Source organism: Garra rufa, chromosome 4, assembly GCF_049309525.1.
Source record: "Garra rufa chromosome 4, GarRuf1.0, whole genome shotgun sequence".
In the NCBI taxonomy this organism is placed as follows: Eukaryota; Metazoa; Chordata; class Actinopteri; order Cypriniformes; family Cyprinidae; genus Garra; species Garra rufa.
In genome coordinates, this window is record NC_133364.1 from 12805886 (window position 1) to 12877974 (window position 72089).

The 72089-nt window shown below is 41.9% G+C and overlaps 2 protein-coding genes, 1 long non-coding RNA gene and 1 pseudogene across 3 annotated transcripts in view; 1 reads left to right on the top strand and 3 right to left on the bottom strand.

Annotated features, from left to right (window-relative positions):
• Nucleotides 1-5957, bottom strand: part of LOC141332781 (scavenger receptor cysteine-rich type 1 protein M130-like) — a 106132-nt gene extending 100175 nt beyond the window's left edge. Inside the window, exons 1-2 of the mRNA XM_073837742.1 lie at nucleotides 5873-5957; nucleotides 4861-5157 (exon numbers count right to left, since the gene is read on the bottom strand). Coding sequence (XP_073693843.1) covers nucleotides 4861-5157; nucleotides 5873-5957 — 382 coding nt within the window. The remainder of the gene's footprint in view (nucleotides 1-4860; nucleotides 5158-5872) is intronic.
• Nucleotides 5958-46430: 40473 nt separating this feature from the next.
• Nucleotides 46431-55606, top strand: LOC141332782 (EF-hand calcium-binding domain-containing protein 4B-like; annotated as a pseudogene).
• Nucleotides 55607-62781: 7175 nt separating this feature from the next.
• On the bottom strand, nucleotides 62782-63319 carry LOC141333608 (uncharacterized). The gene is made up of 3 exons (XR_012355403.1): nucleotides 63249-63319; nucleotides 62995-63051; nucleotides 62782-62870 (listed from the first exon to the last, which is right to left on the bottom strand). It is a non-coding gene; the product is annotated as an uncharacterized lncRNA (long non-coding RNA).
• Nucleotides 63320-63837: 518 nt separating this feature from the next.
• LOC141332783 (scavenger receptor cysteine-rich type 1 protein M130-like) overlaps nucleotides 63838-72089 on the bottom strand; it is a 13203-nt gene continuing 4951 nt past the window's right edge. The window contains exons 9-19 of the mRNA XM_073837743.1: nucleotides 68697-68895; nucleotides 68033-68353; nucleotides 66926-67243; nucleotides 66404-66712; nucleotides 65963-66286; nucleotides 65572-65889; nucleotides 65134-65439; nucleotides 64824-64901; nucleotides 64361-64675; nucleotides 64055-64261; nucleotides 63838-63956 (exon numbers count right to left, since the gene is read on the bottom strand). Coding sequence (XP_073693844.1) covers nucleotides 63838-63956; nucleotides 64055-64261; nucleotides 64361-64675; nucleotides 64824-64901; nucleotides 65134-65439; nucleotides 65572-65889; nucleotides 65963-66286; nucleotides 66404-66712; nucleotides 66926-67243; nucleotides 68033-68353; nucleotides 68697-68895 — 2814 coding nt within the window. The remainder of the gene's footprint in view (nucleotides 63957-64054; nucleotides 64262-64360; nucleotides 64676-64823; nucleotides 64902-65133; nucleotides 65440-65571; nucleotides 65890-65962; nucleotides 66287-66403; nucleotides 66713-66925; nucleotides 67244-68032; nucleotides 68354-68696; nucleotides 68896-72089) is intronic.

Here is a 72089-nt window from a genome sequence, read left to right on the forward strand (position 1 = left end):
TTAAATGCATGAGAGTCAATGTGAAACAGATGTGTGCAGCAATCAGTGCAGTGGGAAACGAGGAGCAGCTGTGTGCAGTGATTGGTGCAGTGGCTTATGGGGATTGCAGTCCAGAATGTGTGTGCAAGAGTTCATGAAGACAGGATAGACCATATACGTAACAGAGCCCCTCCCCAAGGAGCGGCTTCCAGACGCTCTAACCACCTAATGAAACCCGGAGGGTGGTGGAGCGGAGGCGGAACAGGGGGAGGGATGGAGGGCCAGGTCCATGTGGGGGTAATGGAGCTATGGACTGAGGCGGAGCCGACGGAGGGAGAAGCCATGGTGGAGGAAGGGTTGGCTCCTCCATGGGGCCGACCGACGGAGGCGGAGCCAGTGGAGCCCGAGGCGGAACCGGAGAGTCGATGGTCCTGGGCGACACAGAGGATCCGGAGGGCCAAGGCGAAACCCAAGGCTCTGGCGACCCCGGCGGAGATGGAGGTCCGGAGGTACGCAGCGGAGCCGGAGTGACAGAGGATCGAGGCTGTGCCCACGGGAGGGAGGAGGTCCACAGAGCCGGCAGGACGGAGTGACGAGGCGCAGCCGGAGGAGTAGAGTCCAGAGGCGAAGGTGGGGCGACGACTGACCGGGGCGGAGCCGGAGAGACGATGGAGCCCGGAGGAGCTGGTGGGCCGACGGCCGACAACAGAGACGAGGGAGCACAGAGCCGGGGTGGAGCCGCAGGGTCGGAGGGCCGAGGTGGAGTCCAGGACTCTGAGACTGGAGGTGATGGTGAGGGATCCCTCAGTCTGGACACTGATGGAGACTGGCAGTCCCACGGCAAGTCCTCTGCACCGAAGGTGGGATGTGGGTGAGCAGAGGGACTGTCAGGAGACAGAGGTGGCGGGACTGGAGCAGCAGGGAGGGTGGGTGGGAACAGTCCATGCATGGCCTCCGTGACCAGAACCGGGCAGACAGGAATCTCAGGACGACTCGATGGAACCCGTGGAGGCTCTGGAAGGCTGGGCTGAACCAGCGGAGGCTCTGGAAGGCTGGGCTGAACCAGCGGAGGCTCTGGAAGGCTGGGCGGAACCAGCGGAGGCTCTGGAAGGCTGGGCGGAAGCAGCGGAGGCTCTGGAAGGCTGGGCTGAACCAGCGGAGGCTCTGGAAGGCTGGGCTGAACCAGCGGAGGCTTTGGAAGGCTGGGCGGAACCAGCGGAGGCTCTGGAAGGCCGGGCGGGACCAGCGGAGACTCTGGAAGGCCGGGCGGGACCAGCGGAGACTCTGGAAGGCCGGGCGGGACCAGCGGAGACTCTGGAAGGCCGGGCGGGACCAGCGGAGACTCTGGAAGGCCGGGCGGGACCAGCGGAGGCTCTGGAAGGGAGGTCATCTTGTGAAAAGACTCTAGAAGGGCGGCCATCTTGTGAACAGGCTCTGGAGTGGCAGCCATCTTGCGTACAGGCTCTGGGTTGGCAGACATCTTATGCTGTGGCTCTGAGCTGGAACTTACTGTGGAAAGATGGTCCTCCTCCACAATTCCCACAGTAAAAGGAGAGCCACACAACAAAAGAGCAAGATCCATATAATATTGCAAAGTCCAGCCAGGTTCAAACATTGGCATGAGGGAAGCCAATGGCTCTAAGAGTCCTCCACGGAAGAAAATCATAAGGCATTGATCATCCATAGAAGACAGATTTGCCAATTCAATAAAGTCCATAGCATAATCCTCAATAGTCCGCTCACCCTGCTTGAGAAGCATGATCTGTACAGTGGGGTTCGTGCTGGAACCGGATGACACCAAACTAGCTGCTGGATCCTTGTAGTGGCGAAGTCTTCTGTCACAAGGAGAGTCAGAGACGTACGGATCCATTTGCAGCATTTTATTTTTTATTTCCATTTTTAGCTTAAATGCATGAGAGTCAATGTGAAACATATGTGTGCAGCAATCAGTGCAGTGGGAAACGAGGAGCAGCTGTGTGCAGTGATTGGTGCAGTGGCTTATGGGGATTGCAGTCCAGAATGTGTGTGCAAGAGTTCATGAAGACAGGATAGACCATATACGTGACAGTAATAGGATAAATAGTTCATATTTTTTATAATATTAAAATATAAATAAAGATAATGAGAACAAAATGGTTATAGTAACTTACCCAGCAGGTTTCTCACATCTTCACTGACACTCATCACATCATCATACTCCTCTTGAACTCGCTCTGATCAAGAATGACATAAAAACATGTCAAATCAGTTTATTAAACACTTTATTTAATTTGAAGGATCCTTTTTTCCCTTAAGTGACTTGATTACACAGAAGACATGTCTGATACTCATATAAACTTGTGACAGTTTATAAAAAATGTAGGTCTCACCTGTTACCCCTTGAGAGCTCGGTCTATTAATGATGACATCATCATAATTCTCTGGTGTGTCCACTATGCATGCAAATATAATAAAATTAAATATGGGCCAAAAAAAACATTAAGATAGAAAAATGTAATATTATTTGTAACAATCTCAATTTTAGAAGAATATTTTTTTTTTAATTTGAAAAGTAAAACATCTTTTTTGATATCAGAGTTCTGTCCGCTCGTCATGACATCATCATAGCTCTCAGGTGTGTCTTCTACAAATTCACACATTCATTACATTCAGAACAAATCTTAAATATATATCTTAAGGACACTGTAATATTTATATAATAAAAGTGTATTATATGCTGTTGTGAATAACAGAGTGACACCTGTCTCACGATCTGGTTTCAGTCCATCAGTGATGACATCATCATAGTATCCCGCTGTGATTTCCTTCACCATCTCTTCTGCATCAACACACAATATGTTTGGATACAAAAGCCAAAATATGATCTTGTTGTAGATCATGAGACTGAAAATGTATTAAATATTTAGTAAAGATTCATGTGATCAATTAAAAAGATCACTGACCTTTTAGGCCACTGCCATTAGTGACATCATCATAACATGCAGTCTTGAACTCTTTTGCTAAAAAATGAGAGTAGACTGTTATTATATAAGTAACCAGTAGTATATTTATCAAATATTTAATTCAATTATTATTATTTTATTTTTATTTTTTATTTTTTATTGAATTAATTTATTCAAATGTTTTGGTTTTTTTTGAGTGGACTGTGGATTGAATATGTGCTTCAGCTCTCGAACCTTCAGCATCTTCATACCCAGAATGCAATTCTTCAGAGATGAGACTCCCTGTTAAAGGAGAGGAGAACCTTAGAAACATGTTCATCATTACAAACCAACTGAATCCTCATTTCCTTTGGATCATAAAGAAGACAAGAAGCATTTAAAAGCATTATAGGCAGAAATGCCTTTTTGTTGGGCCTTTTAAATAACACAAAAGTATCCTCACATGCACCCATTCCTCACTGCCTTCCAGAAATAGACACACACACACACACCTGCACCTACACTTAAAATATATGAACCCCTTCCTCATGACACTCTAGAAATACACACAGGAAGACACACACACACACACACACACACACACACACACGCACACACACACACACACACACACACACGTGCGCGCACACACACACACACACACACACACACACACACGTGCGCACGCACACACACACACACACACACACACGCACACACACGTATATATATATATAAACATGCACCTGCAGCTCTGTGGTTTTCTGTCAGGAATTCTGTGTTCTGAAGCAGGAGGTTTAAAAGGGCTAATAATAGATGAACATCTACTGTCTGACAGACTCTTATTAATGATATTAAATGAGATTCATGGCTCCTGTCTCACCCCTCTGAGTGAAGTGATTGTGTCTGTGCTGAATCTCCTCATAAATGGCCTCAGTCGTCGCCCTGTGTCTCCTCTTAGAGAGAGCTGTGAGTGTAGACAAACCTGCTGTCAGTTCACAACACATGACTGATCACACACTGAATAAGACACAATATGACAGTCTCTGATCTCTCCTACCTCTCCTCATCACTCTGTTCTGCTGAATCAGTATAAGCAGTGGCACTAAGAGCAGGAAAAGCACAATTCCCAGTACAATCACAAGCACTGGGGGGAATGGAGGAGTTTGTGGAGGAGAGACTGATGTTGAGCGCACTGGAGGAGAAACCGATGTTGTTGTGGCAGGAGTAGTAGACACTGACAAATCTGGCAAATCTGTCAAGATAGACAAAAACACCTAAAATCATGATTGTCTTGAATATATAAAAATATAAAAAAAATTTAAAATAACATTTCTCAGTGTTTTCTGTGACCTGCACAGGTGAGTCCAGCATGCTCTGTGCGGGAGCAGTCAGTGTGGTTTTTCAGGGAGAGAGGACAATCCCACAGGTGAATCTCATTCCCTCTGCACTCGACTCTGTTCAGCCACACAACACCTTCACCAGCACCAAAGACTGAATTCCCATCAGCCCTCAGCTGCTCCACAACCCAGCTGCCTGCAGACCACCTGAGCATCGCTGATGTCCCACTGATCATCACAGACTGAGCCCCACACAGCGTTATGATACACCTCCAGCCTCCCAGAGCACTGGCCCTCCCCTCCACTCAGTCTGAGAGGAAGATGATCTAAATCACAAACATCAACCATTTTAAGTTGACATAAATCGTGTAAATGGGAATTGATTGTTCAGTTCTTACTTGAACATTGTCTCTTGTATGGAGATGATGAGGTAGAACATGTCAGACGACTCTTGGGAGACTCAAGATTTTGCTGCTCTAAGATTAAAACATTTTAAAATTTATTTCACTATCAAATAGAAAAAATATTAAAAGACAAATAAATAATCAAATTTATATTTATTAACTTAAACAAATAATAATCACTTCAAACCATCTGAAATCAGATAAAAATCACCTTACCTGAGCAGGTGATCTTGGCCACTTCATTATTACAGTCATACTGTCTCCAGGGTGAAGATGGACACTGCCATAAAGTGGAATCATGTTGTCGACATTTAAGGTTATCAAGCCAATTATGAGGCTTCAGTCCCTCTGAATTACTGGGTTCACTGCCAGATCTTCCACAGTTTAGCTCTTGACAGATCAGACTCGCTGTGTCTCTGTCCATCTTGTTGTAACATAAATTTCCCCAGGATCCATTATAGAAAACCTCCACATTGCCTTCACAGCCCTCAGTTAACCTGATCTCTTTAAACTCTAGATGGAAAAAGATGAGAATCAACCAATCAATATATATATATTACGGGTGTAACGGTACGCTAAAATCGTATTCGGTTCGGTACAGTGTCTTGGAGAGCTCGGTTCGGTTCATTTTCGGTACAAAAAAATAAGAACTTACAAAATCTTTATTTTGAAAAGCTGCCAATACACAATAGAATTCTTGCATAAAATAAATAAAAGCGACACATTTGGGTGATATTTTACATAATATTTTTTTAAGGCTCTGAAATGAAGCGGTTGCAATAAATGTTGTTATTATTATACAAATTAGAGTGTTTATGAATGGTTATGGCGATTCATGTTACATTTGCATATTGTATTTTATGAATGAAAGTAAAACTGGCGAGGCGAATCTCTGTCTTGTTTTATTTAATGTTATCACACGATAGTTAAATATAGGCTGTGTGTGGGGAAAAAAAACTGCGTGAAATAAGACCACAAAAATCTGTTAATGTGTTAACGGTCTAAACATATACATTTGGACCATATTTTTTTTTAGATACATACGTTTATATGTATTTTATATGTATTTAAATTTGAAAGTAAAATAAATTACAATATTTATTTATGTTAAATCATAATCTGCTTGACGCTGCCGTTAATTTGCTTTGATGACGTTCCAGGGCATTCCAAATGAGCGATTATTGTCAGCGAAGGCCAGCGAAGGGAGCAGTGAACACTGCGTAGGGACCCTGGGTGCTTTTCAATATCCATCCTCGTTTCCTCGCTCTTCCGTCCTCCATCCTATGACCCGGAACCCGATCGAGCTCAGCCATCTTGTAGGACATCTCAATTCTTTAATTGCACCTTGAGGAGGCAAGGATCGAGGAGTGAGGAGGCTTCCTGAGGAGTCTTGAGCGAGGATACGCAGGTGTTTCCTATGCGGAAGTGTTTTCTCGACTAAACGTGACGCACTCCTCCCCCTTCAGATATGTCATAATAATTTACATTTATATTTTACCTTTGCAGTGTAAATAATGTCATATATTTAAACAGGGCATCTTGCTTTGTTAATAATTATTATGGATGCCTTAAATAACGAACTTTAACAACATATGGGCAGACCTCTTTAGCGCAGCTGATGACGCTTTGAAGTGACGCTTGAGTGGTCAAGAATATTCCAATGTTCCTCCTTTGAATCCTCCATCCTCATTTCCTTTCCTTAAATCCTTTCCCTTGTATCCCTCTTCACTCTGTTCACTCTGTATACTGTATACTAATCCAAGATGGCAGCATGTCCGCGTCTGTGTGTAGCACGTTTTAGGTTGTTTTAATTTTATGTTATCTTATGTTAAAGAAAATTTTATTTATGTTTATCTACTTTTCACTTATGGAGTTCGCCGTCTTATGTAAAGACTAGCCGGGGATTGTTTGTTTGTTGATTGTGTGTGGTTTTTTACATCTCCACCAACGGAAGAGAAGAGCTGATCATTGAGTCAAAGGATTAAAGAATTAAAACACCCCTCTTTGAAGGAAAGTGCTTATTTCAGTCTAACCCAAGTAGTTTTGCTTATTTTAGCATCTTGGGAAACTGTTATTTGTCACTTGTTATTTTATGGTGATTATTTTCTGTCGCCATCTTTTCCCTGCTGGCGTAGTAAATGGTTCGTCAGCCGAATCTGCCGATTGTGCTGGGATATCATTACTAACGAAGGGAAGACGCCGACACATTGGATTAAATGAATCAGGCTCTACTCTACTTCACTAAGGAAAGTGCTTATTTTTAGAAACGCTTGTGGCCTTGTCCATAAACTAGCGTTTTTGAGAAATCGGTCGCTGTTTGTTGTTTTGGCTCTGATCTTTTTTGTTTGTTTGTTTTTGTTTTGTTTTTCCTTTCGGCGCGGGACGTGGTTTGACGTCAGCGTGGATCCCTCTTTTGGATCGTGGTGTCGGGCAGCGCTCTGAAAAAAAAAAGAGTTGGAGTGCCACAAGTCTACACGTCAGCAAAGAAACCTTATTTTATTTTTTGGTTGTCGGCTCAGTTGGATTTTGAAAGGACAATGCGGTACATTTCTTCTAATTGCGCGGCTCTGGTGGCATTTCTTGTTGTGATACTCTACCAGGGAAACATCGGCTACAGGTATGACTCAGACTTTTCTTCACATCACAATATTTTTTTAACTTTAAAATGGACAAATTGGACGGGGGTTGGTATATATACCAACTTCAACGTTCTCTCGGACTGCCGTTTGAAGTCACTGCTTTCAAACTTTGTGTATGAGGACTCTATAGTTTCTGTTCAAACAAATAAGGAACCTAGCGTCTTCAATTCCACTTGTTTGAATTTATGTGTCGGAAATGTAAGTGAAACAGTAAGGCGCCGGAGTTTTATAGTTCTTATGTTACTGATATCAGGAAATGTCTTACCAAATCCTGGTCCTTTTAATGACACTTCTCTAACGTTTAAAGTTCCTGCTGATTTTAAATCTAGATCAGGACTAGGTTTTATCCATATGTGACATGAGAGTTATGACGCTTTCGTGACGTCAGTAATAGGCGCCGTGTTACGCACACATATAAGCGCCACACACCGGTAGCTCAGGTAAGCGACTCTCCTCTGGGGTGCTGTTTCTTCTCCTGGCTGGGTTTGTGTTTTGTGGTGAAGCATTTCAGGTAGGAAAAAGTGATGTATTGGCAGCTAAGAGTTGATGTGTAAACGCTAACGGGAGTGTTTTGTTTAGGTAGCTTCACTTCCCATCTGCTGTTCCCCTCCCGTGTGGCTTTGTCACTCCTTAAGCGAGTGCTATTCTCGTGTGTATGCCCTCGAATCGTGCCTTTGACATTGGCGTGTTACCTTTCCCTGTCGGCCTGGTACGTATGTTTAATACAAATCTTATGTAGTTTCAGCATTTGGCAATGTTAATGACTGTTAATATGGCCTGGGCGTTAGCGTATAGGAACGTACACCGGATTATTATTCCTTTTAAACGAAGTGTTTGAATGTGTTGACTAGTAAGAGTCCCGCAACGACCTGCTGGAGAAAGTGTGGCTTCGCTTTCGTGACTGTATCGCTGCTTTGTTCCCCACGAAGAGTACACGTCCAGTGTTCAGTCTTCATCAGGATTGCTTTGAGCGTACTGCCGTCTACTGGGGCGTGTGGAATATTATTGTTTTCTTTTTGTTTGCGTGGTTGAGCTCTTTTGAAGGGCATTTGTTTATTCTGCTTTATATTGTGATTTCTTTTTGTGATTACTTAATTTTGTGTTATAACTTAGTGGATGATTTCTTTTCATTTTGGAAACCCTTTTTTTTGCTGTTTGAGTATTTGGTTTATTTTGCTGATTATTCAGCTGGCTTTATAATTTCAACTTGATTTAATTATTGGTTTGATGGTTGTAGCTGTCTTACCATTTTCAGATATTTGGTTTTTCTTTATTTTTGTTTTTCTGATGATTGCTAATTGTTTATTCAATTTAATTTGAAGTTTTCTCTTATGTGGTTGTAAAATTTAACTTTGTTACTAATTTGTTCCTTTTTGCGTGTGTGTGTGTGTGTGTGTGTGTGTGTGTGTGTTCCTCAGGAGCTGCAGGTTTACTCGGGACGAGGGCGTGTGACGTGTGGTGGTGGTGTTTCTCACGGATTGCAGTGCTTTGCTGTGTGTATGAGGTCTCACAATAGTATCAGTGTGCGTGTGTGTGGCACAAACCGGAATTGATCTTTCTCCTAGTTAACCCGAAGTAAGGTTGCAGCCCTGTGGATTGTGTGTGTGGGTGTGTGTGTGAGTATGTGTGTGGGTGCGTGTGCCCCAATCTGATGTTAAGCGCTGTATTGTTATTTTAAATTGATTAAAATAAAGTATTTTTTTGTAACTTTGTACACGAGCCTGTGTCTCCCATTTATAACTGCCTTGGTGGCGAACCTGTGTAGCCTTTAGATATAATTCCCTGGGTGAAATTCCCAAGGTGGCGTAGTCGGTGTTCTGGTAACTGTAATTGTATTCAGGCCTACTTTTTGGGCCTTTTGTAGTTGACCCAGTGTCGCCACAATCTGGCGTAGTCGGCAGGGTACACCCAGGTGTAAGAAGTTTTGTGGAGATCCAGGTTCGCGTATAATATTCTATGTTTTCTTTTCTGGTTTTTCAATTTTTCTTTCAAATTATTTTTTTTTGGGAACAAGGCAGCGGTATAGGTTGCATTGAGCAATTTTGTTTTCTGTTTTATAGGTACTTAAAACAAGGAAAAAATGGAGGAGTTGCAGTAGTTGCGGGACCTGATAGTCCAATTGAGAGCAGAGAACGAAAGATTGCGATTGGAACAACAAACCACCCATTCCACAGATACTGCTCAGGTTAGTGAGGCGGCTGTAGCAGATAGGCCTTCCTTAGGGGAGGCCAGGGCTGAGACCATTGATAGGTTCGTTTTCGTCCCGAGGGACAGGAAGTGTCCGAAATTTAATGGAAAATCAGGTATAGGTATAAGCGAGTGGGTTGACGAGGTACAGGCGTGTATAAGAGCACGTTGCATCCCTGTAGCTGACCAGGCTTTCTTCCTCTTTGATCATCTAGAGGGAGAGGCGCGGGAAGAAATTAGACATCGTTCGGCGACAGAGAGAAGGGACCCAGCTAAAATATTTGCAGCCCTCCGTGAGTTGTACGGTTGTTCCTTGTCGTATGTAGCTTTACAGGAAGCGTTCTTTTCTCGGAGACAGCAGGAAGGGGAGACCTTATTGGAGTTCTCCCTTGCCCTGATGAGTCTTCAAGAGCGGGTAAAGCAGCAGTCATCTACTGCCATGCCAAATGCTGAAATACTATTACGTGACCAATTTGTGGAATTTGTCTTAGATACGGCGTTACGTCGTGAACTTAAACAGTATGTGCGTGGTCGGCCAATGTGCACTTTTTTGGAGGTTCGTGGCGAAGCCATTCGATGGGAGCGGGAAGGGGTGCCAGGAGGGGTAAGAGGCAGAAGTCAGTCGCTTCCTTTAGTGCATGGGGTTCAGTATGGGGTGCAGGGGACACAGAATGTGGCTGCTGGTGGTCCCATAGCAAAATCCGAGTTAGGTGAGCTGAAAGATATGTTAATGCGTCAGCAGGAACAGCTGAACCAATTAGCGCAGGGTCTTGCTCAGGTGCAAAGTCCCCAGTTCCAAAACTCTGTTCCTCGTAGGAACCCTGTGATATGTAGGCGTTGTCAACGTGCGGGCCATTTCGCTAGGGACTGCGATGGAGAATGTGTTCCCTCCCGCTCTGGACTCTCCCCCCGGGCTGCACCAGCAGCCAGGGAAGGACAGTTACGTTTTGTCCGGCCGTCGGAAAACTAGCTCCCACCGAACTACAGAGCCATCGTTCGGTTGGGGAACCTATTGGCTCCATCCCCAATTATATTGATTATGCACCTCAATTAGTGTCGTCATGTCCGCATCTCAGTGTCCTCTTTGGAGGAGTTCCGATCCCCTGTTTAATAGATACTGGGTCAATGGTGACAACTCTTACAGAGAGTTGTTTTCGTAAGTATTTTGACCCTTTGGGACGGGAGGGGCTTAAGCCCTGTCAATGGCTTCAATTGCGGGCTGCTAATGGCCTTGAGATCCCATATATAGGATATGTGGAGCTAGATATTGCGCTATGTGGCAGTTTGGTGCCAAAGTGCGGGGTGTTGGTTGTTGCAGATCCTCCTGGTGGGCTGTGTGCCCAGGTCCCTGGTGTCCTGGGAATGAATGTCATACGGCGGTGCTACCAGGAACTTTTTGGGCAGCATGGCCCCGCACTGTTTAGGTTACCTGCTATATCTCAAGCTCCAAATGTCATGGTTCAGGCTCTTCAGTATTGTGGTCAAGCTAGTGTTTGGCCAGGCAAGTGTTATACTGGCAAGGTTAGAGTCCGAGGCCGTCGGGCGTGTCGTATTCCGGGCGGCACAATGAAACTAGTGCCTACGACTTGTTCAGCACAGTTTGCAGATTCTACGGTATTATTTGAACCTCTTGAGACAGGACTACCCTCGGGGCTGTTAGCATCTTCAGCACTGATTAGAGTTAATCAGGGCACTGCTTATGTACCGGTAGTAAATATCGGGACTTTAGATGCCTTGCTCTATCCGCGTAGCCTGTTAGGTACTTTTAATGATGCACTAATTGTCAGCTTGCCCCCAGGTATTGCCGAAGTGAAGTCCATGTCTGCTGCTTCAGGGTTTCAGGCCCCCCAGTTAGGTTCTAGTGTGCTAGAACAAATAAAGGCTATGGAGTTGTCAATGTTAACTGAGGAAGAGGAAAGTCAAGTTAGAGCCCTACTCCAGAAATATCAGTTTGTGTTTTCCTCTCAGGAGGGAGACTTGGGGTGCACTAATCTAATGGCTCATGAGATTCCCCTTTCAGATGATATCCCCGTCAAGCAGCGTTATAGGCGGATTCCACCTTCCGATTATGAGGCCGTGAAAGCTCATATTAATCAATTGCTTGAGACGCAGGTGATAAAGGAAAGTTGTAGTCCTTACGCATCCCCAATAGTCTTGGTGAAAAAGAAGGACGGTAGTCTGCGCATGTGCGTAGACTACCGTCAGCTGAATTCCAAGACCCGTAAGGATGCATTTCCGTTGCCTCGTATTGAGGAATCTCTTGACGCACTGGCAGGGGCCCGCTGGTTTTCGACATTAGACTTGGCCAGCGGATATAACCAAGTCCCGGTAGCTGAAGGGGACAGATTTAAGACTGCCTTTTGTACCCCTTTTGGGTTATTTGAGTATAATCGTATGCCGTTTGGCCTTTGTAACGCCCCTAGCACTTTTCAGCGGCTCATGCAGCGCTTGTTTGGAGACCAGCAGTGCCAGTCTGTGCTCCTTTATTTGGATGACATTGTGGTGTTCTCTTCTTCAGTGGCACAGCACTTAATGAGGTTGGAGGTTGTTTTGAGTCGGTTAGAGCAGCAAGGACTAAAGGCAAAGCTAGAGAAGTGTTCATTTTTTCAGAAGGAGGTTAGATATTTAGGGCACATAATCTCGGCTGAGGGGGTGTCCACAGACCCCAGTAAGATTCAGGCGGTGTCGCAGTGGCGTCGTCCGGAGACGGTTGGTGAGTTGCGTTCCTTCCTGGGCTTTGCAAGCTACTACCGCCGTTTTGTGGAGGGATTTGCTAAAGTAGCAGCCCCTCTACATCGGCTGGTGGCTGAGTTTGTAGGTAACAAGCCCAGGAAGACTGATTCTGCAGGTTTTGTTGCAGCATGGTCTAATGAGTGTCAACAGAGTTTTGATAAGTTGAAGAGCAAGCTTACGTCCTCCCCAGTTCTTGCATACGCTGACTTTTCCCGTCCGTTTATTCTGGAAGTTGACGCTAGTCATTCTGGATTAGGAGCTGTTTTGTCTCAGGAGCAGGAGGGCAGGGTAAGACCGATCGCTTATGCCAGTCGCAGTCTTCGGCCCACTGAGCGTAATATGACAAACTATAGCTCTATGAAACTAGAGTTTTTGGCGCTCAAGTGGGCCCTGGCTGAGAAATTCAGGGAATACTTGTTGGGGCAGAAATGTGTGGTGTATACGGACAATAATCCCCTGAGCCATCTTGCTTCTGCAAAACTTGGTGCGACAGAACAGCGCTGGGCTGCGCAACTGGCCTCTTTTGACTTTGAGGTAAGATATAGGTCGGGGAGGAGCAATAAGAATGCAGATGCTTTGTCCAGACAGAACCCTTTACAGGCAGGTAGCTTGCATTATGAGTCGTTGGGAACTATTGTCCCAGTTGAGGTCCAGCAATCTCCGGTCCCGGCAGCCACACAAGCCACTATTGTTTCTTTGCCGAATCGCACTGTGGGGGATATTGGAGCTTTGCAGAGGGCTGATGCTGTTTTGGGGGAGGTTCTGGGGTTTTGGGAGAGGCAGACTTTTCCAAATAGTGAAGAACGCCGGCAGCTCTCAAAGCCTGCCTTGGTGTTGCTTCGACAGTGGGATAGATTGCATGAGCGAGATGGGGTGGTCTACCGTCAGGTTTTCCGTCCAGATGGAGGGGAGGAAGTGTTTCAGATTCTACTTCCACAAGCCCAGCGTGATGAAGTTCTGACAATGGTACATCAGGAACACGGGCATCAAGGAATTGAACGCACCACGGAGCTGCTGAGACAGCGGTGTTATTGGCCCAGTATGAGTTCTGATGTAATTCGTTGGTGTCAAGATTGTGAGCGGTGTCAGGTAGCTAAAGATGCACAACCTGTGGCTCATAGTTTTATGGGACACTTACTGGCTTCTCGGCCGAACGAAATTTTGGCAATTGACTTTACGGTACTGGAAGCGTCGCGGTCAGGAATAGAGAATGTATTGGTCATGACTGACGTGTTCACCAAGTATAGTCTAGCTGTCCCGACTCGAGATCAACGTGCCGAAACCGTAGCTGGGGTATTAGTCACAGAGTGGTTTTATAGGTTGGGAATTCCAGGTCGTATACATTCCGACCAAGGCCGGAACTTTGAGTCCAGGCTGATGCAACAGGTGTGTGATCTTTATGCAATTGGGAAGTCTCGCACTACGCCGTACCATCCGGCTGGTAATGGCCAGTGCGAGCGTTTTAACCGCACCCTCCACAATCTTTTGCGTGTCCTTCCGGCCTCTCGGAAAAGAGACTGGGTATCATGCCTTCCTCAAGTGTTGTTTTATTACAATACTACCCCTCACCAGGCTACTGGTGAGTCTCCATATTTCCTTATGTTTGGCCAGGAACCAAAGCTTCCTGTAGACTTTCTTCTTGGACGTGTTCAGGATGTAATTCCTGGTGATGTACATGAGTGGGTGGCTGAACACCAAGCTAGGCTGCAGGCTGCCTACGAAGGGGCTCGGGAGTGGCTTCAGGTGGCAGCCGGTCGGCGTAAAGCCAACCACGACCAGCGAGTTAGGGATGTGCCACTGGGAGAGGGGCAGTTAGTGTACCTTCGGGAGTGTGGTAGGAAGGGCCGCCAGAAAATACAGGATTTGTGGAGTCCAGTAGTGCATCAGGTGGTAAGGGCACCAAAGGAAGGTGGGGCTGTCTATTCTGTGGCGCCAGTGAGTGAACCTGACAAGATTAAACATGTCCATCGTTCTTTGCTAAAGCTAAGACATTCAGGTGAGCTTCTCATACAGGACCCCCAATGTTGCCCCCCTGCACAGCAAGTGTTACAGGAGGAAGAGGAAGTTGATGATGTAGATCTTTTAATGCTTATCCCATTGGAGCAGCAGGTTTCTGGAGCAGTAGGGGTGGAAGGGCTAGATAATGAGGAATTACCCCATTCTGGTTCTATCACCCCATCTAGGGGGGTTCCCTTAAGGAGTGATGTTGGCCCTGAGATTAGGGAACGGGTGATCTGTCCTGAAGCAATTACTGGCCCTGCTACACAGGACAATGGGGTACGGAGAACAACCCGAGCTACCGCCGGCTGTCATTCAAATATCCATCGTCTCCCTCGGGCAGCTGGAGAGCCCACCTCTGATTCTGGTTTAGGGGCAGCTTCGAATATGGTTTCAGTGTTCTTTAGGCCCTGGCATTAGGTTTATCGTCGGGGCGCCGATTTAAAAAAAATGGAGGGTAGATTGTGACATGAGAGTTATGACGCTTTCGTGACGTCAGTAATAGGCGCCGTGTTACGCACACATATAAGCGTCACACACCGGTAGCTCAGGTAAGCGACTCTCCTCTGGGGTGCTGTTTCTTCTCCTGGCTGGGTTTGTGTTTTGTGGTGAAGCATTTCAGGTAGGAAAAAGTGATGTATTGGCAGCTAAGAGTTGATGTGTAAACGCTAACGGGAGTGTTTTGTTTAGGTAGCTTCACTTCCCATCTGCTGTTCCCCTCCCGTGTGGCTTTGTCACTCCTTAAGCGAGTGTTATTCTCGTGTGTATGCCCTCGAATCGTGCCTTTGACATTGGCGTGTTACCTTTCCCTGTCGGCCTGGTACGTATGTTTAATACAAATCTTATGTAGTTTCAGCATTTGGCAATGTTAATGACTGTTAATATGGCCTGGGCGTTAGCGTATAGGAACGTACACCGGATTATTATTCCTTTTAAACGAAGTGTTTGAATGTGTTGACTAGTAAGAGTCCCGCAACGACCTGCTGGAGAAAGTGTGGCTTCGCTTTCGTGACTGTATCGCTGCTTTGTTCCCCACGAAGAGTACACGTCCAGTGTTCAGTCTTCATCAGGATTGCTTTGAGCGTACTGCCGTCTACTGGGGCGTGTGGAATATTATTGTTTTCTTTTTGTTTGCGTGGTTGAGCTCTTTTGAAGGGCATTTGTTTATTCTGCTTTATATTGTGATTTCTTTTTGTGATTACTTAATTTTGTGTTATAACTTAGTGGATGATTTCTTTTCATTTTGGAAACCCTTTTTTTGCTGTTTGAGTATTTGGTTTATTTTGCTGATTATTCAGCTGGCTTTATAATTTCAACTTGATTTAATTATTGGTTTGATGGTTGTAGCTGTCTTACCATTTTCAGATATTTGGTTTTTCTTTATTTTTGTTTTTCTGATGATTGCTAATTGTTTATTCAATTTAATTTGAAGTTTTCTCTTATGTGGTTGTAAAATTTAACTTTGTTACTAATTTGTTCCTTTTTGCGTGTGTGTGTGTGTGTGTGTGTGTGTGTGTGTTCCTCAGGAGCTGCAGGTTTACTCGGGACGAGGGCGTGTGACGTGTGGTGGTGGTGTTTCTCACGGATTGCAGTGCTTTGCTGTGTGTATGAGGTCTCACATTAGTATCAGTGTGCGTGTGTGTGGCACAAACCGGAATTGATCTTTCTCCTAGTTAACCCGAAGTAAGGTTGCAGCCCTGTGGATTGTGTGTGTGGGTGTGTGTGTGAGTATGTGTGTGGGTGCGTGTGCCCCAATCTGATGTTAAGCGCTGTATTGTTATTTTAAATTGATTGAAAAATAAAGTATTTTTTTGTAACTTTGTACACGAGCCTGTGTCTCCCATTTATAACTGCCTTGGTGGCGAACCTGTGTAGCCTTTAGATATAATTCCCTGGGTGAAATTCCCAAGGTGGCGTAGTCGGTGTTCTGGTAACTGTAATTGTATTCAGGCCTACTTTTTGGGCCTTTTGTAGTTGACCCCGTGTCGCCACACATATGAATGTGAGAAGCCTGCTTCCCAAGTTGGACTTGGTGCGTATCTGGGCAAAAAATACCAGTGCTGATGTTATAGTAATATCTGAAACATGGCTTAAAAAAACAGTTTCAGATAATGCCATAGATATTGACGGTTATTCTGTTTATAGGACTGATAGACTAAAAAGGGGAGGGGGGGTAGCAATTTATGTTAAGGACAGTTTTGAAGTTACTGTGTTGCTCTCTGAGTCAGTAGTTAAAAAGTATGAATTATTAGCTCTAAACCTTATCGTTTCCAAGACTTTACATCTTACTGTAGTTGGTTGCTACAGACCTCCATCAGCTAGTACTGATGCCATTTCCTCTCTGATGCACTCGGTGACTTCTTTGAATTACAAGGAGCTTGTTCTTCTTGGTGATTTTAATGTGAACTGGCTACAGTCCGTATCTGATGATTTTAAAACAATTTGTGACTCTCTAAATCTCTTTCAGCTAGTTGAGACACCTACTAGACCTAACTTGAAGGATTACAAAAAGTCCACATTAATTGATCTTATTTTGAGCAATTTGCCTCATAAGTACTCTTTGGCCTCTGTATATGCTAATGATGTTAGTGATCACTGTGTCGTTGCCATAGTTAGAGATACCAAATTGCCCAAGCATAAACCTCGTATTATCACTAGACGATGTATGCGACATTTTAATGAACAAGCCTTTCTTTTTGATGTAGCACATTATGACTGGGACAGGATCTTTCTTATTCCCGATGTTGAGTCTGCCTGGAAATACTTTTATGATGGCTTTTTATCGATCATCAACAGACATGCACCTTTTAAAAAATTCCGTGTTAAAGGTAGGGATAATCCCTGGTTTTCTGAAGCCCTATCTGTTCTAATTCGTGAGCGAGATGTTGCTTGGGCAAAAGCTAGACAATCTGACATTAGCTCTGATTGGATCCGTTTTAGGCAGCTCCGTAATAAATGCACTGTTGCTATTAGAAAAGCAAAGGCTGATTATTTTATTGAAAAAACTACTATTAATTCAAATAATCCTAAAAAATTTTGGCAGAACATAAAACTGATATCAGGTAGTAAAAACAAGTCTAGCTTTCCTTCATGTATAAAAATGGACTCCACTAGCATATCAGATAAAGAACATATGCTCAATTGCTTTAATAAGCATTTTGTTGCTTCTGGGTTTCTATTTGAATCACAAAATCTTACAGGTTCCGATTCTGATTTTATTAACGCAGAAAGTCATCTAGAAAAAGAAGAGTTTAGATTCATTCAAATCAAGAGCACTGACGTTTATAAAGCACTTCGTTTGCTTGATATAAACAAATCTCCAGGTCCTGATTGTGTGGAGCCTGTGTATCTGAAACTGGCAGCAGATTTTATTATATCTGCTTTAACTTATATTTTTAATCTTTCTTTAAATACTGGTGTTATTCCAGAAATTTGGAAATCAGCTTTTGTTGTTCCTTTACTAAAAGGAGGGGATGCCACTATAATGAATAATTACAGACCAATCTCAAAGCTCTGCGTTTTATCAAAGATTTTTAAAAGTCTTATTAGTGAACAGTTGACATGCTATCTGAATGCAAACAAAGTGTTGTCTATAAATCAATCTGGGTTTCGCAAAAAGCACAGTACTACAATGGCTATCTTGAAAGTTTTAAATGATATTGTAGGTTCAATGGATAATGGTGAATTTTGTGCCTCGCTTTTTATTGATTTATCAAAGGCTTTCGATACAGTGGATCATGAAATATTGCTGCAGAGATTGAAGGTTGTTGGTTTATCAAGTCATGTTATCCTCTGGTTTAAAAATTATCTGAGTGGAAGAACCCAGTGTGTTCAAGCCGAAGGTAAATATTCTGATTCATTAGAGATTTTAAAAGGCGTTCCTCAAGGATCGGTGCTGGGGCCTCTTTTATTCACCATTTATATAAATAGCCTTGATTATGATATTCAGGATACCAACTTTCATTTTTATGCCGATGATTGTGTCATGTATAGTGCTTCTTCTGGACAGCAATCCTTGTCTAAGCTTCAGTCAGCCTTTAATATTATTCAGTCAAGGCTTCACAGTTTAAAACTTGTTCTGAATACTGATAAAACCAAGTATATGTTATTTTCCAACTCAAAGAAAAAACTTGAAAATAATTTAGTATCTCTTCAGACCCTTCAAGGTACAGTGATTGAATTAGTAAAAGAGTACAAATATCTAGGCATCATAGTTGATGATGCCCTATCTTTTAGCTCTCATATCACTCAACTGAAGAATAAACTGAAAATCAAGCTTGGGTTTTATTTCAGGAACAAGTTTTGCTTCTCTTTCAATGTAAAAAAGAAATTAGTCTCTGCTACTTTTCTCTCGGTCCTTGACTACGGTGATGTTGTATATCAGTTTGCACCTTCTTATCTTCTTTCTTCCTTAGATGCCGTTTATCATAGTGCTCTAAGGTTCATATCAGACTGTAAATCCTCAACTCATCATTGCATTTTGTATCACAGAGTAGGTTGGCCTTCTCTATCTACCAGAAGAAAAATGCACTGGTACTTAATTATTTACAAAGCCATCCTGGGGTTGTTGCCTTCCTATCTCTGTTGTTTTATGCAACAGAAAATTATCAAGAAATACTTTCTTCGTTCGCAAAATTGTTACACTCTTTCTGTTCCTTTTACCCGAACTGAGCTAGGTAAGAAGTCTTTTATGTATGCAGCACCGTTTGATTGGAATCTCCTCCAATCAAAATTAAAATTAGAAAATCTGCTGACTCTAGATCATTTTAAATCAGTTAACCGGCAAATGGAAGTTGATTTAACAATATGCAACTGTTTTTAAGTGTTTTTAGTCTGTTTGTGTGATGTTTATCTGTGATGTTGTTGATTGTACTGCTGCACATTTTGGCCAGGACACTCCTGTAAAAGAGATTTTTAATCTCAGAGAGCTCTTTCTGGTTAAATAAAGGTTAAATAAAAAAATAAAAATAAAATAAAGTATCCTAAGGGGGTGGAGCTAAGACGCGAGGAAAGGAAGCAAGGAAAGGAAACGAGGATGCAAAAATAAGAAATGAAAGGCACCCCCTGTCGATCGGAACGCACCTTAACTGTGCGTGTGTTACTGTGCGTCACTCAATAGCGTCCGTGCGGAAACTCGCCTAGGAACATTGTTCCGCTGCGCTTAATATCACGCTAATAATACATTTATATTATTTAATGAAAAAAAATATACCGAAACGGTACGCAAGTGGACCGAACCGAACAGGCAGTACCGAAACGGTTCAATACATCCCAAAAAAAAAAAAAAAAAATATATATATATATATATATATATATATATATATATATATATATAAAACAGAAAAGTTCAAGTTGTTTAAAGTATGTTTATTTATGCACTCAATACTTGTTCGGCAAAAATTACAGCATTAGTGAAGTGTGGCATGGAAGTGATCAGGCTGTGGCACTGCTGAGGAACTATTGAACCTTCAGATTGTCAGTATATTGTTGGATCAACTGTTTCTCATCTTTATCTTGAAAATATCCCATAGATTCTCAATGGGGTTCAGGTCAAGCATGTTGGCTGGCCAATAAAGCACAGTAATATTATGGCCAACAAACCACTTGGAAGTGGTTTTTTCACTGTGGGCAGGTGCTAAAGTCCTGCTGGAAAAGGAAATCAGCATCTCCATAAAGCTTGTCAGCAGATGGAAGCATGAAGTGCACCAAAATCTCATGGTAAATGATTTTGCACTTGATAAAACACAGCAGACCAAAACCAGCAGATGTCACGGCACCCCAAAGCATTACTGACTTCAGAAACTTCACAATGGACTTCGAGCAGCTTGGATTCTCTGCCTCTACAGTCTTCCTCCAGACTCTAGGACCATGATTTCAATATGAAATGCAAAATTTACTTTTATCTGAAATGAGGACTTTGGACCACTGAGCAACATTCCAGTTAATTTTCTCCTTAGCTCAGGTAAGATGCTTTTGACATAGTTTCTGTTTCAGAAGTGGCTTAGTAGTGCTTTTCCTGAAGACGTCTAAATGTGAGGACTCTTGATTCACTAACTCCTGCTTCATTCAACTCCTTGTGAAGCTCTCCCAATTGTTTGAATCGGCTTTACTTGACAGTATTCTCAAGCTTGTGTTCATCCCTGTTGCTTGTGCACCTTTGCCTACCCAATTTCTTTCTTCCAGTCAACTTAGCATTTAATATGTAAGGAATAATTGACGACGGGCCGTAGAATTCTTAGAAAATAATGCACACCCGAGGTGGTGATGCGGTCACGACGCGAAGCAGAGTGGCCGTTACACCTCGGGTGTGCATTATTTTCGTAGAATTCTACGGCCCGAAGTCAATTATTCCGCTTATACTACAGTTACCACACCTCAAGACATCGATCAAATGATATATTTCAAGACATTCGTCCCGTTTTTATCCTTAAAACCCTATTGTGAGTAGGATTAATTTCTTACGCAGCTCATTCAACAGCTTCGTTGCTAGTTCCAAAACGTCATTTTAGAACTAGTAACGACGCTTGGACTGTTAATAGCAAAATAATGCCGTTAATAATGAAGTTTAGACAGACCGAAAGACAAGCAGACAGACGGAAAGAGTGAGAAAAACTAAGTGTATGACTTTACCTCTCTCACGTCTGTGTCTCTCAAGGGTGACTGGCAGCATCGTCTCTACTAACAGTTAAACTTTAAGTTCATTTTCTTCAAGACCACACCGTTGTTACCTTGCTTGTGAGAGCTGTCATGTCGTTTTTAAGTTGCTAATCGTCAGAGCAGCGCTAACAACATTAATGCGAATGCTAACGCGAGTGCAAACTGTAGCGTTATGTGTGTGCGTCTGTGAGGTGAGTGAGAGAGGGCGAGATAAATAGTTTGTGCTTTCCGTACATAATAAAACGTAATATATTGTGGAAAAAAACATGGAAATAATCTGTCGTTTTTATCCGGATGTTTCCTGTATTTATTAGTTTGGCCAGTGTCATTGTGGGTTTTAGTTATTTTGCTGTTTTGGGCTGTAAGGACCTTTGAAATAACTGAAATCGTATGGCGAAGTGATATAGACATGCACTGCGGTCTAAAGCTGCCAGGAACTACGTACGCCGTCCGTTTACTCTAAATATAATGCTCACCACTAGAAGGTTCGTCAGCCAATCAGATTCAAGAATTCAACGGCCCTGTAGTATAAGCTTTGATACATCACTCTGTAAACAGCCACCCCATTCAGTAATGACCTTTTGTGACTTACCCTCTGTGTGGAGGGTGTCAATGATTGTCCCCTGGACCATTGCCAAGTCAGCAGTCTTCTCCATTAGTGTGGTTTCAAAGAACAAGGGATACCTGGAATTTATACTGTAGGGATGGCCATTTAATGAAACTCAAATGTAAATATTCTAATATTTTGAGATACTGCAGGATTTTTGACTTTCATGAGCTGTGTGCTCTAATCATTAGAATTAACAAATGAACAAATGAAACTTTTTAAAATAAGCTACAATAAAAAAAACTTAACTTTTTCAATCTTTAGCTACATTTTTCATATGAACAGCTACAACTGATTTAAGCTGTACAATAGTGTTAATTTCGTCACCTATTTTTAATTTAGTCTTAGTCTTAGTCTTGTGCCAAATGTCCTTGTTAGTTTTAGTCATATTTAGTCATTCACATATCTTTTTTTGTTAGTCAAGTTTTAGTCGACTAAAAGTCTCGTCATTTTAGTCTACTTTTAGTCAAAAGAAAACTCAAGGTATCTTAGTCAAGTTTTAGTCGACTAAAAGTCTTTTAAGTCTAGTTTTAGTCAAAAAAGAACTCAATATATTTTAGTCTAGGTTTAGTCAAAAAATTTTAGTCTTTTTTTAAAATAACACATTATTACTGAGATTATTACTGATACACATTTCAGTAAAAAAAGTGTTTCACATCTCAAACATTGGTTAAATGTCATAATTACCTGACAAAATACACTTGTTGAATGATTTTTGTTGAATGCAAATGTTAAACGTGTCTGGTTTTCAATTTCTGATTTAGGAGACACATTCACAAATGATTAACCCTTTCAGTGGTGAGTTTAAAATATTCTAGCGGACCCCTGAGAGTAAGTTTTTTTTAAGCGACCGTTATTTTAGAACGTTCGTCCTTATTGTTTCCATGGCGACGCATCAAGCTTGTCACGTGACACAACACAGACACAATAACACTGTATGACAGATAGATCGCTTTTATTTCGTTTTTCCTTTTTTATCCAGAATACTCACACACTTGCTTACCATGCCATGAACTATCTAATATTCCGATTCACAAATATGTGTGAATTAGTATGTTTCGTCGTTTAAAACCCTATATAAATGATCTGGATCGTAATCTGTAACGTGAGATGGGCGCGGCCATGTTTGTTCGCGCTGCTGTTCAGAGAGTCCTGTCAGCCGTATTTACAGCACATATACATTCATCCGTTTCTGCCGAAATACATGCAAGTAGGTGGCTGGTGAACTAGAAGAGGAATAGAGTGAACTTTTTAGTTACTTAGCCTATGTGTATGTGATATGAATAAAACACATCGGCAAATTATATTTGAATAAATTGTTATTTGCTGCTTCCATAGACCTATGTGTGTATTTTACAAACTCTAAATGTCTCCTTTTACTAGTACTTATGTGTATTTAAATGTCTGAAACCTAAAATAAGCGTTATGTGGTTAAAAACACTGCATAGTTGTGATTATATGACAAGCGCAGAGCTCGTCCGTCTCTGGCTCAGCACCAGCCAGCGCGCCAAAGCGCAGTTTGAATATTTTAAAGCCGTAACCGCTGATGAAAAAGCAGAGACGATTGTAGATTTTATCTTAGTTTTTATTTTATACAAAACATTTTCGTCTCGTCTTTTTTCGTCAACAATAAGGCATGTTAATTTAGTCTTAGTCAGCGTTTTTGGACAGTGGTGCAGTCTTGTCATCGTCTCGTCTTAGTCATGAAAAAAAAGGTCGTTGACGAACATATTTCGTCTCGTCTGGTCTGACGAAATTAACACTACTGTACAACTACATTGATTTAAGACTCAAAGTTAGCTGTAAGCTTTATTACATGTCTTTGATCAACTAGAAAAAAAAACAACTCATTAGTTTGGAAATTGGGCTACACTGATCACTCTGTGTAGTTTGTGCTAGTGTTATGTTGCGATGTAGACTAGCGAGTAAGAAAACTTAGTATTGTTTACCTGAGCACACGACTCCTACATCCTCCTTGTGATTACAGTCATGTTTTCCCCAGCCTGGAGAAGAGCAGCTCCACAGGGACGTCTCATTCCCCTCACACTCCACCTCATCCAGCCATATGGGTCCAGAACCAGGACCAAACCAGGCTGGTACCTGCTGGTTACTGAGAGCCACTCCACACTGCAGCTGTCTGCACACCACATGTAAATAACCCTCGGTTAGTTTAATTAATTACCAGGATTGATATAATGTTCATTCTATATTTTCTGAATATTATTTGTAAGTTAATTATAATTTGGATCGTTTCTTTGCACTCTTAAGTTATTTAACCGATAGAGACTTTTACTTTGAAAGGCGGCTTGACGGAAGTGCACGGTGATCGCTCATGCACGGAGAGATCGCAAATACGGAGAGAGAGCGCGCACAGACGGAGATGGTTCACGGAGTTTAACTAAAGGATTAAGGACACTAAAGTGAATTTAGACATCTAGTTTCTTTGTTGTTTTATTTTACAGTATTTTGTTTCGTTTTTGTTTTTTATTGTTTAACACCTGGTTGGAAAGGAGAACAAGGTAGTGAATGCATTTGCACACTTGTTTACATAGACAGATATAGCGTAGGCCTATCGTGTCTCTATGACGGCTTATGTGTTTGTTTTATGTATGAGTAATTTTATGTTGTTTATGATAAATGATAGTATTAATTTAGTAATTTTTTTTTGCTGTATAGTCGATTGTTTTATTTCATTTATATTTATGTGTATGTGAATTTATTACAAATTTAAATATTGTTTATTTATCTGTCCTCTAGCTCTTACGGTGTTGTGCAGTTAAAAAAGGCAATAAACACAAAGGAAGACAGTACAACATCAGTGCACGAGTTAAATCCTTTTTGCTTCAACCGGGCTGTTACAGTAAGAGCTTACCCCCATTGATTCCATTTACTGATGTAAATGATGGCAGATGAAGGATCAAATTTGTGTACTCCTGCAAAGGAAATTGAAGTATTAAAAGTTGTACAAGACAAAGATACAGATGATGCAATAGAAGATCAATCTGAAGCTGTAAAGAGAGATGAAGTACGTCGCTCTGTCCGTGAACGAATTCCAACAGATAGGATGCTTGCATATCAAAGAGAGGAATCAGAAAAGTCAGAGAGAAAGCTTATGCATGCATATGAAAAATGGAAAGCTGAGGCTCGAAAGACAAGAGAGCAGCTGAAAACAGACATTCCTGAAAATCAGCTAGCAGCACTTATAGACACATTGGAAAATGAAAGAGACAATGTGATGAATACATACATAAGGGTTCGAAATTATGTTACTCCACCTACTGATACAAGAAGAAGAATTGATGCTTGCGATGCTGTGACGAAGGATATTGTAAAGATTGCTTATGAGAGGATCTCAGGTGTGGATGGAGACTTTGACAGCGAGAGAGTAAAGAGGCATCTTCGTGAATTGCTTGATCGAGATTATGCTCGTTCTATCTACGGTTCTACAGTCTCACGTGTCAGCTCCAAGCCAAGCACACCCATAAGTCAACCTTCACTGAACTCTGTCCTGATGGCTAAACGAATAGAGGCAGCAGCAGAGCTTGCAGCAAAGGAAGCAGAATATGTGACGATAATGGAAGAAAAGGAACAAAGGGAAAAAATACAACTTCTAGAAGAGAAGCAAAGGAAAGAACTTGATGCTCAAAAGAGTGAGTTTGAAAGATTACAAGCAATAAAGGAGGTAAGAGCAGCGAGAGCAAGACTAGAAGTGTATGACAAGGAAGAAACCATTCACTCTGCTAACCAGAATGATGAGCTGCAACAACCTGTAAGTGTTTCCACACACAAACCTGTGTACTCATCCTCAGTCAAGCCAGCACTCAATGAAAAGTTATCATCGCCAACTTCCAATGCTGATGTGTCTTACCTTGCGCAGGCTGTCCAAGACAGTATAACCTTAAACAGACTTCCAATGCCAGAGCCTACAGTTTTCAAGGGTGACCCCATTCACTTTATTGAGTGGAAAGCTTCATTCCAATCACTCATCGACAAGAGACATATCTCCTCAGCAGATAAGTTATACTACTTGAAGAAGTATGTTGCTGGACCTGCTCTGAAAACGCTAGAAGGCATGTTTTACAGAAACGATGAGGAAGCTTACAAGGATGCGTGGAAAAGACTTCAAGACCGTTACGGACAGCCATTCATCATACAAAGAGCATTCCGAGAGAAACTCGGAAGCTGGCCGAGAATCCAGCCCAAGGACTCTGAAGGACTTCGAAATTTCTCAGATTTCCTGAATTCATGTAGAGATGCTTTGCCTCACGTGAAGGGACTTGAAATACTCAATGACTGTGAGGAAAATAGGAAACTTGTTAGCAAACTTCCTGATTGGGCAGCCGCCCGCTGGAATCGCCAAGCCACGCAAACGCTGAATGAAACGCAAGATTTTCCTACCTTTCAAGAATTTGCCCATTTCATGTCCATTGAGGCTGAGGTAGCCTGCAATCCAGTCACTTCCTTTCATGCCCTTCATGCTTCTGAATCTAACAAGGAGAAATATAATCTCAAGGTTAGTAAGAACAAGGCCAGTGTCTTCCATACAAAGATAGTCACACAGCATGATAATCCAAAGCCCACTGGTAAAATCACTAAACCATGTCTATTCTGTCAAAGTGATGAACATCAAATTCATGGTTGTTCTAAATTCTCCGCAAGATCTCTTGAAGAACGAAGACAGTTCATAAAAGATTCCAAGCTGTGCTATGGATGTTTGAAGCTCAATCACAGTGTCAGAGACTGTCGTTCCAGACATAGCTGTAACATCTGCAAGGGAAGACATCCTACATGCTTACACGATGACAGCTTTATTAGAAAGGTAAAATCCTCCTCTGTCCAAGGCTCAGAGAATGCACACGAAAAGGTTGTCACAGTGTCTTTAAGTGTAGAATCTGGATGTACGTCAGCTAACACCTCAATGATCGTGCCAGTGTGGTTGTCCTCACAAAACGACCCAGTCTCTGAGAAGCTTGTCTACGCTCTGTTAGACACACAAAGCGACACTGTCTTCATTGAATATGCAGTAAGTCAAAGTCTAAAGGTGGACTCTTGCCCAGTGACGCTCAGGCTCACTACTATGGTTGGGAAGGATTCACTGATATCAAGCGAAAGAGTTTCCGGTCTTAGAGTTAGAGGCTTTAACTCTACACAGGTTCTAGACCTTCCCACTGCATACACTAAGGAGTGTATTCCTGTAGATCGTTCACACATCCCTACCAGTGAGACTGCCAGGTGTTGGAATCATCTTGCCTTTCTGTCAGACCAAATTCCGCCACTTCAAGATTGTGAGGTGGGTCTATTAATAGGATATAGTTGCTCCAGAGCTTTAGCCCCCCGAGAAGTGATTCTTGGATCTGACAACGAGCCATATGCTGTTCGCACAGACCTTGGATGGAGCATTGTGGGCCCTTCCTTAATACATCATGAGTCACAAAGTGGTGTCACCATGTGTCACAGAGTATCTATTAAGGAGATTCCTGTTGTAACACCGACTGATGTAATCAGAGTGCTGGAGTCAGATTTCAAGGATACTGAAGGAAACACAAGAGTGGTGTCTCAAGAGGACATTATGTTCTTCAATAAACTGGGAGAAAACATCAAAATGAACGGTAAAGATTTAGAGGGAGAGCACATCGAGATTGTGTTTGCCAAGCCACCTGACCAGAAGCGGAAAGAGAGGAAGGCACAGCGTCAAGCGGCAAAGACGCAAATGTATGACGATTACTACGATTATTATGGTTACGACTACCATAACTACAGGGGCGGCTACGACGACCCGTACTTCGGCTACGATGACTTCCAGGCGCCGGCCCGAGGCCGAGGGGGGCGTGGTGCCAGGGGCGGGGCGTCTTCCGTACGCGGCAGAGGGGCCAGCGCTCCACGGGGCAGGGCGGGCTTCCCGCAGCGCGGAGGTGTCGGAGGCGGTCTGGGAGCGAGCCGGGGCCCACACGGAGGAGCCAGAGGCGGGGTTCTGCCGAGAGGGCGCGGGGTACGTGGTGCTCGGGGTGGACGCGGTGGAAATGTAGGAGGCAAGCGCAAAGCCGATGGCTACAACCAGCCAGATTCCAAACGGCGCCAGACCATTAATCAGAACTGGGGCTCGCAACCCATCGCACTACAACTCCTCAACAGTGGCGATACATTCCCTCAGATGAAAATCCAGCCGACTATGCATCACGAGGTCTGAGTGTTAATGATCTTGTAACTTCCAGCTGGTTCAGAGGACCAAAGGTCTTGTGGGAAAGGCAGATACCTCCCCCTGTGAACGTTAACACACAACTTCCAATTGGTGACCCAGAGGTCAAGAAGGCTCAGTCGTTGAACACGCAAACAGTACAGTATTCCTGCTTATCCAACCGTCTCACAAGGTTGTCCTCATGGTCCAAAGTCATCCAAGTAGTCGCACGTCTACTTCGTCGTGTCAGGAAGGACAAGTCGAGTGATCACAGTACAGTGACGGAACGTGAGGATGCTAAGTGCACCATCATCAAGGACTTACAGAGTCAGACATATACAGAAGCGATAGCTTTACTCTGTAAAGGCAAACAGCTCCCACGCAGCAACAGGCTATACAATCTAGACGCCTTCATCGACCATAACGGATTGCTCAAGGTGGGAGGAAGGCTCTGCGATGCTTCAGCTCCTGTCTCTGTTAAACATCCAGTGATAATTCCAAAGGAACACCATCTTACGAAACTTCTGATCGCTGATTGTCATGAAAAAACGGCACATCAAGGAAAGGGCTTGACTATAAATGAGGTCAGATCAAGAGGATTTTGGATCACAGGAGTAAACAGGACTGTAGCCTCTTTTGTATGACAGTGTGTGAGATGTCGCAAGTTTCGCAGACCTACGGAAGAGCAAAAAATGGCAAACTTGCCCTCAGAGCGTATAGATCCATCCCCTCCATTCACATACAGTGGAATGGATGTTTTTGGCCCGTTTATTACCAAACAAGGTCGTAAATCATACAAGAGGTATGGACTTCTTTTTACCTGTTTCTGCTGCAGAGCCATCCACATTGAGATGTTGGATGACATGTCCACGGATGCCTTTATTAATGGCCTGCGCTGTTTCATTGCTATTAGAGGAGCAGTTCATCAAATAAGGTGTGACCAAGGCAGTAACTTCATTGGAGCCAAGAATGAGCTCACCAAAGCCATGGAAGAGGTTGACACAAACCGTCTGATTACATTCTTAGCAGCAAAACAATGTGACTTTGTCTTCAACGCTCCCCATTCAAGTCACACTGGCGGAGTTTGGGAGAGACAGATCAGAACTGTGAGAAGTGTTCTTCGTTCCACTCTGTCCCAGTCATCCGGAAGACTTGATGATGCTTCTCTGCGAACCTTCTTCTATGAGGCCATGGCCATTGTAAACAGCCGTCCGCTCACTGTAGATAATTTAAGTGATCCCTGCAGTCCTGAGCCACTAACCCCTAATCACCTGCTCACCCTGAAAACTACCCAAGCCCTACCACCCCCTGGCAAGTTTGTAAGAGAAGACATATACGCTCGCAAGAGATGGCGTCATGTCCAATACTTAGCAGAACAATTCTGGGGACGTTGGTGCAAGGAGTATGTGTCAAACATTGCAACAAGACAATGCTGGCTTACACCAAGAAGGAACATGCAAGTTGGAGATATAGTCTTGGAGAAGGCAGACGATCTGCCCAGGAATGAGTGGCGCTTGGCAGAAGTTATTGAGACTGTCGCTGACAAGGATGGTTTGGTGAGAAGAGTGAAGATACGTTTTGGAGACAGAAATCTGGGGAAGGATGGTAAACGTCTGAACAAACCATCAGTAGTTGAGCGCCCAGTGCAGAAGCTGGTCCTGCTGCTGGAGGCAGTTTGAAATTCCTTGCATATCCTTTGAATTAAGCAGTTTACAGTAGAATATGTTTCAGTTTTACTTTACATCTAGCCTTAAAAATTGGCAGTTTTCTTTAGGAATCATTCGTGATCAAGGTTTAAAATTTATAGTCACTCATGATTGGTGGGAGTGTAAATAACCCTCGGTTAGTTTAATTAATTACCAGGATTGATATAATGTTCATTCTATATTTTCTGAATATTATTTGTAAGTTAATTATAATTTGGATCGTTTCTTTGCACTCTTAAGTTATTTAACCGATAGAGACTTTTACTTTGAAAGGCGGCTTGACGGAAGTGCACGGTGATCGCTCATGCACGGAGAGATCGCAAATACGGAGAGAGAGCGCGCACAGACGGAGATGGTTCACGGAGTTTAACTAAAGGATTAAGGACACTAAAGTGAATTTAGACATCTAGTTTCTTTGTTGTTTTATTTTACAGTATTTTGTTTCGTTTTTGGTTTTTATTGTTTAACACCTGGTTGGAAAGGAGAACAAGGTAGTGAATGCATTTGCACACTTGTTTACATAGACAGATATAGCGTAGGCCTATCGTGTCTCTATGACGGCTTATGTGTTTGTTTTATGTATGAGTAATTTTATGTTGTTTATGATAAATGATAGTATTAATTTAGTAATTTTTTTTGCTGTATAGTCGATTGTTTTATTTCATTTATATTTATGTGTATGTGAATTTATTACAAATTTAAATATTGTTTATTTATCTGTCCTCTAGCTCTTACGGTGTTGTGCAGTTAAAAAAGGCAATAAACACAAAGGAAGACAGTACAACATCAGTGCACGAGTTAAATCCTTTTTGCTTCAACCGGGCTGCTACACCACATGGGCATCTTTAATATCCCAGGATTCATCACACACTGTCCCCCATGAGCCGCTGTGAAAAACCTCCAGCCTCCCTGCACAGTCTCCCCCAGAACCCACCAGCCTGATGGACCCATGACTTGATATTCCGCGTAAAAAAAGCATTGATTTTACATGCACATTATTGGTCTACTAATCTGCCCAGATGTTGATTTTCTTACCAAGGTTTGTGATTGATGGCTGTTGTGTGAAGCTGCAGTTGAGAGCTTGAGGGGAGCTGCAGTTTCCCAGATAAGATTCACTCTCTGGAAATAGTTTTTATTTGTCACTCACCTTTATTTAAAATATACTACATTTATAAAATAGTCTGAAACCCTTTATTATTGTGTGATAGTGCTCACCAGAGCAGATGACTCCAACATCTCGTCTATGTGAACATTCAGCTCGACTCCATGAAGAGATGGAACATTCTGAGAGTTTTGTTTCATTCCCGTCACAATCAAACACATCAGCCCAGATTTCACCACTTCTCTCTCCAAACCAGTCTGATCCCACAACAGACACAGCAATCCCACAATTCAGCTGTCTACAGAGGACACTGGCAGCTCTCATATCCCAGCATGCATCACACACTGTACCCCATTTACCAAGATACTGAAGTTCAACTCTTCCAGAACAAGAGTCTGAACCATTTACCAGTTTGAGATCTGTGTAACCTGGAAAAAAACAAGTGTCAGCTTGTTTAAACAGTGTGAAACTATACGTCAAAATAACTGAACAATACAATAGCAGTATATTATGTATGTATGTAATTTAGCTAAAGAGATGCCAAATGTTAATACTCTACCAGAACAGATTACTCCCACATCATTGTCATGGGAACAGCTGTGCACCTGTGAAGATAATCGTGGACAGATGTCTATTTGAGATTCATTTCCTCTGCACTGAATCTCCTCAGACCAAACACTGCCTTTCCCTTTGCCAAAAGCAGCTGCTCCCAGCACCTGTACAGGAGCCCCACAGTCCAGCTCTCTACACACAACCTCTGCATCCTGCTGGTCGAAGACAGCGTCACACACTGAACCCCATCCTTCTGTACGAAACATCTCCACTCTTCCGGAGCAGAGGTGAGACCCATTCACAAGTCTAAGTCTTTGCTCTGAGACTTTTAATTATAAGGAGAGAAAAATTTACATTTAGAATTAACTATTAACTATTTAGGATAATGCAATGCCAAAATCTTTTTAAGGAAAATGCCATAAAATGTAAACAATTTTAGGGGGTGACAAATTTAAATTTGTTACAAATATGAATTTAATTCTTTTTATTTGTTATCATAATTTTTGCTCCAGCCCACACACCCTCAGAGGTTTCTGAATTCATAGACATTAAATACTAAAACAATGCACAATCCTTACAGATGTTTTATTATTATTATTATTATTATTAAGCAGTGATGTATGAAACAATTCACCTGAGCAGATGACTCCAGCATCTTCACCATGATCACAGTCACTTACACCCCATCCATCTGATCTAGTTCTTCAGTGTTGACTCTGATCCACTACAAGCCACACTATCCATCCAGATTTGACCTGATCCTTGTCCAAAGTGAGCAACATATGTTGCTTTTACAGCCGTCCCACAGTCCAGTTCTCTACACACCACTGCAGTATCCCAGTAATCATCACACACTGTTCCCCACTGACCATTATGATGAACCTCTACTCGACCAGCACAGGGATTATTGCCATTCACCAACCTCACATTCACACTGTCTGTCAGTTCAGGAGAGACAACATAATAATTAATTAAAATTTAGTAGATTAGTAGATTTTTTTATTTTCTTTCATTCTTTTTTTTCTGAGTGTATACTTACCAGCTGTAATGAGTGACACAAATGAGGATACAAAAATATACACCAGATGGATCTTCATTTCAATATACTCTCAGACAGTTCAAAATGTAGCACAAGTTTCTCCTCTGCTCTCTCAAACACACTGAAGAAACTGGCTCCTGTCAGCCCCCTAAAGAGAGAGAGAGATTCACAGCTGCCAATGACACTCACTGTTACCTTATTAGACACAACAGAGGAAATCATCAAACACAATCAGTGACAAATCAGAAAGCAGGATTTTTATTTTCTCCATATATATCAATAAAGTGTCAGTGCTGATGAGCGGGACTCCTCCTCCAGCGTGAAGAGGACAGACTCGTGTCAGTTATAAGTCAGTGTGGAGGTAAAGTCACACTAAACTTAAAACAGATTGATACAGAAACACAGCAGCTTATATTTAGCATCAAAGCCTGAACATGAACACAGCTGATACAAGCACTGATGACTGACTTTTGTAAGTCTGAAAACTTCAAATATTGCATTATACGAAATTAGTAAAATTAATTTACCATGACTGCTTTGAATAAATGTACTAATACTGTATGGTACTGTAACTTAGTGTAACTTTTCTTGATTTTCTTTTTAAATTCTGACTAAGGTAACAATAAAATATAACACCATAGTAGAAACTATTTTGTAAACTATCGTGATAATTGTTTAATTACATAAATTAAATATAAATAAATAGTAAAATGTATTTTTTTTTTACATTCAACTGTTATACCTAGGAAACGTCTCTAGGTTACGTATGTAACCATGGTTCCCTGAGAAGGGAACGAGACACCGCGTCCCCTAGGGGTCGCTATTGGGGAACGCTGCAGCGTGACCCGTGTTTGAAGAATGCATATAGAAAAACTACATGAAATGGCCGGCGACAGCGTATGATGTCACCGCGGCGCGCACGTCGCTGCTGGTGTGTCACTACCGGGCGACACAGTATAAAGAGTCGCCGATGTAAACACACACCCGCTTCATTGTCTGAAGCATTTCGTCCGAAGCATGGTAGGAAGCGTAGGGGACGCGGTGTCTCGTTCCCTTCTCAGGGAACCATGGTTACATACGTAACCTAGAGACGTTCCCTTCCGAGGGAACTCTCACCGCGTCCCCTAGGGGTCGCTATTGGGAAACGGTTATACCCACGTCTCCATGCTGAGCAACTAACAGGCCTGTCTTAACCCTTTCAGTGGTGAGTTTAAAATATTCTAGTGGACCCCCGAGAGTGAGTTTTTTTAAGCGACCGTAATTTTAGAATGTTCATCCTTATTGTTTCCATGGCGACGCGTCATGCTTGTCACGTGACACAACACAGCCACAATAACACTGTATGACAGATAGATCGCTTTAATTTCGTTTTTCCTTTTTTATCCAGAATACTCACACACTTGCTTACCATGCCATGAACTATCTAATATTCCGATTCACAAATATGTGTGAATTAGTATGATTCGTCGTTTAAAACCCTATGTAAATGATCTGGATCGTGATTTGAAACGTGAGATGGGCGCGGCCATGTTTGTTCGCGCTGCAGTTCAGAGAGTCCTGTCAGCCGCGTTTACATCACGTACATTCATCCGTTTCTCCTGAAATACATGCAAGTAAGTGGCTGGTGAACTAGAAGAGGAATAGAGTGAACCTTTTAGTTACTTTGCCTATGTGTATGTGATAGAAATAAAACACATCGGCAAATTATATTTGAATAGATGGTTATTTGCTGCTTCCATAGACCTATGTGTGTATTTTACAAACTCTTAATGTCTCGTTTTACTAGTACTTATGTGTATATAAATGTCTGAAACCTAAAATAAGCGTTATGTGGTTAAAAACACTGCATAGTTGTGATTGTATGACAAGTGCAGAGCTCCGCCGTCTCTGGCTCAGCGCCAGCCATCGCGCCAAAGCGCAGTTTGAATTTGTCAGCTGCGTGACGTCACCGAACGTTCTAAATCCCATATGTGGGACCGTACTCCCAGGGGCACAGAAATTAGAATCCCATATGTGGGACCGTACTGCTCAAAGGGTTAAGAAAAAGACCGTTGTAGCAGGGGTTATCGTCAGATAACACACCCTGGATAACAGATGGGCAGGAGATATCTAAGGTGATATCGAGTGGAGTTGGACCCAGGGAGACCGGGGTTTTAAGACCAACTCAAAAAATGGGAACGAAGGACCGCGTAACCCATACCTTATTGGATTTTAGAAAAGAACCCAGAAACTTGGTGGGAACTTACCACTTATGTGGATTTTAGGAAGTGCACAGGGATTGTGTGCGCACTTACCACTATTGTGGATTTCAGAAAGTGCCCAGGGTTTAGCGTGGGACACTACCCTAGTAAATGGGATTTAGAGACTGTGTTTTCCCTCTTTTGGGGGTTTCACTGTTAAAGCTCCAAGCTTGTCATAGAGAGGGGAGCAATGCTACGCCCCAATCAGGACAGACAGTCCGCAAACTGTTAGTCGACTGATGAATTCACGGAGCTACTGACCATCATGATAGTGGACGCAAACAGCGGACAGACCCCTAACCCCAACTTGCAGGGAGGAACATCCGTCCTTAAAAAGGGCAACGCTCTGAAGGGACCCTTAGTGTAAAGGGGAGCATACTAAACCCAGTCCACACAGATGCCTACTAGGAGAAGGTGATGCTCAGACATTACCCTTCCTTAGAAGGGAAGCATACTCATCCCACTAGGAGCCGTGCTCTAAAATGGGAACCTTCGCAAAGGGGAGCAAACATGCTCGAATCAGGGAGCCTGAGAGGAGGTAGTGACCATTTCTTCTCTTTGTCAAAGGGAGAAATTCACCATGCGGCAGTGGCGCTGCTTTGAAGGAACCTTAAATAAGGTGAGCTGCCAGCAGCCTGAAGAGACTTCTACGTAAGAAGTCCTTGATTCTAGCAACTCATCTCAAGGCCCTGAAGAGGGAGAGCTCCTAGCTAGACATGAGGCCTGAGGGGGAGTTCTACTCAACCCGGAAGTCAGGCACAGACAGGCTCCTAACCCTGGTTAACAGAGAGGAAAACTCGCCTGCCAGGAGGCAGCGCTCAGATTTCACCCTTCTTCAGAAAGGGGAGCTTACTCCTCCTGCCAGGAGCAGCGCTCTTAAGTAGAACCCTTCTCAAAGGGGAGCAATCATATTTGACTCAGGAAGCCTGATGACAGATTCTACCCAACCAAAGGGGAATTTGTCCATACGACAGTGGTGCTACTGATGAACCTTGAATTAAGGTGAGCTGCTGTCGTTGAAGAGCTCTGAGGACCCTTTCCGCGGAAAGGGGAGCTACTAAAGTTACTTCAAGTTCCTGAGAAGGGAGCTCCTGGATAGTCATGAGGACAGATTCCTAACCCTAAAGGCCAGGGAGGAACGACGCTCATTAGGGACCCTTTCCTCGGAAAGGGGAGAGCCCAGCTCGTGCGTGAGGCCTGAAGAGTGAGAATCAGCCTGGACAAGGACAGGCCCCTAACCCAGATGAACCGGGAGGAGAACCTGGCTCTGTCAGTGAGAAACGGTACTCTAAATAAACCCTTTCCGCGGAAAGGGGGGTACTACCTTGGGTGAACCGACCCTGCCCTCGGGCTAACAGGGGGATCGACAGACCCCAGTCTAGGTGGACTTATGTTCCTGACTCAACGGGACATAAATCCCCCGGAGCAGGAACTCATGAGGTCAGACTCCTAACCCTGAAGGCCAGGGAGGAACGCCCATCCAGCCGAGTGGGCGCTCATTAGGGACCCTTTCCTCAGGAAGGGGAGAGCCCAGCTTGTGTATGAGCCTGAAGAGTGAGAATCAGCCTGGACAAGAGGGACAGGCTCCTAACCCAGATGAACTGGGAGGAAAACCTGGCTTGTCAGCGTGAAGCTGTACTCTGAATAAACCCTTTCCGCAGAAAGGGGAGTACTACTTTAGTTACTGGAGAACTGAGAAATTGCTCCTTGGAGACAAAATTCAGGAGGTGCTGGAAAGAACCTTCAGCTGATAAGATCACTTCAGGATCTAAAGTCCACAGAGTGGGTCTGGAAGAGGGATTCTCAGAAAAAGGCCTGCAAAGGACAATGCTAAACATGCCAAGGGCAATCCTAAGAAAGAAACTTAGGGAGCTTACCTTGAAGAGGACATAAGTCCTATCTCTAACATATGCTGAGAGGGTGGTTTACCGCACGACCTGTGGCATGGATAGGACGAACACTGCCGTAACCATAATCCGTAGGATCAGAGGGGGAGCATCCGCCGTGGACTCGTCATGTTTTTCTCTGAGAAGCAAAAACACAACATACAGGCCTGAGACAGTATTAAGTTCCTTTTCTTTATTTAAAAGAAAAAATGGATCATACTCACCCAAAAGTGACCTGCATTTAACTCAAACTTAAACAAAACCTGTTTAAGGAGTTAAAATCCAGACCATCGGTAATGGAGGTTCTTCTGGGACATAAGAACCGCTACGTGCAGGGAGCTCATGTTGTAGGGCTCAGACCTGGGCCTTCATGGAATGAAGGACTTAAAGGCAGTGATCTACCTAGTCCAAGTCACATAAATCCAGAAAGGCCAATGAGCTTGGGAAAACTAACAGATCAGTGAAAGACCTCTGGTTAGTCCTCCGAAAAGCAGCCCAAACCGGCAGAGTGGGCTGTCTGCTTAAACCCTAGCAGGGGAGACAGCACCATCTAGGCAAGAGCTAGCCAACACACAGACATCCGCAGATATCTGTATGAGTAGGAAGGACCACCAGAGGTAAGAAACTGACCGAAAGCCTCCAGACCCTAAAGGGGGAAGAATTAACACACAGCTAGCCTCAGACAGCTGTATATAAGCTGTAATAAGACTATCTAGAAAATCTCCCCTTTTTTTAAAAAAAAGTAAACTAGCTCCACAATCGCGACGCGCAGCACATATTCAGCTCCCCGCGGGAGCTAAACATACTCCGCCCAAGCGCCAAATTCCCTCAAGAATAGAGCAAGCAAGGCGCCGCTGGCGACGCAGCAAATGCGTTTGTTAATGCCGCGAGAGGCAAACACACTCATGCAAAATGAGGAACAGAGAAACTCACCTCCCTCCTTTGCGAATGCGTTTTCGCGATAAGCCATAAATTCCCTCGGGAGCTGGACTTGCTGTAATTTACCACACAAGTAAATTTACCTTGCAAGTGGGTATTAGAGCGTGCCTCTCGTTACAAACAAGCAATGAATGCACCGATTGCATTCTACTCTCTCAAGAGCTAATCTTGCTTGTGTTCTCCCCTCACAGCTCGGGCAGTGTGAAAGTGCGGGTATCAGATTACCACACACGTCACAAGCAGGCCTCCGGTGAGAGAATATGCACTCCTAGACAAGAGAAGCTGAAGACAGCGAAGAGGGTGTGTGTTTACATCGGCGACTCTTTATACTGTGTCGTCCGGTAGTGACACACCAGCAGCGACGTGCGCTCCGCGGTGACGTCATACGCTGTCGCCGACCATTTCATGTAGTTTTTCTATATGCATTCTTCAGACACGAGTCACGCTGCAGCGTTCCCCAATAGCGACCCCTAGGGGACGCGGTATGAGTTCCCTCGGAAGGGAACTAATAAAAAAAAAGCAATAAATATGTGCTGCAATGCTGTATTTATGCATCCAGCGGATGGCAGCAAAACACTTCTTACAGTAAAGTCAGGCAGACAAGGGTCTTGTCCAGGTCCTAGTATCACCACATGAGGGAGCCCTGTTCAATAAAGGATTTCCTGCACTTTAATTTTGCTCTTTATTTGCTGTTGTAATATTTACTGCACTGCAATCTAATCTAATCTAATTATTTTGCACAATTACACTCTTTAGCAAGAGTGATTTAAATATAGTGGTCAACTTTCAGTTGGTTATATCTGCAATCTCGAATATTTGACCTTTTTACATGAGTTTAGCATGTACAACATGATGCTACGGCTGCATTCAGTTATTAGAAAATTAATACTATTTTTAGTATTACCAAAGACTTTATATATAGGGTATTACATCCCAAACAAACAAACAAACGCGTTTTATGAATTATATTCAAGAAGTAAAATCTAGCGTCAAACACGTCGATAACCAGCGTGTGTTTAAATAAAAAAAAAATTAAAAAGCAGGCCAAGTTTTTTAATTTATTTACATTTTTGTGTCAACCAAGATGCAAATGTCACTTTTTTGAGGATCAACACCACCTGTTGTTTTTCTTACCAGAAATATTAATTGTAGCCTAATGTATGTAATTGTAAATACATAAAATACATTTTTAGCAGCTATACAAAAGTTTAACCAGTGAAAAAAATACAGTTTTTGAATTATGTTGATAGCAAGCAGTGCTTTTGTGCTTCTAACCGCGAGCTGAATAAGTTCCTAGTGTTGGGTCGAGTCCACGTAAGTCGAGTCCGAGTCGAGTCCGAGTCTTTAACCAGTCGAGTCCGAGTCAAGTCCGAGTCCAAAATGGGGCGAGTCGGACTCAAGTCCGAGTCCAAATGGGTCGAGTCCGAGTCGAGTCCGACCGAGTCCAACTAAAAACTACTGTTTGTCAGTATCTTAACCTTGTTTTAATTTGTACAACTACAATAAGGCAATGACAATTTAAATGTAACAAAAGGAAACCTCTGTTGCATATTGCCATTTTGATTTTTTTATTTCACACCATCTCATTAGTGTCCTGCTCAGCAAACTTAAAGTCATGTAACAGAAGTTATGACTGACTTGATATTATGACATATTTCAGAGTGAAACAGCTTTTAGAATGTGGGAAGGACAATGTGGGAATTATAAGGGAAGGACAGGACTGTACCTACGAGTAAAATAATGAATCTGTGATAAAGGGAGGGGTAGGTGAAGAGATGGACAGCTAGTGACATATTTTTCTTAGATGAAAATGAGGCTGTGAGGGTTAATGACATGGAAGTCATGGAATAAAAGAATAAAATTCTGACTTTATTTTCTCAATTTCGAGATTATATCTCACAATTCTGATAAGAAAATACATTCTCCCTTTTCCTCTCAGCTAAAGTCATGAGTTTATTTTTTCCCTCAGAACTGACAAACTTGCTATTGCTGCGTTAAATTGAGTTCTAAAGTCTTAAATACAACATATAAACGACATAAAAAAATTCTGAATTCTGAGATAAAATAGGTAAATGTAAAATGTTATAGGTTTAAATAGTATTTTTTTACTGACATAACTGTAACGTCTACTCCAAATTGGTCTATTGACAACGGGCCATTGAATTATTAGAAAATAATGCACACCCAAGTAAGTAAGTAAAACATTCTCAAGCTTACTGAAGGAAAATAAACAGTCTAATAATTAATTACAAGCAAAAGCATAAATAAATATAATAATCAAAATACAAATGAAATAGTTTTATACGTTTTTCAGATTGATCTATATAGTAAAGTATACCACAGAAATAGTGTACTACAAACATTTAATGAAGTAATAAATGTAAAAATAAAACTCTCTACAATCTTCACCGTATATAATAAATATAGATGATTCTTATTAAAATTGCTAAACTGCTTCAATCAAGAGCAGTGAGTGATTTTCTCTTTTTATTTTGTTGTTTGATTATGACGCAGTCTGTGGCAGGTTTACACTGCTGTCGCTTTAAGACCGGACGCACAGATCATATATTTTGACACATCTGTATTTCTAACTCAACACAAAACCGATAGCATTTACATGAATGCTCTCCAAGACGATGCATTTTGACATTACCTTTAGTGTAAGTGTGTAGCAATAGAGAAAGAGTTTAATTCAGCATTGTGCGCTGACTGAGAGGCAGGCTTTCAAGTACCGGCAAGACTTTAAAACACATGCCAATAATACTGAATGTCACTTTCGTAATAATGCATCGAGTCAGTAAAATTTCCATCAACTGTCCCTGGACTCGGCTGGACTCGGCAATAATTCCCGAGTCCGAAAAGCTCGAGTCCGAGTCAAGTCCGAGTCAAAATGCATCCGAGTCCGTGACAAGTCCGAGTCCGCTAAAAATTGTACTCGAGACCGGACTCGAGTCCGAGTACAAGTCCGAGTACCCCAACTCTATAAGTTCCTCCTCCTCCTTCTCTCTCCTCCTGAGTGCTGTGATCGAGCATTTAAAACCGAGAAACGGTCGCTTTCAACACAAACTTCACTCCTTTACTGAATTTAATTAAACAATTTCATTCAAATTATTGTAGGTATCTAAAGCACTTCATAGCCTCTTGTTTAAATCTTAGCAAGTTTAACTTCTGTTCAAACAGGAAATTTCACCACAGAAACCTCTTCCTTTTCTTGTCATTCTTTCTTACATTCCCTTACATATTTTTATACTTAGCAACTTTTATCATTTTATTATATAGAAATTTGCGATTAAACATTAAATGTTTCGTTTTTATGGTCATTAAGTTTAAGCTCAAGGCTTGTAATTCTGTTCTGCTATACACACATAATGACACAAACACATATACACCAGTAATCCACATTCCACAATCCACATCCATGGGAGAAAGGAACCTGCCTTTACGGGAGGAACCTTACCATGAGTATGGATTTTAGTGAAGTGCCTGAATAGTGCACTTACCACTCACGTGGATTTTAGAGAATGCCCAAAGACTTCGCGTGAGCAAACACCACAAATGTGGTTTTGAGTAGGTGTCCTGAGCATAGCGAGGATCACCAGATTTGCAGTCTCTAGGCGATAGAGGAGCCTGAAAGTGGAGCTTCTGGAGAGGGGAGGCTTCAGCAGAAAGACTCTCTAAGCGAGAGGAGGCCTACGACGCTCTCCCTAGGGAAACTCTTCAGAGTGGAGGCCTCAGGAAAACGCTCTAGGCGAGGGGAGGCCTGACTACACTCGACGCTCAAGAAAAGGCAGATACTCACAGTCAGAGCCAATAATGAAAAATTCTCATTTATCATCTAGCTCTGTGTAGTGGAGGCTCCGAGACTACATCTCCAAGGAGAGAAGCCTACAACACTAGTTTTTGGTGAGTGGAAGACTGCACTCCCCCAAAAAATAGTCAGCGAGGCACTCATGGGCCTGCCAGCTGCTATAACTGTGAGAGTGAAGGTCTCAGTACTGTTGGCTGTGACAGAGGGAGACCTATTACACTGTGCTATCGAAGGAGTTGTAAAACTTAAGGGTTTTGGAACCAACTCGGAGAACGGGCACGGAGGATTACCTGCGTGGTCCGTAGGAGAAAGGAACCTGCCTTTACGGGAGGAACCTTACCATAAGTATGGATTTTAGTTAAATGCCTGAATTAGTGCACTCACCACTCGCGTGGATTTCAGAGAGTGCTCAAAGACTTTGCGTGAGCAAACACCACTAACGTGGATTTAAGAAGGTGCTCTAAGCGTTTCGCGAGAAAGACACCTGTATTAACCCGGGTGATAGCAGAACCCGGAAGCGGAGCTTTCAGTGAGGGAGGCTTTAATGGTTTTACAAGCTCTCGAACGTAACAAGCCTGACGACGCTCAACTGAGGAAGCTCTATCGAGTGGAGGCCTTGGAATACACGCCCTCTCATGGAAGGGAGGCCTACTTTGTTTTACACTCAACGCTTGTAGTGACAGGTCCACGGAAAGAGTTCACAAGCTGCCTTAACCTTGTGTTCTCCCGGCCTGTATTTATGGGAAGTGGAGGCTTAACAGAAACACCTCACATAGAGGGAGCCTAGCAACACTCGACCCAGTAAAAAGCTCTCATGAATGGAGGTCTAAAAATGACCTGGCTACATTCAGCGCTAAGAAGTATTATCTTTATATGTCTCTCTTTACAGAGGACTTCACAGAGAGGAGGCCTCGTAGGCCTGCTACACTCAGTTTTATTTCAAAGCGGGGCTTTTTTTTTTTTTTTTTTTTAAAGAGAGCGGAGGCTTCAGAAAAACATCTCTCTCTCAGAGAGGGAGCCTTGACGACGCTCTATTCACCCTAGCACACAAACTCCCAGGAGTGGAGGTCTCACATATGTGTATATGAAAATACACAGGGAAGGTACCTGACTACACTCATGCAAAAAGAGTATTACTCTTAGCAGGGTTTGAGTGAGCGGAGGCTTCAGCAGAGCGATTTTTCGCTTGAAGCAGCTTGACAACGCTCAAGAGGGTTTTTTTTTTTTTTTTTTTTTTTTTTTTTTTTTATATTCTCGTATGTATATGTATGTCTGTACCAAGCTCACTCTTTTAGCGGAGGTTTCTCATTTATAAAACCTGACAACGCTTAACCAAGAGGGGTTTTCCCCGAGTGGAGGTCTCTTCACCCTGTTCTCTTTTTTTTTTTGGAACGAGGGGAGACCTGACTACACTCGGTCGCTTGGTGGCAGCAGAGCCCACTTTTAGAGGAGCTCGAATACTGCAGCATTAAAAATCACCCAAGCGGGGCTGGTAGAAAAAAAGGAAACATACACATACGTATTTGAACATTTTTATTTATTAAAGTGCCTTTATAGTTCACCTGCTGGGCCATCAGATTGAGATCTCATCATTGGCCCAGCCCCAGAGTCTTTGCGAGGGGGAAGGAAGGGCAGGTGGCCGAACGAACGTGAGGGGAACCGGAGAAGAGATTCTAGGTGCCCGCTCCAGGCCTGCCGCCACGGCGGCGCTGGAGCGTTTCCCTCAGGTCCCCTCTCCTACGCCGCGCGTCACGTCTCTTCTGGGACCGACTCCTCCCGGGGGGAGGGCCCCGAGTGGCCACACTGGCGACCTGGCCTCGTCTCTGGTCATCCCTGGACCAGGACGGGCCCGGTTTTCCCCGGTGTTCAGGTGGGGGCGTGGATGTGGACCGGCGAGGAATGCAAGATCTAAACGCCGCAGAGCACGCCTTCGCCTCTCTGAATTTCTCGACCACCGCCTCGACGGATGTGCCGAACAATTCAGAGGGCGAAACCGGGGCATCGAGGAGAAATCGCTTTTCTTTCTCCTCGATGTCCGCCAGGTTCACCCACAGATGTCTCTCCGTGGCCACCATGGCTGACATGGACCTGCCCACCGCGGTCGCTGTCTGCTTAGTGGCCCGCAGAGAGAGGTCTGTGGTGCGGCGCAGCTCAGCCACCTCCTCCGGGGAAAGCCCCAGACCATGGTCCAAATCCCTCAGCAGGTCGGCCTGGTATGCCTGCAACACCGCTACAGTGTGCAGAGCAGCACCGGCCTGACCCGCTGCCGCATATGCCCTGCCATTCAGCCGTGATGTTTCGCAGAGCGGTTTAGACGGCAGGGTCGGAGCCTTCAGCGTCGATGTCCCTCCCCCTGAGAGATAGTTCGCGAACGTCTGCTCAATGGGGGGCATCGACGCATATCCGCGCTCCCGCATTCCCTCGACATCAGCATAGTTCACATGCTGATGTCGGTAAATGCGGGCGGAAAATGGTTTGTCCCATGCCTTCTCGATCTCTTTATGGAGATCGGGAAGGAATGGGAGGCTCACAGGAGCTGGCTTGTCATAGCCGGGAAGAAACCGCTCGTCTAGCCTGCCGAGAGCGGCTTCTTCCCTAGCGGGCTTCCACAGTAGGTCCAAACGTGTAGCCGCGCGGTCCATGACAGACATCAGCTCCTCATATGCGGGGCAAGGAGGCTGTATGGATTCAGCGATGTCATCTTGCTCCATCTCAGCCTCCTGCTCGCCCTGGCTTGAAGCCAGCAGAGCACTCGCTGCAGGGTCGGAAGATGTAAGTGACAACACATCTTCCGCTAGCAGCGCGTCCTCATCTCCGGCTGACGGGCGCGAGAGACTAACTCCTCTCTCGAACTTGTCAGCCAGCTCCACCTGGGATCCACAGGACCTCAGCCGCCGAGCAGCCTCAGCTGCCACGGGGCCGGAGCCGCGTGGGGCAGATGGATGGCCCGATTCCCTCGAGAAAAGGGCCAGACGAGAACGGAGTTTCCTCATGGGGAAACCCTTGCAATGGACGCACTCCATCCCCTCAAGAACGGAGCGCGCGTGCTCTTCCCCTAAACACCATACACAGAGGTCGTGCGCGTCATCAGGTGTCAGATTTCTCTGACACGGATCCGCGCACTTCCTATAAAGTTTAGCTCTAGGCATCGTCAACTCACTCGCTAGAACGAAGGACTCTGAAGACAAAAAGATGGTGTTGTGCTCTCAGGCACCTGCTTTTATACTAAGACTGATGACGTCACGGGCTGGCGCCGGCCAGTGTCAAGTTCACTGTCGTTGTTCTATACCTCATTTCAGAACCGGTCACGCTGAAGGTGGTTCCCATAGTGTCCTGAACCAGGACGCAGCGTAGAGTTCCCTCCGGAAGGAAACCTCATTTGGACAACTTTAAAGGTGATTTTCTCAATATTTAAATTTATTTGCACCCTTAAAGGTCCACTGAAGTGCCTTGAAACACGCAGCGTTATTCTATGTGGTGACGTACGTTAACTGAAACAAATACATATCGCCCAGCCCCACCCAATTATTTTTAATAGCCAATAGCGTTCCATTAATATCTGCTCGGTCCAGAGCCGTTAAGCTCGGTAAAGCTGCATTTGTAAGCTTATGACATCCACAGACTAATAAATTACCCCACAGATTCAATATGAAACTCTTGCTAAAACAAAATAGTGATCATAATCATGCTGAGGCTGTGTAGTTTAATACATGCCGATCGCACATATGAGCGCATATGATCTGCTCTGGGTTATTGCGTCTCTGTGTACGGGGTGGGACACTACGGACTCTAGAGAGCATTTGATTGGACAGAATGTTTGATGAGAAACTGAAGTGCACGGTGATATCATCAAAATCCTTGATTCATATTGGCGGAATTTGACCAGACTATAGTTTTGAATGTCCATATCTTGTAAACGCGAATTTTTTCGTTGTTTTGAAGCACACTAGCTTATAGATAATCTTAAGGCTAATATATTCATACTAAAAGCCAAAAAACTTTAATTTTGATTTCAGGGGGACTTTAAATTTCAGATTTTCAAATTGTTGTATCTCGGCCAAATATTGTCCTATCCTAACAAACCATGTCAGGGTCCTACCCTGTCACCCTGTTTGTTTTGTCTTTGCTTTTTGTCTATGCTTGTCTTTTGTGTGAGCACATGGCTTTGTTATTGTTTTTGTCAGTCATGTGCCTTTAGCCCCTCCTCCTTGTTTTCTTTTATCATGCCCTCCTATTAGCCCTTGTTAAGTCTAATCTCACCTGTTCCTCGTCTGCTTTCTTCCCTATTCATAGTTCCTCTTGTCATCTTGTTTTTGCCGGTTCGTTGTCATTCTCACCCTCACTATTTCTGTCTCTGTCTCTGTGGATGTGGCTGAGTATATTCTTCCCTCTTGTTTTGTTGGTCTTGTTCCCTAGTCTTGTCCACTCCCTGTCTAGTCCAATGTATTGTATGTTTTTGTCTTGCTCCTTGTTCTTTTGAGATTGTTTATTTATTATTTTTCTTTGTATTTTAGTATGACCCTAGTCCTTCTAGTCTTGTTTTCTGTTTGCAGTTTTTGATTTAAGAATTTTGTGGTTAATTTGGTAACCATTTCCTCCCTATTTTGTTACTTTATTTTTAATTTGTTTATTTATTGTTTATTCTTCACCTTCCTTGCAGTAATTTGTGTCCCTGTGGAGCCTTGTTCTGTCCTGTCTTGTTGCGGTGTTTAAGTTCCTGCCCTGACCTGTTCCAGCCCTCTGGTTCCCTTGCCTTGCATCTGATCTACTTCAGAGCGTGCAGTCCACAAGTATCTGAGCTCGGCTCTAAGGTGCCTTGCCCTGTTCCCACCATCTGTCTGGCCTTGCCGCTCCCTCTGCTGCTATTATATTCTGCCAGTGGATGTTTGAGGCTGTTCCAGTGGTCTCCCTAGCTGTCTCTTCGTTTACTGTATTCCTGATGTTGTTTTACCTGTGCACCTCACTATCCTCTTGTATGAATCTGTTTTGTCAATAAATTCCTTGTCATTCACTCTGCGTTTGGGTCCTCCTTTCAGATCCCTGACAGAACGAACCGGCCCAGTCAGGACCCAGCAGATGAGCTTCACTACTCTAGATTTTTTTCCCTAGTCCATTAAATTCTTTATTAATCCTGTCTTGTCAGTTTCAGATACTCCTGTGTTGACTGAGGCTGCTGCTTCCATTTCTGGGTCAGCCAAACCAATTCCAGGCACCCTTGACTTAACCAAGTTTGCTGCAGTAATCCCTCATCCAGTCAAGTCTGTTCCAGTAACAACTGAGCTGTAATGATTCCTGGATCAGCCAAGGCAGTTCCAGACACCCTTAAGTTGACTGAGGCCACTGTGGCTATCCTCGCCAATCAAATCTGTTCCAGTTATTCATGAGACTGTTGTGGCCATCAATATGTCTGTTAAATTGGCTCCAGAAACCCCTGAGTTGACGGTTACTGCTGTGGCTGTCTATTCCAAAGTCAAGTCTGTTCCAGTTATCAGAGTCAACTAAGACCGCTGCGGTCATCATGGTGTCCGTCAAACCAGCTTCAGACACTGAGTCACCTGAAATCACTGCAGCTCTCCATGCCGCAAAGAAGTCTGTTTCAGTAATTCCTGAGATGATCAGTCCACTCTGGCCTTTCCTGTGTCAGTCAAGCAGTTCCAGTCACCTGAGTAGGCCAAGACTACTATTGCAGCTATCAGTGTCAGTCAAGTCAGTTCTAAACACTCTTGTATTGATCCAGACCGCTGTGGCCTTCTCACTGGCAATCAAGTCCCTCCTGTGATTTTTACCCAGACTGTTGTGACCCACCTCTGTGTTGGCCAGGTCAGCTTCACTCGGCCTTGTGTTGGCTGATCAATGTTTTGTCACCCCCTCGGATGTGGAAAAGGAGGGGACATGTATTTGGACTTCTTTGCCCTCCTTCAGAAGTCTCAACTTGTGGGTCTAGGAAGACCTGAGTCACAAGGCCTCACGATTTGTGAGTCCAGAGTTGTCTAGTCCGGTGGCCTTGATCTTCAAGACTCAAGTTACAGTTTCAAAGTATTTTCCTTCGCTTCCCAGTCTAATTGACTCTTCTACGCAAGTTATGCCAGAGACTGTTTCTGTTACTTCATGTCCTCAGTTGTTTTCTGCCAGTCATGTCCAATGTGATTTGCTCCTGCCTATCTAGTCACGTCTACAGAAGTTGTCCATGTTAGTCAAGTCAACCCTTTGAGATTTGTTCCTCTCTGTCATGTCATGTCCTCAGAAGACCGTCCTGCCAATCATGTCACATCCACAGAAGATGTTCCTGTCAAGTCCACATAAGATACTCCTGTCAATTGTTTTAAGTCCCCAGAGATCACTTAAGTTTACATAGATTGTTCCTGCCAGTCATGTTCATGGAGACCATTCCTGTGTCAAGTCTCACCTTCAGAGGTTGCCCCTACCTGTTATGCCTGGCCATATAAAGTGTCCCTGCCTGTCCTGTCATGCCTACAGAGGTCATTCCTGCCAGTTGGGTCATGGCCATAGATGGTGTTTCTGCCTGTCAAGTTATGGCCATATAAAATGTTCCTGTCTGTCCTGCTGTGTCCTCTGGGGTTGTCCCTGCCAGTTGGGTCATGGCCATAAGGATTGTTTCTGTTTTGTCAAACCCACAGAGGTTGTTTTTACTTGTCCTGCCTGGCCATATAAAGTGTTCCTGCCTGTCCTGTCACACCTACTGAGGTCGTTCCTGCCAGTCGGGTCATGGCTGTAGACTGTGTTTCTGCCTGTCAAGTTATGGCCATATAAAATGTTCCTGTCTGTCCTGCCATGTCCTCGGAGGTCGTCCTTGCCAGTTGGGTCATGGCTACGAAGATCTGTCCCTGTTTGTCTTGTCCATCCCTCAGAAGTTGTTCCTGCTAGTCAAGTTGTGTCCTCTGAGATCATACCAGACCAGCTCTCGACTGTTTCTGATGAGTCCCTTGGAGGATGTTCCTACTAGTCATGTTCCACCTGAGGAGGGCTGTTTTGTCCTGTTTTTCAAGATTGTTCCTGTTTGTCTTGTCCAGGCCTCAGAAGTTGTTCCTGCTAGTCAAGTTGTGTCCTCTGAGATCATACCAGACCAGCCTCTCGGCTGTTTCTGGTGAGTCCCTCGGAGGATGTCCTACTAGTCATATTCCACCTGAGGAGGGCTGTTTCGTCCTGTTCTTGAAGATTGTTCCAGTTTGTCTAGCTAAGCCCACAGAGGATGTTCCTGCTAATCAAGTTACTCTCCCTGAGATCATATTGGACCAGCTATTTACTGCTTCTGACGAGTGCCTCAGAGGATGTACCTGCTAATCAAGTTGTGCCCACTGAGATCATACCAGACCAGCTATCTGCTGCCTCTTATATGTCCCTCCCTGTCAATGTTCCTGTACAGTCTGTTCTAGTCTGTGAGTCTCTACAGTTTGCTCCAGTCCTGTGCTGCTTGCTTAGAACACTGACTTCACCCTCCACCCCCCCCCCCCCCCCCCGTCATTTTTTCATCTATTTCTTTTCTCTCTTAGATACACAAAGAATTGCCACTCACTACCGAGGAACTCGAGAATGTCTTTGACTCACTAGATCTTGACAAAAAAGGATACCTGACACTGGGAGAGTTTTTTTCCTCTGGATTTAGTAAGTTTATCATCTCCTTCCAGACAAAAGGAGCTCTTCAGAGTTTATTATTTGGTATTTATTTTTGGTATTTATAACCCTGCAATTGAAAATTTTCCAAAGTGTTTCTTTGTTTGCTCCCCAGGTAACTTTCTTCATGGACGGAGAGTTTCTATGACAGAGGAACTAATGAACACACCATCTCAGAAAGTTCCAGAAGCTCTTGATCAGAGTTCAGCGGATGAAGAGCTGTCTGAGAATGAGGATGATGAAGAGAAACATTTCAGCATGTTGATGGAGAGCTTGGGTGCCAGCAATGTGTTTCAAGAGTCAGTACTGATGCTTTACACTTTGCTCTGCATATTGCATTAAAAAAATGTTTTTTTTTTCTAACAGTTTTCTCTTCATTTCAGCCCAAGTGAGGTTCGCAGCCTGTGGGCTCAGCTCAGAAATGATGAACCTCACCTCTTGTCTGACTTTGAAGAGTTCCTAGCCCGTGTCACATATCAAATCAAAGAGGCGCAACAAGAGAGGAAAGAGATGGAGAGCGCCCTCAGGAGGTGACATGATTATGCAACATGATGAGAATGCATTGAGAACAGTACCATCTAAAGTCATCCATGTTTAAGAATCAGTAATCTGCTTTGTATTCTTAATTTCCACAGTGTTATTTGTGAATAATCTTAATGTTTAGAGGCTTAATGTAATTCTTTATAGAATGCTGTTCTGTCCACATCCAGTGTCCACTAAGCTTAAGAGTTATGTTTTTACATACTTTTTAGAGGGAATAAAGCATATTTTTGTCAGAATGATGTGATTTGAAATATGTATTGGTTAACGATATGCAAAGAATTTGTGTTTAAGTCTTATGTATCATAAGCATATGGAGCTCCATTGTGTATTTATAAAAAATTGTGATCCTGTAATTATTGGATAACTGTAATAACTGGATGTAAATATCTAAGCCGGTGTTTTTGAATAACAAATGTGGGGTGTAATATTATGTGAAAGGCTTGTTTGTGTCATAGATTTGCCTTTTGATTGTATTAGGCTAAATGTCTGTTTTAACATTGTATTGCATTGTTTCATTGCACAGGAATCCAGCCACACATGACACTGAAATTTGCAGATTATATGAGGAAATGGAGCAACAGATCATTAATGAAAAAGATCAAGCAGTTCTGAAGGTAAAAACATTCTTTTAAGCTGTTGCCTGTGCTTTTATTCTACCAATCAGTAAGATTTTTTAAAGAAGAAATGAACACTTCTCTTGAGCAAGTGACAGTAAAGACATTCAGTTGAAGTCAAAAGTTTACATACACCTTGCAGAATATACAAAATGTTAATTATTTTACTAAAATAATAGAGATCATACAAAATGCATGTGATTTTTTATTTAGTACTGACCTGAATAAGATATTTCACATAAAAGATGTTTACATATAATCCCCAATATATAATAGAAAATAATAGTTGAATTTATAAAAATGACCCTGTTCAAAAGTTTACATACACTTGATTCTTAATACTGTGTTGTCACCTGAATGATCCACAACTGTGTTTTTTGTTCATTGACAGTTGTTCATGGGTCTCTTTTTTGTCCTAAACAGGTAAACTACCTGCTGTTCAGAAAAAAATTTCAGGTCCCACAAATTATTTGGTTTTTCAGCATTTTGTGTATTTGAACCCTATCCAGCAATGACTGTATGGTTTTGAGATTCATCTTTTCACTCTGAGGACTTATATGCAACTATTACAGAAGGTTCGAAATGCTCACTGATGCTCCAGAACACATGTGCATTAATACTTATTTTTTTTATTTGAATTTGAAAAGATTATGGTAAATTTAACTTATTTTGTCTTCTGGGAAACATGTAAGTATCTTCTGCAGCTTCTAAAGGGCAATACTAAATAAAATAAAAAATAATAATAAAAAATGGTTCTTAATGCATTGTGTTTCCTGAAAAAACAGGTGTGGATCATTCAACGTAGTATTAAACGGGGTCATTTTTATAAATTCAACTATTTTTTCTTGTGGACTATATGTCATAAATGTCTTTATGTCTTTTAATGTCTTTTATGTATCAGGTCAGTACTAAATAAAAAAATAACATGCATTTTGTATGATCCCTCTTATTTTCTGACTAGTATGTTAATTCTTTCTTCCAGGACTATGAAAACCTGCAGTCGCGCAGTCAAGAACTTCAGCAGCTTTTCCAAAAACAGAGGAGGGTTAGTGCCACAATTACCAAATCTTATAGTTTTGTGCAACTCACACCCTTTGAAGTCACTCTCTTTGATTCTTTTTTCTGCAGGAGCAGGCATCTCGACTACAACAGGAAAGAGAGATGTCAGTCTGAGCAATTATTACATACACACAAGATCCCACCAGTATCAAGAGTTTCTTATAAACACAAACACTTTTTCCCCTCACAGGGAGATGTACAGAATCACAGAAAGCTTGCAGAGAGAAAAACAGAGCTTAATAAAACAGTTGGATCTACCCAGGTGAGCTTGGTAAGAGATGAGTTTTTGTAGATAAAGACAATCAACAAACATTTTAAATGAGATGTTGTTCTTCCAGAGAAATGAATAAACATCTACGCGATGAGCGAGACATTAACTTTCTGGTGAGTTTACCGATTTTAAATAGTCTGTATGTTTATATTTTCCATTTCTACAATAAAGTGGTAAATATAAAATGACATAAACACAACAAAACATTTATTATTGTAGTTTAGTTTGAAGAAACATTAACATTTCCATATTACTGTTATAATAAAATAATAATAATAATAATAAATGAGTGGAAAACATTTGACTTTTTTAGTGTATATCCAATAACAGCCATTATAAACAGAATATCTCTTTATATTTCACCACAGAAATGCAGTAATTCATTGAAAAAATCCTCACGCAAGCAAAGACTGAGCACAGCCTCAGTGAAATACACTGAGAGGAAACCATCTGTCAGAAAGTGAGAAATCCTCACATATATTTTGTAGAGTATCGACATATATGATTTATTGACATGAAAACATTTATTCTCTCACCTCCCTCTCTTTCATTTCAGAGAAGTTGATAAAGAGGAAGTGGTTCAGCCTTCTAACAGGAAGACTTCCTCTTTAGCAAACGGTCTCTGTTCACCCTTCACCACAGGGGATGATGGGAAGCCGGAGGTGGATGGGCGATCTGAAAAAATAGCTGGGGATTCAGAAGGTGCAAATGTTGGGGTGGATGTGGAGGATGGGCCGCCGGATGGATGGCCTCTACGCAGAGTCATATCCATCGAAGAAGATCACCTCCCTCACCTGCTGCAAGGAGACCCTCACCTACTTCTGCATCAGCTAAGTGAGGAAGAAGAAGAGCGGGGCGAAGAAGAACATAAGGAAAATCTAGAGACAAGCTCTCTTTACCCATCCAATGTGTCTCTGGCCTCTGCAGACTCTCCTCCACCAGTTAGGTTGAAGAAGACTAAGAAGAAATGGATCAGAGGAAACATGCCCTCATCTGCACGTGGTCAGCCAGTTGGAAAAGAGACCCTCCAGCAGGCAAGCGAAAGATGTTGAATATCATAACAGAATTTTTGCATATTTAAGTATAGGAACTTGCTACTGCCAATACATATTTAGATATGGTGCTGTGAGTATGTAAGACATACTGCTGCTGCACAAATAGCACATATAGTAACCCGCAGCAGATCTATACAGGGGGAGGGTTCCAGATGGGGGTCCTGAAAGCACGTTGCAAAATGCTTTAGGGAATGCTAACCAGCCATTAAATGTAAAGTAGTAGTAGTAGTAGTAGCTCATTAGCTGCATATACAACATGAACCAATCAGCTTGTGCCAAGTTATTTAACCCTTGTATGGTGTTCGGGTCTGTGAGACCCGTTTTCAGTTTTTTTCAAAAGAAAAATTAAACAATTATTTTTTCAACCTGAAATTCATTGGCTTTGGGTTATTTTCTGTGAAGAACATAAATCCGAACAAATTTTCAATGACCGCATACTGTACCTCCCCCCACACATTTACATTACATACAAGGTGTTCGGGTCCACTGGACCCAGGTCTAATAAAAGTGTTGAAAGTGTAGGTCCAGTGTTCCTACACTCTGTCTTCATCCTTTATGGTGATGCTGTTTTCTTCCCCTCCCCTTCCTGCTCCCACACAAAGTTGCAACATTGTTGAAAATTAAACTATCAACACTGTCTGCTCTTACATTCCCGCACATTTTATCCTCTCTCTTGCGGGAACCAAGCTTTACTTTCTCATACCCTGTCCCACCTGCAAATAAGGGGCATAATACTAAAAATAAGCCTTTGCCAGTGTGGTTCCTTATCACAACTGATCAAGATGGCCAAAACATTATCTGCTGTGAGGGCCTTGCAATTGATTTTAGAAGAGAGAGGAGCTTTTGATGATGATATCGAGGAAGAGGTTTCAGAATATGAGGATCACATTTCTGAAAATTCAGAGTCTGACAGTGACTTTGAAGAAGAGGATGAGGTTGAGCACCATTTAGTAACAAAACGAAGATGAGTACCCCATCAGCAGCCAGCTCCAGGACCAGAGCAAGCCCACCAGACAGCAAGTGAAGAAATATGGATTTCAAAAATGTCAAAAAAAAAAAAACGAGAAGCACATTAATCCATCAATGTGATCTAACAAAGGTAAAGGGGAAAAATTAATCATGTTTGCTGTTCATATGGCTTGTAATTGGGATGAATTAAACATTTGTTGAGTAATTTAACATAAAATTGTTTGATAGTGTTAATTTGGAAAGCCAAAACTCTAGCGGGTCCACCAGACCCATGAACACTGGCTGAGTAACAAAAATACGAACACCACACAAGGGTGAATATCATCAGTTTGCATCAAGGACCCATCAGCCTGCACCATCTATAGTTTCATGACAGAACTTGGCATTTATTTAATTCAAGTGTCAGAGAGAGAGTTTAAAATGGTTAGTTTTAACACAGAATACTTTTAAATTACATAATAAGTAGACTGTAAGACAAATTTTACAAAGGGATGCCTAAACCTGTTCCTGAAGGGCCAATGTCCTGCAAAGTTTATCTCCAACAAGCTCCAACACACTTGCCTGAAAGTTTCTAGGGCATCTGAAGACATTGATTAACTGGTTCAGGTGTGTTTAATTAGGGTTGAAGCTAAACTCTGCAGGATAGTGGCCCTTCAGAAACAGGTTTGGAAACCATTGGTCTAGACCAGGGGTTTTCAAACCTGTCCTGGAGCCTCCCCTGCCCTGCACATTTTGCTTGTCTCTCTCATCTAATACACCTGATTCAAATCATCAGCTCATTAGTAGAGACTGCAAGACCTTAATTGGGTGTGCCTAATAAGGGAGACATACAAAATGTGCAGGGCAGGGGAGGCTCCAGGACAGGTTTGAAAACCCCTGGTCTAGACTATATTCCTATGTGCACTTACACACAACTACACAACTAGCTTTTAGTTTTTTTTAGAAATCACTCTGGGTATTTTTGACTGCAGGGTCCTGCAGAAGGATCCGCTGTATCCCCTCAACAGCTATTTAAGGTCATTCTGGTTGGAAATTCCAGCGTTGGCAAAACCTCACTGCTACGACGTTTCTGTGATGGACAGTTTCATTCAGCTACCGCAGCCACTGTGGGTAAGTTGCTCTCCCACTCCATGTACAATTTAATATTGATCAAGTTGGTGAGTAGACAGAAAAGCTCAGGTTTACCACTTGACTTCGCAATGAGGTATTTTCGGGATATACAAAAATGTTTTGTTTCATCAATCTGCCAGATTGGCAGCACTAATGTGAACGATGCCACTGAAGCGAACAAAACTTGCATATTTTGCAAGTTTGTAAAGTTGTAAAAATTGCAGCTGAAAACGATCAACTATTGTCATGGTTTGGGCTGTACTAATCGGTCAAACCTAGAAAAATATCTGGAGTACTATAGACTGCCAAAAGTTATAACAAATCAAGCAGAAGCATGAAAAACAGTCTGAGGCACAAAAGGCATTTATTGTTGGCCAAACTGAATCAGAATTTCCAGGGCAAGAATCTTGGGAACATTCATGTTTGTGCTTATCATTTCTGGTCAGGTAGGTGAAATATTAGGCTAATATCTTAATTAATGCTGCTTGTATGTAACTTTACCACATATTAACTTTAGTTTGTCAAAATATTGTGCCCTTTCCTGCTTACTAAGTCCTTCTCTATATGATTTAGCAGCTTCCACAGGTTTTTTCCCATGATTTAAACAGCATAAATTAGCAGAACAGCGAATTCAGTAGTACATTAACCATGCAATCCATGCTGTTGTTTACATCCGAGTATCGCCAATATGACGGTGTATCCGGGTAACTGACCAAATCGTGACGTAAGTTCAAACCCTGTTAGTTGCTGTGTTATTGGAGTTTTTTGCTTAATTTAATCAGAAGAATGGATTACTGCTCTCTCTTTAAACTGATTTACCAAAGTTAGAAACCTTTGACATCTAAAGTCTGTGCATTGTTCTTGTACATAGTATTATTTCTTATAGGCTTTGCAGTGTTTTTGTTTAAATGTGGGTGTAAGTATGTTAACTAAAGCCTACTGTGCTATATCAGCATCACATGAAAGGGCTTGAGAAGTCATACTCCCTGCATTTAAAACCTGGCACACATTGCACAGCAGATTATGTCAAACAACATCAATTCACTTTCTGCAAAGTTTCTAGCCTTCCACCACTTAACTGTGGTGGTTTCATAAACAATCTGGACACTTAAAAAGAGCCATTTAGATACTTTTAATCAATATACTTATATGTTCCACACACAAATATTATACAACAGCGCCTCCTAGTGGCCATTGTACATTTTTTTTTTTTTTTTTTTTTTTGCCTGTTTTGATTTCATAAAAATACGTGTTAACATTAACGGTATTTTTATGCCTTAATTGTATATAGGATATATAAATTGTATATAGAATTTTTTATATATAAAATCATCCCCAAAAAAATGTAATTGTTGTTCTGTGCAGGCATTGACGGACACTGAATTTGGGGGACAGTCATGTGGCTCTGCATTTATGGGACACTGCAGGTCAAGAAAGGTGAGGTCTGATACCTACATAGCATAAACAGGATTGAGTTCTGCATGATTGCATCTATAAGTATTATCGTCTTGTTTAGGACATTAAAGGAGAAGTTCACTTTATTTACTCACTCCCAAGTCATCCAAGATGTTCATGTCTTTCTTTCTTCAGTCGAAAAGAGAGATTTTTGAGGAAAACATTCCAGGATTTTTCTCCATATAGTGGACTTTAATGGTGGCAACGGGTTGAAAGTCCAAAATTGCAGCTTCAATGCAGCTTTAGGAAAGCTGATCTGATCTAACAGAGGGGTAGCGCATCCTGCAAGGCTCAATGTGGCTGGCAGAATGCGCTACCACCTCTGTAAATGAGGAATGGGACTTTATGAACACAGAAGGTGAGGAGGCCAGATTAATGCCTCATCCAAGGGATGCTCCTTTTTACAGGTTCCGGTTTTAGGATTCATCAAACATTTGCTTTTATCATATATGCACCACCTCTATAAATTAGGTCAAATTCATGATTGAGGAAGGAGATTTCATGAACACAGAAGGTCAGGAGGGCAGTTTAATGCCTGATCCAAAGGATGCTCCTTTTTACAGGGTCCAGTTTAAGGCTCCATAAAAAGAAGCTATTTTGGGTAATTTGACATCTTGTTGTACTGTGATCACAATTAAGAAACATAAAATTTGTACTACATTCTCTTGAAAAGGATAAAGACTATGTATTTTATGCAAGAAATATGTCTGCAGACTCTGCACAACAGAAATATGTATTGGCAAACACCAAACATGCCGCGAGCGTCCGCAGGAAAATGAGAACAAGTACAGTACACAAGAATTAAATGAAATTTACTTTAGAAAAATACTTTAGAGCTTACCCCAGTCTGTATACAAAGAGACACAAGGCCTCAATCTTACCGTTCCTCTGCTACATGTACGTCTATCTCATTTTAAAACACAAAGTTACACGTTACAAGTTGAAGGTGGTGTGGAAACACTATTGTTTTTGTACGTATCTCTAAACAAGTCATTAATAAATAAATCACACTTGTTTTAAGTGAAAAGGATGATTCTTTTAGGATGAGACTTGTAGTTTTTGTTCCAGGAAACACGTTCAAATGCAACTACGTGTTGTCATGTAGTCATGTTTGTGTCAGTTTGTGCCACCATATCTTAGTTTTCTTAATGTTTCACGATTGAACATGTTTGTTTAGCTTAAATAAGTCGGATACAAAAGTGTCAGGCATTACATTTATATGTGTTACAGGTTTTGGGTAGTTTAGGGTAGGTGCATGTAAGCAACGAATGTTACTTAAATGTGACAGACGCCAGCATTTCTCAAACACTTCGCCGTGTCAACTTTTGATAAGATATTACATTATTACATTATCCGAGTTTATATCAGAAATAAGAAACTGTCAAGAGTTATGTCTGTTTTGTCTTTGGTTTCACCCATTGTCTTCCCCTGCCATTCTGTTGTCATTTGGTTTAGCCCTCGTCACCGTCATCTGTAACACCTGGGTTTTATTATCAGTCATCTATGTCACCTGTGTATCTTGATTAGTTTGTCTTTAAGAGTCTGTCTTTGTGTTCAGTTAGATGTCGGTCTTTGACGTTAACGTTACGTGTGTGGATTCTCCTGCCTGTTCCTGATTGTTCCTAAGTGTTTATTCAAATATTATATTAAATAAGTGTTGATTGTTTATCTCGTTCCGTCCAACACGTGCACCATTTGTAACAGAAACACTAAACTTCTACTATTCTTTTTATTCAGATCATCATGCTTTTATTCAATTCATTAAATTAAAATAGAAAATTTACTCTGAGAACAGTATAAAGAGTAAGACAACCTTTTATTTCAACAATATAGTGTTGAATATACATTTATACTAAAAAGAGGCAAAGGGGAAATTTTATCCAATAAATGTTTATTAAAACAATTAAACATACAGCAAGAAACAGAGGAAAAGACTCAATGCTTTACAATTTTGTGCAAATGGAGAACATGGATCTTAGGCTGCTAGACATCCAATACATATTGATACCGTGTTATTGGTCTAACTCGACTGAAACAGATTGTCAGTTGTTGAGAAAATAGTGTTTAACACAGGTTCGTCGCTCGGCTCTAAATATAGATTTGTTGTGCAGCATCCGAAAGGGTTGTCCTCAGGAATAGGCAAGGCATCATCATGCTCATACTCATCATCAGAGTCATCATCAGACTCGTCCTCTGAGTCATCATCGGAGTCAGACTCGTCGCTGCTGCTCCCGCACCTGGGGTAAGCATCTCATAAATTGTCGGAACAACCCATAAACCTGTCATCCGTTGACGCAACATTGGGTAAACCCCCATCATAAATATATGTATATGTATGTGTGTGTGTGTGTGTGTGTGTGTGTTGTTTTAAAAGATTTCTGTTTTAAATAAACACTGTTTATACTGTTAAAATAAGAAATGTTTCTTTAGCACTAAATCAGAATATTAGTATGATTTCTGAAGGATCATGTGACACTAAACTAGCATAATGACTGCTGAAAATTTAGCTTTGCATCACAGGAATAAATAACATTTAAAAAGTATATTCAAATCAAAAACAGTTATGTTAAATTGCAATAATATTTCACAATATTTACATATCTAAGTAAATATATGCAGCCTTGGTGAGCATAAGAGACTTCTTTCAAAATCAATAAAAATTCTAAACTTTTGAATGGTCATCTATATATACAGTTTGAGAGTTAGATTTGTTTGCATAATTCTCAATGCTTCTTGGGAGTGGGCGGTCGATGACTAGGTGAAAGGATAGAAACTGTTTGATAAGGTGTGTTTTAAAAAAGCTATGAAAGTCATCTTGTTGTTGCACACACGCACGTTGAGGAGAGAGTATGAGAGCAAGAGGGGAAATGAAGCCTCACGCACGCAGACTTAAATTTTTTACCCTAGACTGTAAAAAGTTAAGGTCTTTAATGATTTACTTTTCAATGATAGAAATATTATTTAAAGTAATTTATTATTATTATTATTATTATTATTATTAAAAAATGCATATTTATTTTGTTATATGTTTACTTTTATTGGCGCTGGTACTCATTTTAAAATTGTTTATGCCCATCTTTTTTGTAATGAGTAACATGATGCAACCTGATACCCAAGCCCTCAACATTCTTCAGAGCCTCCTTTCCTGTTTGTCCGGATGGTCACGCAAACAGACAATATTTATCTACCCTGATGACACCCAACACCAGACTACCAGACATAAACAACATATTTCACTATCCCTGAGGATATAGCTTGACGCGGTACCGGGTAAACCCCATCATAAATTTGTCGCAACAACCGTAAACCCGTCATTGGTTAATCCCGCACCTGGGGTAAGCATCTCATAAATCCTCGCAACAACCGTAAACCTGTCATCCGTTGATGCAACACCGGGTAAACCCCCATCATAACTTGTCAGAACAGCCGTAAACCTGTCATCCGTTGACGTCGCACCTGGTCAATCCATCAAACAAGGTCAGTAGAGGGGAGTAGGTCAGCGCGGGGACAAACACGTGTTCCGGCTCTACGTGGGTGGGCCCCTGGGGGAGGGGAAAGGTCAAAAGGTCAAAGTCATTAATCATTCTTGACAGAATGTACTGCCCTATTTACTACTAAGAGCACAGCAAACAGTATGTTAATACAATATGGAAAGAACTAGACTGATTGTGCACAACTATTCAAGTAAGATTTGTCAATAAACACTGGCTTTTGTTCCAAATATATTAATTTGGCATTATATCAAAAACATTTGTAGCTGCAGATGTGCAGATGAACACTGTAAAGTGTAATTTTTCCAACAGATGGCAGTAAAACACTTCTTACTGTAAAGATGAGCAGAGAAGAATCTTGTCCTTGTGTCACCACATGAGGGAGCTTCTCACTGGTAAACTTTTTCTGACAGAAAAAAGACATTTCTAGAAAATGTTCATTTATTTTTTTACTTTAACAGCTCATTCATTTTACTATTTGTCCTCTGTGTGTCTTCAGAGTGATAAAATGTTGTAAATACACTGTAGCAGTGAGAGTGATATTTCTGATATTTTCATTTAGTTTTATAATAACGGTCTTTAAAGTACAAATACACTCCATTAAGCCTGACCAAAATAATCTGCTGCCCATGTGTAGATTTGCCATTTGGGGGACCATGTCAAGATCCTATGCCCCCTCGGTACAAATCACATTCCAGGAGTGGGCAGTCCCACAGGGGCTCCCACATAATGGTGTGGTTTGCAGAGAAGTCATGTAATGACTATTTCACCAACAGAGGGAGCTGTGAGCGACATTTATTACTTAGTCACATGTTGCTACTTCAGCTATGAAGAATTAAAACTGGCCCATCCATTTATGGCCTATCCCGAATGACACACTTCATGTGCATTTGCAGTCTTGTGGACTTAAAAGTCTAAATGCATTAAGGCATGAGTGGCTTATTAGAAACAATATTAGTGTTAACGGGCAGTTTAAGTGACCAGTGAGTGTAGCCTATACTGTATTAACTTTCACCCCTAAAAGGAGATAATGAAAAGGAGCACTTTTTTTCAATTTATGTTTTTTTTTTTTTTTATAAAACTGTACCGTACGGTTTAGATGTCACTCCATGGTAAGCCTCGATTTATTTTGCAATAATACACATTCCTTTAACTTTATTAGTATCTTCGATACATCTCGTAACCTTTAGGGTCTACAAAGTTAAAAAAAATATATATTTTTAAGTGTCAACCGTAGGGTCACGCATGATTTGGATAATTATTATAAATAAACATTTTTGCATTTCTCATATAGCCTATTTTGCTATATTTCAGTTTTTTACCCTCTACCCTATTCACAACAACTTTATGGTTTCATCCCTACTTCGTTAATTGCTTGTTTGACCCTATTATCTGATGACTGACCAGCACCAATCTCCCTTCTGTGTGACTGACTATAGTTTGTAAACTGCTGCTTTCACAGCTGTGCTTGTTTTATATTGATGGATATGACATGAGCTACACTGGGCTTCTAATGTTCTGTTGTTAAGTATTGTTAAGTCATAATATATTGTTATATTGTTATATTATTACATGTGGTGTATAGAGAAGAAATATACAATTTAAACGTGTTACAGGTTGTTGAATTACACATATAACAACACTTCTACAGCCTGATAAATGATACATGTAAAAGTAAAATCCCCAGCATACAGGATACATGTAAAAGTAAAATCCCCAGCATACAGGCAATATGCATTGGTTAAAAGCACACCAGGGCCCGTATCCCTAAAGATTCTGAGAATCCTCTCAGAGAGCTCCTAACTTTACCTAAAAATTCCTTGCCAGGAGTTTTAGCTTAGAAGTGATTCCAGAACATTTTCAGTGAACTCTGAGCAAAGAATGGATGGAAAATCCTATCTTAGTGAGGAGGTGTGGTTGACCCCGTTGCTAGGTATGAGTCATCATTTCAAAAGCCGTGATTGGTTGATCCTACAAGTTTAATGAAAATGAACTTTTGGTGATAATGAGCAAAGGATGTACCCTCAAATCAATAAACATAATTATACACTCTAATCTCATGCAGACTGTAATTGTAAATAATATTTCACATTCAAGAAAATATCTGGAAAATGAATGGTAAGCTGTAGGGGTTATAGCCTAACATTAGAATCTAAAATATGTGAAAACTTAAGCTCATTACACCCTGTTCAAATAATGATTCATGTCTTATTTGCTCATATTAATATCCTAGCCGGCATATTTTGTACTTTCACTCCCATATGGACCACATTGAAAACAAGATGGGCTGTCCTTAATGAAGTAGAAATTGCAACGTTACAACTCAGTGTGGTCTTAGCGAGGGAAACACGGCTCAGCTTTTATCAATGTCTGTGATTGCTGGCTGGTCTATTTATGAAGGCTTGTTAACAAATATCCTACAAACACAGAAAATGGCCATTTTGTGCAGCTGCTTAGGGGAACTCCTAAGCCACTAAAAGTCCTCTTCCCTGCTCTTAGCAGATCTCGCCTTAGGAGCCCTTTTAAGTGCTAGGAATCTTGAGGAATAGCTTTTATATTAACTGGGATTTTTGTGTCACTTTTAGGGGAAATTCTAAGAAAACGTCATGACTCTGAAAATTTTCTTAGAATTTGGCCGCTAGGAGCCACTTTTTGCCCTGATCATATAAGAAAATGAAAGGTAAGATCATACATTTGACTTAAGCAGTTGTGCAATATATTATTGAAATACACACACAAATGTGTCTGTTTTTTTATTGCTATTGACAAGGCCAAAAAAAAAAAAAAACACAATCTCATAAAGGTGTAAACGTTTAAAATACAAAAAAATTGGAAATATATAAAAACCTAAGACTTGACATATCAATATCACCTAAACTTTGTTCAGATTTGTTGAAATGAGGCAGTGGATGTGATCATTGAACCAAATTCTTGTTTGACTCCTCCTCCACATCGTCATAATCTGTTATTAAAAACAAAATCTTAAATCATGTCAGATGTTGTAATAGGATAAATAGTTATATTTCTATTTTATAATATTAAAATATAAATAAAGATAATGACAACAAACGGGTTATAGTAACTTACCCAGCAGGTTTCTCACATCTTCACTGACACTCATCACATCGTCATACTCCTCTTGAACTCGCTCTGGTCAAGAATGACATAAAAACATGTCAAATCAGTTTATTAAACACTTTATTTAATTTGAAGGATCCTTTTTTCCCTTAAGTGACTTGATTCCACAGAACACATGTCTAATACTCATATAAACATGCAACAGTTTATAAAAAATGTAGGTCTCACCTGTTACCCCTTGGGAGCTCGGTCTATTAATGATGACATCATCATAATTCTCTGGTGCATCCACTACACACGAAAATATGATAAGATTAAACATGGACCAAAAAAACATTAAGATAGTAAATTAAAATATTATCTGTAATAATCTAGATTTTAGAGCAATATGTTTTTAAAAAGTTGATAAAAAAGTAAAACACCTTTTTTGATATCAGAGTTCAGTCCGCTCGTCATGACATCATCATAGCTCTCAGGTGTGTCTTCTACAAATTCACACACATTCATTACATTCAGAACAAATCTGAAATATATATCTTAAGTACACTGTGATATTTTATTTTAAAAGTATATTATATGATGTTGTGAATAACAGAGTGACACCTGTCTCACGATCTGGTTTCAGTCCATCAGTGATGACATCATCATAGTATCCCGCTGTGATTTCCTTCACCATCTCTTCTGCATCAACACAGAATATGTTTGGATACAAAAGCCAAAATATGTTGTTGCTGCCCATCATGGGACTGAAAATGTATTAAACATTTAGTAAAGAATCATGTGATCAAATAAAAAGGTCACTGACCTTTTACACCACTGCCATTAGTGACATCATCATAATATGCAGTCTTGAACTCTTCTGCTAAAAAAGGAGAGCAGACTGTTAATATAGATGTAAATAGCAGTATATTAATCAAATATGTAATTCAATTATTTTTTATTATTTATTAATTATTGATATTATTTATTTTATTATTATTATAATTATTTATTGAGTTAATTAATTAAAATATTTTTTGGAGTGGACTGTGGATTGAGTATGTGCTTCAGCTCTCAAACCTGAGAGAAGCTCATCAGCATCTTCATACCCAGAATGCAATTCTTCAGAGATGAGACTCCCTGTTAAAGGAGAGCAGAACAGTCAGAAACAAGTTCATTATTATAAACAGACTGAATCCCTATTTTCTTTGGATCATAAAGAAGACAACACAAGAAGCATTTAAAAGCATTATAGGCAGAAATCCCTTTTTGTTGGGCCTGTTAGTAAACACACAAGTATCCTCACATGAACCTCCTCACTGCCTTCCAGAAATAGACACACACACACCTGCACCTACACTTACAAATATATGAACCCCTTCCTTATGACAATCTAGAAATACTCACAGGAAGAGACACTCACTGACACACACACACACACACACACACACACACACACACACACACACACACACACACACACACACACACACACACACACACACACACACACACACACACACACACACACACACACACACACACACACACACACACACACACACACACACACACACATATATAAACATGCACCTGCAGCTCTGTGGTTTTCTGTCAGGAATTCTGTGTTTTGAAGCAGGAAATGTCTGACAGACTCTTATTAATGCTATTAAATGAGATTCATGGCCCATGTCTCACCCCTCTGAGTGAAGTGTCTGTGTCTTTGCTGAATCTCCTCATAAACAGCCTCAGTCGTTGATCCAATCCTGTGTCTCCTCTTAGAGAGAGCTGTGAGTGTAGACAGACAAACCTGCTGTCAGTTCACAACACATGACTGATCACACACTGAATAAGACACAATATGACAGTCTCTGGATCTCTCCTACCTCTCCTCATCACTCTGTTCTGCTGAATCAGTATAAGCAGTGGCACTAAGAGCAGTAAGAGCACAACTCCCAGTACAATCACAAGCACTGGGGGGAATGGAGGAGTTTGTGGAGGAGTGACTGATGTTGAGCGCACTGGAGGAGAAACTGGACGAGAAACCGATGTTGTTGTGGCAGGAGTAGTGGACACTGACAAATCTGGCAAATCTGTCAAGACAGACAAAAACACATAAAATCATGATTGTCTTGAATATATAAAAATATTTTAAAAAATCAAAAATAACATTTCTCAGTGTTTGATGTGACCTGCACAGGTGAGTCCAGCGTCCTCTTTGTGGGAGCAGTCAGTGTGGTTTTTCAGGGAGAGAGGACAGTCCCACAGGTGAAGCTCATTTCCTCTGCACTCGACTCTGTTCAGCCACACAACACCTTCACCAGCACCAAAGACTGAATTCCCATCAGCCCTCAGTGCTGCTCCACAACCCAGCTGCCTGCAGACCACCTGAGCATCGCTGATGTCCCACTGATCATCACAGACTGAGCCCCACACAGCGTTATGATACACCTCCAGCCTCCCAGAGCACCGGCCCTCCCCTCCACTCAGTCTGAGAGGAAGATGATCTAAAACACACACATCAACCAGCACTGACAAGCTTCATTTATAACCAAACAAACATTGAACCAAGATGCCTTTAATTGTATGATTAGACGTCTTGTTCTTGTTTGAATGCATGTATTTCAATAATTTATTTGGGAAATAAAAACTTACTTGAACATTTTTTCTGATGTTGAGATGGTGAGTTAAAACATGTCAGAAGACTCCGAGGAGACTCATGATTGTCCTCCTCTATGATTGAAACATAAAGAGAAACGAACATTATGATACAAGGGACATAATATCTGAAACATGTAAGTGTGAACACATACCATTTAAGCCTCATAAATCATTTTAAACTCTTTCCATCAGATAACTTTAGCCATTCTTAAACATTAGTTTACTCATTACTTAAAATATAAACATAGTGTTTAAAGAAACATGACTACTGAGACCATTTTACATCATGTAAATATCATCTCACTTGAGCAGTTGATTTTGGCCACTTCATTATTATTATCACAGTCATTCTGTCCCCAGGCTAATGATGGACACTGCCACAGATGTGAATCATATTTTCTACACTTTATTTTATCCAGCCAGTTAGGAGCTGATTCCACTCTTGATGTAGAATCAGATAAAACACCGGATCTTCCACAGTTCAGCTCTTGACAGATCAGACTAGCTGTGTCACTGTCCATCTGGTTCCAGCAAACATTTCCCCAGGATCCATTGTAGAAAACCTCCACATTCCCTTCACAGCCTTCAGTTAACCTGATCTCTTTAAACTCTAGATGGAAATGGAAAAAAAAAAAAAAACATCATTTTAAAATGCCAAAAATTTGGAATGTATTATTTCTAAAAACTTTAAATTAATTTTCATTTCAATGTGAACAGAAAAAAAATACAGCAGGACATTTACCTGAGCACACGACTCCTACATCCTCCTTGTGACTACAGTCATGTTTTCCCCAGCCTGGAGAAGAGCAGCTCCACAGGGACGTCTCATTCCCCTCACACTCCACCTCATCCAGCCATATGGGTCCAGAACCAGGACCAAACCAGGCTGGTACCTGCTGGTTACTGAGGGCCACTCCACACTGCAGCTGTCTGCACACCACATGGGCATCTTTAATATCCCAGTAGTCATCACACACTGTCCCCCATGAGCCGCTGTGAAAAACCTCCAGCCTCCCTGCACAGTCTCCACCAGAACCCACCAGCCTGATGGACCCACGACCTGATATTCAGAGAAAGAAAAACACATTATTGATTACTAACACCTGGAGAATCCTCCCAGTTGTTGTTCTCACCAAGGCAGGTGATTGACAGCTGTTGTGTGGAGCTGCAGTTGAGAGTTTGTGGAGAGCTGCAGTTCCCCAGATGAGCTTCACTCCCAGAGCACTGGAAGCCCGTCACACACTCATGACTGTGTTCAGGACTGGATGAAGAGGAGCTGTAGAAGTTCAGCACAGAGCCACAGCCCAGCTGTCTGCAGACCACAGAGGATTCAGTGAGACTCCAGGAGTCCAGCAGAACTCTCCTCCAGACCTGATGGATGAAAACTTCCACCTCCCCCTCACACTGTCTCTCTCCAGACAACCGCACCAGACCATCATGAAGAGCCAAAGAGGAATCTGTGGAGAAGTGCAGATATTTTACTAAAATATAAAATAAGTTTGAAAATATGCTTTACATCAGCAGCACACATTATTTTATAATAAATAAAGGCAGAAATAAATTAAAGGACTGACTAGAGCAAATGACTCCTCGTCTATGAGAATAATCAGCTCGACTCCATGAAGAGATGGAACATTCTGAGAGTTTTGTTTCATTCCCATCACAATCAAACACATCAGCCCAGATTTCACCACTTCCCTCTCCAAACCAGTCTGATCCCACAACAGACACAGCAATCCCACAATTCAGCTGTCTACAGAGGACACTGGCAGCTCTCATATCCCAGCATGCATCACACACTGTGCCCCATTTATTTAAGTACTGATGTTCAACTCGACCAGAACAGGAGTCTGGACCATTTACCAGCCTGAGATCTGTGTAACCTGGAGAGAGAACACAGAGTTTACTGAAAAAGAATAGAAAAGATTCTAAGGGAACACTGATAGGGAGTGATAGGGAGTACTTCTCCAGTTCCTAGCTCTGTTTAATAAAGTCATCCAGAGCTTATAATGAAGGTACTGATTAAACAATTAAATTTATTATATGTAACAATTGGATTTGTTAATAAATATTGAAATAATAAATAAACCCGTTACCGGAACATATCAGTCCCACATCATTGTCATGTGTACAGGTTATATTTTGTGATGATGGACAGCGTCGAATGTGTGATTCATCTCCTTTGCACTGAATTTCTTTTGATCCAATCTGAGTGTCTCCTTTGCCAAAAGCAGCTGCTCCCAGCACCTGTACAGGAGCCCCACAGTCCAGCTCTCTACACACAACCTCTGCATCCTGCTGGTCAAAGGCAGTGTCACACACTGAACCCCATCCACCTACTAGAAACATCTCCACTCTTCCAGAGCACAGGTGAGATCCATCAACAAGTCTTGACCTTCCATAAGTTAAGGTTTCTGATTATATTTACACAACAGAGAAAAAAATCTAATCACTATAATTATAATATGGACATAACCCTAGTGAAAATACATATACTAAAATGTTATGTTATTTGAAATAAATTTATTTCATGCTAAGCACACTAAAAATACATTTACATATTTATATACTAAAAAAAATACCCTGCAATTGTACTTTTGGTATACTAAACTGATATACCTAAAATCTGCTAAATTGGAACAAAAAATTTTGTATTTAATGCACTTTAATTGTGTGGAAGTCCAACTAAAGATATACTGAAGTATATTTTGATTGTACTAAAGTGTAACTATTGCTATACTTCAGGTACACTTCAAAATGTCTTGTATTTAAAGGCTAATATTATTCAAAGATCATACAATCTTCATTAATAGTGACATTAAAACACATTTTAGGCTTCATATTGAGAAACGTGCATTGAGCACAAGTAGTACTCCAAATAAAGTTTAAATAAGACTTTTTTTATATCAGTCTTAAGCCCTATGTCCTAAATCTGAAATAAATTTGAACTATACTTACTATAAAATAAATGTATTTTAAATATATTACTTTTTTCTAGGGAAAACAACAGCAAGTCAGTATCTTTTTAAATTAATGAAAGTTATTTGTTCAAACATTAAAATGTGATATAATTGTTCAATTATTTGTTTATGAACTATATGAAAAAAAAAATTCACACAATTATTTTAAATTGTGTATCTGATGTTTATGGTGGAAAGTCTGATCAGAGATGCATTAACAGGGTTATGTATGGAGCAGCTCACCTGAGCATCTGACTCCAGCATCTTCACGATGATTACAGTTATGAACACCCCATCCTCTTGACCTACAGTTCTTCAGTGTAGACTCTGATCCACTACAGGCTACTCCATCCATCCAGATTGGTCCTGATCCTGATCCAAAGTGAGCCTTATTATTACCCAGGGCCTCTACAGCCTCTCCACAGTCCACCTCTCTACACACCACTGCAGCATCAGTCATATCCCAGCCATCATCACACACTGTTCCCCACTGACCTCTATGATGAACCTCCACTCTACCACTGCAGGGACTGTTACCGCCAACCAACCTAACAGTCTCAAAATCTGTACATGAAAGTAAAAAGGGATTTAACCACAGTAATAGAAAAGCATAAATCATCAGCAGAATAAGACAAAGACAAAAACATAAAATATAAGTAAATTTAAAACTGGACAACAAAAGCTGAGCAAGTGAATATTACAAATAATCTTTACATTGTTAAAATGTTTACCTGTAAAAATTTAAATCATTAATACAATTTTATTCATAAGTAATTACCATGTGTCACAATTTTTTTCTTTCTAGATATTACACAGACCTCTATTTGCTTTAATGTGATATAAGGCCCTCATGAATAAACTGTACATATAAACATTTTACATCTATACTGTCTATGTGTGTACTTACCAGATGTGGTTATAGTGATTATGGAAGAAAGTAAAATGAGTGTCAGACATTCCTCCATCTTCTGCTCCTTACACCGTCTCTTTGACTCTGTCAGCACAAGTTTCTCCTCTGCTCCCTCAAACACACTGAAGAAACTGGCTCCTGTCAGCCCCCTAAAGACAGAGAGAGACTCACAGCTGCCAATGACACTCACTGTTACCTTCTTAGACACAACAGAGGAAATCATCAAACACACTCAGTGACAAATCAGAAAGCAGCATTTTTATTTTCTCCATATATATCAATAAAGTGTCAGCGCTGATGAGCGGGACTCCTCCTCCAGCGTGAAGAGACACTTCACTGAGGACAGACTCGTGTCAGTCATAAGTCAGTGTGGAGATAAAGTCACACTAAACTTAAAACAGATTAATACAGAAAACTGCAGCTTATTTATTTAGCATCAAAGCCTGAACCTGAACACAGCAGATACAAGCACTGATCACTGACTTTTGTAAGTCTGAAAACTTCAAATATTACACAAGCTTAACAGAATTAATTTACCATGACTGCTTTGAATAAATGTACTAATACTGTACGGTACTGTAACTTGGTGTAACTTTTCTTGATTTTTTATTTTTTATTTTGACCAAGGTAACAGTAAAATATGATAACACCATAGTATAAACTATATTGTTGGCTATCATGATAATTGTTTAATTACATAAATTAAATATAAACAAATAGTAAAATGTATATATTTTTTACATTCAACTGATATACCTAGGAGACTAATAAAAAAGAGCAATAAATATGTGCTGCAATGCTGTATTGATGCATCCAGCAGATGGCAGCAAAACACTTCTTACTGTAAAGACAGGCAGACAATGGTCTTGTCCTAGTATCACCACAATAAGTGATTTCGTGCACTTTAATTTTGCTCTTTATTTGCTGTTGTAATATTTACTGCACTCTGCACTGTAATCTAATCTAATCTAATTATTTTGCACAATTACACTCTTCAAGAAGAGTGATTTAAATATAGGGGTTTCAGTTGGTATCTGCAATCTCGAATATTTGGCCTTTTACATATGAGTTTAGCATGTACAACATGCTACTGCTGCATTCAGTTATAAGAAATTATTAATACTTTTTAGTATTACCAAAGACTTTATTCATAGGGTTTTCGTCTACATCCAAAGCAAACAAACGCGTTTTATGAATTTCAAAAATAGGGTAGTAAAAACTAGCGTCAAAAAAGTAAGACATGTCCAGCGTATGTTTACATATTGAAAAATAATTCAAAAGCTGTGCATTTTTTACATTTCATTTTTTTTTGTCAACCAAGATGCAAATGTCACTTTTTTGAGGATCAACACCACCTGTTGTTTTTCTTATCAGTAATTAATTGTAGCCTAATGTATGTAATTGTAAATACATAAAACGTCTCAGGTTACGTAGGTAACCCTAGTTCCCTGAGGACAGGGAACGAGACGCTGCGTCCTGGTTAGGACACTTTGGGAACTGCCCTCAGCGTGACCGGTTCTGAAGCTCTTATAAAACAACGACAATGAACTTGACATTGACCGGCGCCAGCCCATGACGTCATTAACAAGGCGCCTACTAGTATAAAGGGGCGCTTGTGAATACATCAACCATCTTTTTGTCTGATGGAGACGTAAGTGGGGCCCGAAGCATGGCTACGAGACGCAGCGTCTCGTTCCCTGTCCTCAGGGAACTAGGGTTACCTACGTAACCTGAGACGTTCCCTTCCGGAGGGAACTCTACGCTGCGTCCTGGTTAGGACACTTTGGGAACGATATACCCACGCCGCCATGCTGAGGAGTAAGTGAACAACTGACTGATTGAGGAGTCAAGAAGGAACATCACTCCCCACTACCTGCGAGAATCGCTCGGGCCGACGTCACAGCTGGCTCGGCCACCCAAGCACGGAACTCCTAGGAGTGGAGGCCTGATACTTCTAAGCGAGAGTAGGCCTACCTACACTCACCGCTAGTAGTGAAGCTTACCCTTAAGCCTTCACACTAGACGGGGGTTCTGAGGAGCGGAGGCTCTAAAGAGACTCTCTAATCGAGAGAAAGCCTAGCAACACTCTGTGCTTGCGGGGAACTCTGGGAGTGGAGGTCGGAGACCTAACTACACTCAACACTGGAGGTGATCCATGAGGCTCCAGGAGCCTAAGCAATAGAACCACTTAAGTGGAGTTCTCAGGAGAGTGGAGGCTTCTGCAAGAAGACTCTCTAGATGAGAGGAAGCCTAGCGACACTCGATCCTATAAGTAGTGCTGTCTGTAGTGGAGTTGGAAAAACCCAGGGGTTTTTAGAACCAACTCTAGAATGGGAACGGAGGATAATGCGTAACCCATACCATACAGGATTTTACAAAAGAACCCAACCTTAGGGGGGAATCTTTACCACTCATGTGGATTTTAGAAAGTGCCCAAGGACTTGCGTGTGCACTTACCACTTCACGTGGGTTTTAAGGAGTGCTCAAAAGCTTCGCGTGAGTACTCACCACTTACTGTGGGTTTGAGGAGGTGCCCAGAGCATAGCGAGGGAAACACCATATAATTATCACAGGCGACAGCAAAGCCTGGAGCTTCGGAGCTCTGTAAGAGTGGAGGTCTCAAACATAAACCCTTGTATGAGGGGAGACCTGACTACACTCATGCTTGTAAGTACAGAGGCGGAGCTTCTGGAGAACGGAGGCTTCGCAGAAGACTCTCTAGGGAGAGGAAACCTTGACAATGTTCACTCCACTAGCTCTCAGGAGTGGAGGTCTCAAAATAACCCCTTCAGTGAGGGGAGACCTGGCTACACTCACGCCTAAAGTACTGAAGGCGGAGCTTCTGGAGAACGGAGGCTTCACAACAGACTCTCAGGAAGAGAGGAAACCTGACAACGTTCAATCCACTAGCTCTTAGGAGTGGAGATCTCAATAACCCTTCGTGAGGGGAGACCTGACTACACTCACGCCTGGAGGGAAAGACTGGAAGCGGAGCTTCTGGAGAACGGGGGCCTCACCAGAGGGGAAGCCCCAACACGCTCAATCCGCCAGCTCTTTACGAGTGGAGGCCTCAACGCTCTAAGTGAGGAGAGACCTGGCTACACTCACGCTTGGAGGTACTAAAAACGGAGCTTCTGGGGAACGGAGGCCTTCATAGAGACTCTCAGAATGAGAGGAACACCTGACAACGCTCAACCTCCCAGCTCTATGGAGTGGAGATCTCACACCAAATATACAGTGAGGGGAGATCTAGCTACACTCACGTCTGAAAGTACCCGGAGCGGAGCTTCAGGGGAACGGAGGCTTCACAGAGACCCTCGGATGAGGGGAAGCCTAGCAACGCTCAATCTCCTAGCTCTATGGAGTGGAGATCTCACCCAAATATTTTTA